The sequence below is a fragment of the Mesoplodon densirostris genome, chromosome 9 (genome assembly GCF_025265405.1).
Source record: "Mesoplodon densirostris isolate mMesDen1 chromosome 9, mMesDen1 primary haplotype, whole genome shotgun sequence".
NCBI lineage: Eukaryota > Metazoa > Chordata > Mammalia > Artiodactyla > Ziphiidae > Mesoplodon > Mesoplodon densirostris.
In genome coordinates this window covers 107,104,231-107,159,881 of record NC_082669.1, presented here as the reverse complement: position 1 = coordinate 107,159,881, position 55,651 = coordinate 107,104,231, and the positions used below count along the sequence as shown (strand labels likewise).

At 46.9% G+C, this 55,651-nt stretch overlaps 1 protein-coding gene across 3 annotated transcripts; it reads left to right on the top strand.

Moving 5' to 3' along the window:
* Positions 1-16,848: 16,848 nt before the first annotated feature.
* ZNF777 (zinc finger protein 777) lies at positions 16,849-43,496 on the top strand. 3 transcript variants are annotated; one of them, XM_060108527.1, is made up of 6 exons: positions 16,849-16,978; positions 21,701-22,561; positions 23,582-23,708; positions 25,772-25,885; positions 38,568-38,819; positions 41,975-43,496. In XM_060108527.1, the coding sequence occupies exons 2-6, from the start codon at positions 21,716-21,718 to the stop codon at positions 43,129-43,131; spliced, it is 2,496 nt and encodes an 831-aa protein (XP_059964510.1). In that variant the 5' UTR covers positions 16,849-16,978; positions 21,701-21,715; the 3' UTR covers positions 43,132-43,496. The 3 variants fall into 3 exon arrangements, with proteins under 3 accessions (XP_059964510.1, XP_059964508.1, XP_059964509.1); XM_060108525.1 differs by lacking the exon at positions 16,849-16,978 and adding an exon at positions 17,603-17,719; XM_060108526.1 differs by lacking the exon at positions 16,849-16,978 and adding an exon at positions 17,951-18,075.
* Positions 43,497-55,651: the final 12,155 nt, after the last annotated feature.

Sequence of the window (55,651 nt, the reverse complement as noted above, 5' to 3'; positions counted from 1 at the left end):
GGAGAGGGTGTGGAGAAAAGAGAACCCTCCTACACTGTTGGTGGGAATGTAAGCCGGTGCAGCCACTATGGAGAACAGTATGGAGGTTCCTTAAAAAACTAAAAATAGAGTCACCATATGATCCAGCAATCCCACTCCTGGGCATATATCCAGGAAATGTGAAACCTCTAAATCAAAAAGATACATGCACCCCAATGTTCATTACAGCACTACTTACAATAATCAAGACATGGAAACAACCCAGATGCCCATCAACAGATGATTGGTTTAAAAAGATGTGGTAAACATATACAATGGAATATTACTGATCCATAATAAAATAATGAAATATTGCCATTTGCAGCAACATGGATGGACCCAGAGATTATCATACTAATCAGACAGACAAATATGATATCACTTATATATGGAATCTAAAAAATGATACAAATGAATTTAGTTACAAAACAGAAACAGACTCACAGACATAGAAAACAAACTAACAGTTACCAAAGGGGAAAGGGAGGGGAGAGATAAATTAGGAGTACGGGATTAACAGATACATGCTACTATACATAAAATAGGTAAGCAACACAGATTTACTGTATAGCACAGGGAACTATATTCAATATTTTGTAATAACCTATAATGGAAAAAATCTGAAAAAATAGATGTGAATCACTTTGCTGTCACCTGAAATTAATACAATATTGTAAATCAACTAAACTTCAATTAAAAAAAAAAAAAGAAGCAAGAGACTTACAAATCACAAGGAAGGCTTTATTCCCTGACAGCAGCTGTAAAACAAAGTTCCTGATTTGCGTAATTGTCACATTTCTTTTCACCCTGAGTATTGTACAGTTTGTATATGATTATCTAAAAACATTAAAAGCACAGTTTAGACATTAAGTATATATACTTAATTTCTGTCTTAAGAAAATTCTTTGTCAAAAAGTAATAAATACAAAATACTGAACACATTCCTGATACAAATACCTAGGAATTCCAGATGGGATATAATAAACGTAATTTTAAATATAGAGCTAATATAGAAAGGAATAAAGGGATATCCTATTGTGCCAGAAACAAAGACAGAACAGAGCAGCCATGTTGGAAGCCTATGAGGAGCTGCTGCACCTACCTGGAGTGGGGGGGAGAAAAATATATAGGCCTTGGGTCCATGAAGGTGAGAAGTTGGAACTAACACCTCCAGATAAAGTCCCTTCAAGGCCTCATCTTCAGAAAATACATGGTTCAGAAACAATGCATCCTAACACCAAAAGATGATGTGTTACTTGGGTCCTCAGGAAGCAGATGCTGAGACATAGTTTGAAGTACCAGAGGAGAATGATGCCTATGAAAGGTAAAAGGAGGAGGAAGCAGGGTTTTGCAGGCAAAGTCTCAGACCAGGACACATATCCAACATCCATGAAAGGAAAGAGGAGAAGAAGCAGTTTGGGGCAGCAGGAACAGACCATTATGTAGCTCTGACAAAGTTTCAGCCAACTAAACAAAGGGTTCTAGAGCAAATATTGCCTGTTAGAGGAGTCCTGTGTTGGGCAGAAATGACCAGGCCTAGGACCCCACCTGCTCACTCACTGCCTGGGGCTGTCCAAGAAAAGCATGGCCTCAGCTGGAAAGCCAAGGCATTTCCTAGAGGTGTAACTGGTCAGTTAACTGCACTTCTTGTAGCTGAATCGTAAGCTCTTGAACAGAGATCTGAGTGGCACATCTCCATGCCTGCCACAGATGACAAAAAGCTTATCTATCTCAGGCTGGGCTCTGGGTGATGGTAGTGGATGGGGTGATATCTTCCTTGAGAATCCAAAACCACAGCTAGTACCTTATGGAGATTGGGATTCAAATTTTACATTACCCTCGGGGCTGATAAATTGACATAAAAATTGGACCTAGGCCAATGAAAGCACTTGAGATCGCTGATTGAAGGAAACAAAAACAGGAGGAACTACCCCACAATCCAGACCACAAGCCCAGCTCAATATAAACTCACAATTAGAAACTGCAAAACCCACAAAGAAACAGTCCACCACTATTGAGAATGCAACAAAAGAGCAGGAGTAAATATCCAGGAACTTGAACTCAAGTAAAATAATTCAAAACAGACTATAATGTGAATATTTTTATAATTTCTAAAAACTAAGGGCAAAAAAGTAGAAGAAGCAGCATGGTAAAAGCAAGGTAAATAGAAATCACCAAACCTTAAGAAAAATCAAGACACTATTAAAAAGAAACATTTTAAAAAGAAAGCATGAGAAAAAATAGAGCCACTGAAATTAAAAAACTCAGTGGACTGGTTAAGGTTAAACAGCAGACCTAGACACAGCTGGGAAGAATTCATTAAATGAAAGATAGATGAGGAAAGTACCCAGAATGAAAGACAGATAAACTGATGGATGGAAACATATGGTATGTTAAGAACATAGACTGGGAACACTGACCATACATCTATCAAATCAGATTTTCTCATGTAGAAAGAGATAATTAGGAAATTAGAAGAAAATAAATATTTTTTGAAAGAACAACAGTCTTCAAGAACTGACGAAAGATATAAATCCTCAAATCCAAGATACACAAATGTATATCCACATGTATAAACATTGTGGCGAAACTAGAACACCAAAAACAAAGAAGAAATACTAAAAGCAACCAGATAAAAAGACAGATTGACATCAAAGAAAGAACTACTAGATTGACAGTAGACTCTTCTATGATAAAAATACAGGTCAGAAGACAGTGGACGAACACCTACACAGCGGTGAGGGAAAATAACTGTCAACCTAGATTTTATACCCTGATCAATTGTCACACACGAGCAAAACCAAATAAAGACAGTTCCAGAAAATAAAAACTGGAAATGTACCATTTATAAACCCTCACTGAAAAACTACTGAGGACTATCCTTTGAGAAGAGGAAACTTGAACTCAGTAAGAAGAGGGACACAAGGAGAGTGGTGAGCAAAACAAATTTAGTAAACATGGGTAAATCTCAACATGCACTGACTTTGTAAGACAATAATAAAGACAAGTTTGGGGGACACAAAACAAATGGAACTACAATACTAGACCACATGTAAGGAGGATAGACCATGACTTCAGTGAAAGTATCCCACGGTCCTGGTGATTTCAAGAGAAGGGCAGACACAGCAATTACATTTAGACTTCATAAGTCAAACATACGTATTTACTGTGTTCATCACAGATGCTGAAAGAACAGAGGTAGAATGGCTCCTAGCAGAGGGAGAGGAGGTGAATGAAGAAAACCTGATTAATCTAACAGAAGGTAGGGAAAGGGGGAAAGAAGCAAAGTTACAGTAAATAAAGATCACAAAATAAGATGACAGAAAACATCCATATATATCTATATTCACAATAAATATAAAGAAAATAAGCTCCCCAGTTGAAAGGCAAATTGTCAGATTATAAAACTAAACAAAAATCCAGCTCTATGAAGTTTTATGAGAAACATTAATTCATTGGGGCATAAACATAAAATAGTTTCCCTTTCTCCCGTGACTGCCCCATAATTGTGTTATGGCAGCCCTTGTTTTCTTACTGGTTATTCAGTACAATAATGACATCTTTTTGAAATTCCAAAATGTTTCATCACTTCCTGTTGTCAGAGAGTCTCATTTCAGCCTCAGTCTGAACTGTGTTTGAACTCAGTCAGAGCTGGGGTCCCCTCCCCTCCAGTTCAGGCTAGGTCTGTCTGGGGCACTAGCGCCTTGAGGTGAAGAGGGCATGTGATCTGCTTTTCAAACCCTTCCTCGTTTTTCTCTCTGGTCTTCCAAGCTTCCTTCACCCACACTCTAACTTAGGCTTTTGCAAAGCCTCACTTTGGGCCAAAGCATGGAGCGTTCAAAAAGGAGGTGAAGGAGGACGTGGTTGTCTGTGTTGCTTGGAACCCTCCCACCGCTGGGTTCCACCTGGGACCGCGGGCCTCTGCTGCTGTGGTGGTTTCCAGGCAGGCAGTATGTGAGGTTACCTTGGGGTAGTGCGCAGCTTCACTCCGCCCCACTCTGACACTGAGACTCACTCCCAGAGGTAACTAGAAATTTCTGTCCCTGGTTCTTCCCAGAGGTAGGCGCCCATCAAGTGGCCTGTGGCCATGTGGGCCTGTGGGATGTGGGCACCGCAGAGTCCCTGCCCCTCCCCCAACCCCCATGCTCTTTACAAGAAAGCAAGGAAGCTGCTCGGGTCGTATACTGCCCCATCAGAGGTGGAGGGGAACTGGAATAGGGTGGGAGTAGCCTAGTGTCTTCCTGGTGATGTTTTTAAGCCTTCAGAAATCTCTGTGTTAAAAACTGTCTGTTTCCACGTTCCAGTGTGCCCACACCTACAGGGGGCATGGAGCAAGCACCCTCCTCTTCTTCCCTGTAATGGAAGAGGGAGACTGCAAAGGGCACTGAGCCATGCTTCTGGGCTCCACAAAAGGGGACCAAGAACTCTCTCACATCGTGGAAAGGGAGGGACGGCCCAGAAACCTGTTCTCTCTAGTCTCTTTACGCAGGGGTGGGGGGTGGCGGGCATGGGGATAGTGTCAGTTCTAAAGTGGTGCCTCCTAGTAAGCTCTGTAGGTAAGTGACAGTTCCCATGCCTTCTGGCCACACAAAATCAAAACATGGGGTAATTTATGCGTTTTGTCCTCAGCTCTGGCCTTAGCCTCAATTCCCAGACAAGGGCAAAAAGACACTTGACATACTGTCACATGCTGTTTACAAGAGATAACTAAAACTTAAGGACACAGTATAGAGTAAAGTAAAGAACTGGGAGGAAAACAAAAGACACACCAGCAAACACTAACCAAAAGAAAGCTGGCGTAGTAACACCATTGGACAAAACAGGCTGTAAAGCAAAACTATTACTAGGATAAAAAGATCACTATATTGTGAAAAAAGTATGATATAATGTAGCTAACAGCATGATCTCAAAATATGTAAAGCAAAAAATGACAGAATTATGAGGAAAAAATTGAAAAAAACCCACAATGGAATGCTTCTATATACCTTTCTCTGTAATTGATAAAACAGACAAAAATTAGTAAGAATATAGAAAATTTGAAAAGCATATTTAATGTTATCCAAACAATTAGAGATTTCTATGTTCTTTTCAAATATACATGGAATATTTACAAAAACTGGCTGTAAAGCAAATTATAACAAATTCCAAATAACCAATTTTATTCAGATCACTTTTTGTACTCACAAGGCAATAAAATTAGAAATAAAGAATAAAATGATATACAAAATGTTAAGGGTTTCCCTGGTGGCGCAGTGGTTGAGAGTCCACCTGCCCATGCAGGGGTCACGAGTTCGTGCCCTGGTCCGCGAAGATCCCGCATGCTGCGGAGCAGCTGGGCCCGTGAGCCATGGCCGCTAAGCCTGTGCGTCCGGAGCCTGTGCTCTGCTGCACGATGGGAGAGGCCACAACAGTGAGAGGCCCGCATATAGCAAAAAAAAAAAAAAAAAAAAAAAAAAAAGATATACAAAATGTTTTTTTAAAGACACTAACCATTTATTTAAGAAAAAACAAAACACATTTTGCTCACTTTTTTTTTTTTTTTTTTGGCAGTACATGGGCTTCTCACTGTTGTGGCCTCTCCCTCTGCAGAGCACAGGCTCCGGACGCGCAGGCTCAGTGGCCATGGCTCACAGGCCCAGCCGCTCCATGGCATGTGGGATCTTCCCAGACCGGGGCACAAACTCGTGTCCCCTGCATTGGCAGGCGGACTCGTAACCACTGCGCCACCAGGGAAGCCCTGCTCACGTTTTAATACTGCCTTACATGCTTGTTTCTTGGAACAATTCCTATTGTAATAAGTTCATAATAAAAAACTTCAACTGATTACACAATATTTAATATTAATGTGTCAAATACACAGCTGGTAATATTGAGGGAGAAAATGTAGCAAAAGTATATGCAATTATAAAACTAAATTCATATTAAATAGGTCAAATGGAAGATACATTTTATTTTTCCAATTTTTACATAGTCTACAAGACAAAGGAAGATAAATAGACTCCAATCAGTTAATTAATTATCCTGGTAAGTGAAGTCTTTCATTTTATTTTGGTAACAAGAAAATCCAGCGAGCTTGGTTCAAGATGGCGGAGTAGAAGGATGTGCTCTCACTCCCTCTTGCGAGAACACCAGAATCACAACTAACTGCTGAACAATCATCAACAGGAAGACAATGGAACTCACCAAAAAAGATACCCCACATCCAAAGACAAAGGAGAAGCCACAATGAGACAGTAGGAGGGGTGCAATCACAATAAAATTAAAACCCATAACTGCTGGGTGGGTAACTCACAAACGGGAGAACACTTATACCACAGAAGTCCACCCACTGGAGTGAGGATTCTGAGCCCCATGTCAGGCTTCCGAACCTGGGGGTCCGGCAACGGGAGGAGGAATTCCTAGAGAATCAGACTTTGAAGGCTAGTGGGATTTGATTGCAGGACTTCGACAGGACTGGGGGAAGCAGAGACTCCACTCTTGGAGGGCACACACAAAGTAGTGTGCGCATCGGGACCCAGCGGAAGGAGCAGTGACCGCATAGAGACTGAACCAGACCTACCTGCTAGTGTTGGAGGGTCTCCTGCAAAGGTGGGGGGTGGCTGTGACTCACCATGAGGACAAGGACACTGGCAGCAGAAGTTCTGGGAAGTACTCCTTGGTGTGAGCCCTCCCAGAGTCTGCCATTAGCCCCACCAAAGAGCCTGGTAGGCTTGGGTCACCTCAGACCAAACAACCAACAGGGAGGGGACCCAGCCCCACCCATCAGCAGACAAGTGGATTAAAGTTTTACTGAGCTCTGCCCACCAGAGCAACAGCCAGCTCTACCCACCACCAGTCCCTCCCATCAGGAAACTTGCAAAAGCCTCTTAGATAGCCTCATCCACCAGAGGGCAGACAGCAGAAGCAAGAAGAACTACAATCCTGCAGCCTGTGGAACAAAAACCACATTGACAGAAAGATATACAAGATGAAAAGGCTGAGGGCTATGTACCAGATGAAGCAACAAGATAAAACCACAGAAAAACAACTAAATGAAGTGGAGATAGACACCCTTCCAGAAAAAGAATTCAGAATAATGATAGTGAAGATGATCTAGGACCTCGGAAAAGGAATGGAGGCAAAGATCGAGAAGATACAAGAAATGTTTAACAAAGATCTAGAAGAATTAAAGAACAAACAAACAGAGATGAACAATACAATAACTGAAATGAAAACTACACTAGAAGGAATCAATAGCAGAATAACTGAGGCAGAAGAATGGATAAGTGACCTGGAAGACAGAATGGTGGAATTCACTGCTGCGGAACAGAATAAAGAAAAAAGAATGAAAAGAAATGAAGACAGCCTAAGAGACCTCTGGGACAACATTAAACGCAACAACAGTTGCATTATAGGGGTCCCAGAAGGAGAAGAGAGAGAGAAAGGACCAGAGAAAATAGTTGAAGAGATTATAGTCGAAAACTTCCCTAACATGCGAAAGGAAATAGCCACCCAAGTCCAGGAAGCTCAGAGAGTTCCATATAGGATAAACCCAAGGAGAAACACACCAACACACATAATAATCAAATTGGCAAAACTTAAAGACAAAGAAAAACTATTGAAAGCAGAAAGTGAAAAATGACAAGTAACATACAAGGGAATTCCCATAAGGTTAACAGCTGATTTCTCAGCAGAAACTCTACAAGCCAGAATGGAGTGGCATGATATACTTAAAGTGATGAAAGGGAAGAACCCACAACCAAGATTACTCTATGCAGCAAGGATCTCATTCAGATTTGATGGAGAAATCAAAAGCTTTACAGACAAGCAAAAGCTAAGAGAATTCAGCACCACCAAACCAACTCTACAACAAATGCTAAAGGAACTTCTCTAAGTGGGAAGCACAAGAGAAGAAAAGGAGCTACAAAAACAAACCAAAAACAATTAAGAAAATGGTCATAGGAACATAGATATCGATAATTACCTCAAACGTGAATGGATTAAATGCTCCAACCAAAAGACACAGGCTTGCTGAATGGATACCAAAACAAGACTCATATATATGAGCTGTCTACAAGAGACCCACTAGGGACACATACAGACTGAACACAAGGGGATGGAAAAAGATATTCCACGCAAATGGAAATCAAAAGAAAGCTGGAGTAGCAATACTCATATCAGATAAAATAGACTTTAAAATAAAAAATGTTACAAGAGACAAAGAAGGACACTACATAATGATCAAGGGATCAATCCAAGAAGATATAACAACTATAAATATATATGCACCCAACATAGGAGCACCTAAATACATAAGGCAACTGCGAACAGCTATAAAAGAGGAAATCTACAGTAACACAATAATAGTGGGGGACTTTCACACCTCACTTACACCAATGGACAAATCATCCAAACATAAAATTAATAAGGAAACAGAAGCTTTAAATGACACAATAGACCAGATAGATTTAATTGATATTTATAGGACATTCCATCCAAAAACAGCAGATTACACTTCTTCTCAAGGGTGCATGGAACATTCTCCAGGATAGATCACATCTTGAGTCACAAATCAAGCCTCAGTAAATTGAAGAAAACTGAAATCTTATCAAGCATCTTTTCTGACCACAACACTATGAGATTAGAAATCAATCACAGGGGAAAAAAACATAAAAAACACAAACCCATGGAGGCTAAACAATACGTTACTAAATAACCAAGAGATCACTGAAGAAATCAAAGAGGAAATCAAAAAATACCTAGTGACAAATGACAATGAAAACACAATGATCCAAAACCTACGGGATGTGGCAAAAGCAGTTATAAGAGGGAAGTGTAGAGCTATACAAGCCTACCTCAAGAAACAAGAAAAATCTCAAATAAACAATCTAACTTTAAACCTAAAGGAGCTGGAGAAAGAAGAACAAACAAAACCCAAAGTTAGCAGAAGGAAAGAAATCATAAAGATCAGAGCAGAAATAAATGAAACAGAAACAAAGAAATCAATAGCAAGGCTCAGTAAAACTAAAAGCTGGTTCTTTGAGAAGATAAACAAAGTTGATAAACCATTAGCCAGACTCATCAAGAAAAAGAGGGAGAGGACTCAAATCAATAAAATTAGAAATGAAAAAGAAGTTACAACAGACACCGCAGAAATACAAAGCATCCTAAGAGACTACTACAAGCAACTCTATGCCAATAAAACGGACAACCTGGAAGAAATGGAAATATTCTTAGAAAGGTATAACCTTCCAAGACTGAACCAGGAAGAAATAGAAAATATGAACAGACCAATCACAAGTAATGAAATTGAAACTGTGATTCAAATTCTTCCAACAAACCAAAGTACAGGACCAGATGGCTTCACAGGTGAATTCTATCAAACATTTAGAGAAGAGCTAACACCCATCCTTCTCAAACTCTTCCAAAAAATTGCAGAGGAAGGAACACTCCCAAACTCATTCTATGAGGCCACCGTCACCCTGATACGAAAACCAGACAAAGATACTACAAAAAAAGAAAATTACAGACCAATATCACTGATGAATATAGATGCAAAAATCCTCAACAAAATACTAGCAAACAGAATCCAACAACACATTAAAAGGATCATACACCATGATCAAGTGGGATTTATCCCAGGAATGCAAGGATTCTTCAGTATATGCAAATCAATCAATGTGATACACCATATTAACAAATTGAAGAATAAAAACCATATGATCATCTCAATAGATGCAGAAAAAGCTTTTGGGAAAATTCAACACCCATTTATGATAAAAACTCTTCAGAAAGTGAAGGGAACCTACCTCAACACAATAAAGGCCATATATGACAAACCCACAGCAAACATCATTCTCAATGGTGAAAAACTGAAAACATTTCCTCTAAGATCAGGAACGAGACAAGGATGTCCACTCTCACCACTATTATTCAACATAGTTTTGGAAGTCCTAGCCACGGCAATTAGAGAAGAAAAAGAAATAAAAGGAATACAAATTGGAAAAGAAGAAGTAAAACTGTCACTGTTTGCAGATGACATGATACTATACATAGAGGATCCTAATGATGCCACCAGAAAACTACTAGAGCTAAGCAATTAATTTGGTAAAGTTGCAGGATACAAAATTAATGCACAGAAATCTCTTGTATTCATATACACTAATGATGAAAAATCTAAAGAGAAATTAAGGAAACACTCCCATTTACCACTGCAACAAAAAGAATAAAATACCTAGGAATAAACCTACCAAGGGAGACAAAAGACCTATATGCAGAAAACTATAAGACACTGATGAAAGAAATTGAAGATGATACCAACAGATGGAGAGATGTACTGTGTTCTTGGATTGGAAGAATCAATATTGTGAAAATGACTATACTACCCAAAGCAATCTACAGATTCAATACAATCCCTATCAAATTACCAATGGCATTTTTTACGGAACTAGAACAAAAAATCTTAAATTTGTATGGAGACACAAAAGACCCCGAATAGCCAAAGCAGTCTTGAGGGAAAAAAAACAGAGCTGGAGGAATCGGATTCCCTGACTTCAGACTATACTAAAATGCTACAGTAATCAAGACAGTATGGTACTGGCACAAAAAGAGAAATATAGATCAATGGAACAAAATAGAAAGCCCAGAGATAAACACACGCACCTATGGTCAACTAATCTATGACAAAGGAGGCAAGGATATACAATGGAGAAAAGCCAGTCTTTTCAATAAGTGGTGCTGGGAAAACTGGACAGCTACATGTAAAGGAATGAAATTAGAACACTCCCTAACACCATACACAAAAATAAACTCAAAATGGATTAGAGACCTAAATGTAAGACTGGACACTATAAAACTCTTAGAGGAAAACATAGGAGGAACACTCTTTGACATAAATCACAGCAAGATCTTTTTTGATCCACATCCTAGAATAATGGAAATAAAAACAAAAATAAATAAATGGGACCTAATGAAACTTCAAAGCTTTTGCACAGCAAAGGAAACCATAAACAAGACGAAAAGACAACCCTCAGAATGGGAGAAAATATTTGCAAATGAATCAACAGACAAAGGATTAATCTCCAAAATATATAAACAGCTCATGCAGCTCAATATTAAAAAAACAAACAATCCAATACAAAAATGGCTAGAAGCCCTAAACAGACATTTCTCCGAAGAAGACATACAGATGGCCAAGAGGCACATGAAAAGCTGCTCAGCATCACTAATTATTGGAGAAATGCAAATCAAAACTACAATGAGGTATCACCTCACCCCAGTCAGAATGGCCATCATCAGAAAATCTACAAACAACAAATGCTGGAGAGGGTGTGGAGAAAAGGTAACCCTCTTGCACTGTTGGTGGGAATGTAAATTGATACAGCCACTATGGAGAACAGTATGGAAGTTGCTTAAAAAACTAAAAATAGAATTACCATATGATCCAGCAATCCCACTCCTGGGCATATACCCAGAGAAAACTATAATTCAAAAAGACACATGCACCCCAATGTTCATTTCAGCACTATTTACAATAGCCAGGTCATGGAAGCAACCTAAATGTCCATCGAAAGATGAATGAATAAAGAAGATGTGGTACATATATAAAATGGGCTATTACTTAGCCATAAAAAGGAACGAAATTGGGTCATTTGTAGAGACGTGGATGGATGTAGAGACTGTCATACAGAGTGAAGTAAGTCAGAAAGAGAAAAACAAATATTGTATATTAACGCATATATGTGGAACCTAGAAAAATGGTACAGATGAACCAGTCTGCAGGGCAGAGACTGAGACACAGATGTAGAGAACAAACGTATGGACACCAACGGGGGAAGGCCACGGGGTGTGGAGTGATGGTGTGATGAATTGGGTGATTGGGATTGACATGTATACACTGATGTGTATGAAATGGATGACTAATAGGAAACTGCTGTATAAATAAATTAAATTAAAACAAAAAGAAAATCCAAAATTATTAATACTGGATTTCTCATCTTACATTCATCTGAAAAGAATCAGCATAGATTAGTTAACCTAGGAGCCTCTTACTGGGATATTAGCTGATGAGTTGACTTCTGGGTCCCATCAAAATTCCAGATGCCTTATTTCCAGAAATTGATAAGCTCATTCTAAAATTCACATAGAAGTTCAAGTGATCCTGAGTAGCTCAAAACAATCTTGAAAAAAAAGAACAAAGCTGAAGGACTCACACTTCCTGATTAAACGTACTACAAAGTGACAGTAATCAAAACAGTGTGTACTGGTATAAAGATAAGATATAGATCAATGGAATAGAATTAAAATAAATTCTCACATTTATGGTCAATTGATTTTTTTTGACAAAAGTACCAAGACAATTCAATGGGGGTAAAAAAAATGGTCTTTTTAACAAATGGTGCTGGGACAACTGGACTTCCACATACAAAGGTATGATGTTGGATCCCTGCCTCACAATTTATACAAAAATTAACTGAAAATGAGTCACAGACCTGAAGGTAAGAGCCAAAACTATAAAACTCTTAGAAGAAAAATGGGCATAAGCCTCCATGTCCTTGGATTAGGCAATGGTTGTTTAGATATGACACCAGAAAAACAAACAACAAAAGAAAAAATAGGTAAATTGAATTTCCTCAAAATTAAAATATTTTGTGATTCAAAAGACCCTTTCAATAAAGTGAACATACAACCTACAGAATGGGAGAAAATATTTGTGAATGTTATATTTGATGAGGGACCTGTATCTAGAATATATATAGTACTTTTACAACCCAATTTTAAAATGGGCAAACAATTTTTTTAAAGTGAGTTTAAAATGAGCAAAGGATTTGAATACACATTTCTCCAAAGCAGATATACAAATGGCCAATAGCACAAGAAGAAATGCTTAGCATCACTGATCATTAGGGAAATGCCAATCAAAAGCACCATTGGATACCACCTCACACCTGTTAGAATGGCTACTATCGAAACAAAACAAAACAAACAGAAAATGATAAGTGTTGGTGAAGATATGGAGAAATTGGACCCGTTGTGCAGTGTTGGTAGGAAAGTATAGTGGTGCAGCTGCTGTGGAAAACATTATGATGGTTCCTCAAAACATTAAAAATAGAACCCATATGATCCAGCAATTCAGCTTCTGAGTCTATACCCCTAAAGAATTGAAAGCAGGGTCTCAAAGAGATATTTGTGCAGCCATGGTCATAGCAGCATGACTCACAATAGCCATAAGGTGGCAGCAACCCAAGTGTCCCTCCACGGAGGCATGGATCAGCAAATATGATCTATACATACAATGGAATATTACTCGCCTCTAAAATGGAAGAAAATTGTGACACATGCTACAACACGGATGAATCTTGATGACTGACATTATGCTAAGTAAAATAAGCCAGTCACAAAAAGACAAATAGTGTATGATTCTACTTATATAAGGTACCTAGAATAGTCAGATTCATAGAGACAGAAAGAAGAATGGTAGTTGCCCAGAGCTGGAGCTGGGGAAACGGGGACTAATTGTTTGATGGGTATGGAGTTTTAGTTCTGCAAGATCAAAAGAGTTCTGGAGATTGGCCATACAACAATGTGAATGTACATACTGATTCTGAAATGTACACTTAAAAATGGTTAAAATGGTAAATTTTATGTTATGTGTATTTTACCACAATTAAAAAAAACTGTAACGGGCAAAGTTCTGAATAGACATGGCTCCAAAGAAAAACATACAAATGACCAATATGCACATAAAAAGATGCTCAACATCATTAGCCATTAAGGATATGTAAATCAAAACCACAGTGAGATACCACTCCACACCCATAGATAGCTATAATAAGAAAGAGAATCGGTGTTGGTGAGGATGTGGAGAAATCGGAACCCTCTTACACTGAGGGTGGGAATGAGAAGTGGTGCAGCTTCTTTGGAAAAACAATTTAGCAGTTCCTTAGATATACATATAGCTGATTCACTTCATTGTACAGCAGAAACTAACACAACATTGTAAAGCAATTATCCTCCAATAAAAATATATATTAAATAGTTGGCCCAGCAAGTCTACTCTTAGAATTCCACTCAAGAGAAATGAAAATATCCATCCACACAAAAATCTGTACACTAATGTTCACAGCAGCATTTTTGATCATTGTCAAAGAGTGGAAAAAATCTAAATGTCTATCAAGTGATGAACTGAAATAAAATTGGGTCTATCCATACAATGCAGTAACAAGGAATGATATACTATTCATGCTACAACATGGATGAACCTTCAAAAACATTATGTGAGTAAAAGAATCCAGTAACAACTGACCACATATTATATGATTCTGTTTATTTGAAATGTCCAAAATAGGCAAATCTGTAGAGACGGAAAGTGGATTAGTGGTTACCTAGGGCTGAGTGGGAGTGGCTAGGGGCAAATGGGGAATGACTGCTACTAGGTACAGAGTTTCTTTTTTTTTTTTTTGCGGTATGCGGGCCTCTTACTGTTGTGGCCTCTCCCGTTGCGGAGCACAGGCTCCGGATGCGCAGGCCCAGAGGCCATGGCTCACGGGCCCAGCCGCTTCGTGGCATGTGGGATCTTCCCGGACCGGGGCACGAACCTGTGTCCCCTGCATTGGCAGGCGGACTCTCAACCACTGCACCACCAGGGAAGCCCCAGGGTTTCTTTTTGGAGTGATGAAAATATCCTAAACTTAGGTCATAGTGATGGTTGCATAACTCTGTGAACATAATAAACCACTGAATTGTACACTTTAAATGGATGGATTTAATGCTATGTGAATTATATCTCAGTAAAGATGCAACTTGTATTAAAAGCTAAAAGAATCAATTCTAGATTAAAGATCTGTGTAAAAGCTAAACTGTAAACATCTTAGAATAAAAAATTGAGGCATATCCTTAAGGCATTGGGTAGGGAAGAAAACAAACAAAAAATAAAAGTGCAAACCCTAAAAATAAAAGTACTAAATTTGATTATATTTAAAAATAAATGTTTGTGCAACATATATTACCATGAAAAATGTTAAGACAAGAGACAGACTGGGCGAAGATATTTGCCATGTGCACAACCAACAATGTATTGTGCAGATGGTAACATCTAGAAACATAAAATGTATACTTACAACAGCACGAAGGAGGGTGGATAAATTCCTGTGAGGTTAAAGCGCCACAGGTGGAGTAGTATAATTTACGTGAAGCAGGCTGTTGAAAACTAAAGATGTATATTGTAAAATGTAGAGCAACCATTAAAAACGATGTATAACGAATAAGTGAGTGATGAAAACAGAATTACTAAAAAGAAAAAAATACTCAATCCAAAAGCAGGCAAAAGAAAAAAGTATCACTGAATGCCTGGAACACAGAAAGCAACTATGGTAAGATGGGAGACTTAAATGCAATCCTATCAGCAATCACCTTAAGTGTCTGGTGATAGAATTAATGTCCGGAATATGATTTTAAACACCTATAAACCAATAAGAAAAAGGCTTCACAACAGAAATACTGGCAAAGGATAAGAGAAAATTCACAGAGGAAGAAACCAAATCTCTCGTAAATATGAAAAGATGTTCAACTTCCTTAATAATCAGGGAAATACAAATACAAATAAAAAGTAAAATAATGAACTGCCATTTCACACTCATCCTGCTGGCAAAGGTTTTAAGTCCGTTATCAGTAAGTGTTGGCAAAGATGTGAAAACAGGACCTAGGCACCGCTGGTGGGAGTGCCACTGGGCCCCCTCTCTTTAGTGAGCACTTTGGGGAGCCCAGGGAAGATGAAAGCACTCCTGTCCCCAGTACTGAGTGTCTCTGTGTCTCGGTGTCCCTCTGAGAGCAGCTCTGCACGGTGGGCAAAGAGACATTTAGGCAGATTCCCCTCTGGGGAATGGAAAGTGAACTGGAGTTTATTTATTCAATGAAATACTATACAGTGGTTAAAACGAATGAGCCAGATACGCTTGTTTAAACATGACTCTATCTCAAAAACATAATGATGTACGAAAAAAAGCAAGTTCCAACAGGATATGGACTGAAGTACATCACTCACATAAAAATTTAAAATACCAAAACCAGTGGTATGCACTGTTTACTGACACGTGGTAGGAGAAGCACCGGGAAGGGAAGGGAAAGGATTGGGTGGCCCCGGCCTTCTCTCTACCCGTTACTTTCCATTTTTAAAGAGAGATCTGAGTCGACAGCAGACTAAGTCTTGCTCCTGTTGCCTCCCAGGGCAAGTGCCCTGGCCGGGACCACCCCACCCCCCACCCCCCGGGTGCCTTTAGGTGAACAAATATAGTCTACTTTTGTCTCTCCTTAAGTTAGTTCCAGTTGGGTTTTCATCACTTGTAACCAGGAGGCCTGCTTACACTTTCTTTTTCAGGTCATTACCCGTTCATGCCACCTTGTACGTACTCCCTAAAAATGTGTATAAGTGAACCTGTCCAGGAAAGGGAGTCGCCAGCTCCAGGCTCGCCCATTCCTTTTGGGATCGCTCTGCTGGTTAGAAAGAGCATTCCTACAAGGGACCGAAAGAGCAAGTTGGGGTAAACAAGTCACTCCCCCCACCCCCGCCCCCGGCCTCAGTTTCCTCCCAGACGCCGGGTCTGCCCCCTCCAGCCCCAGCTCTCTCTCTGATTCTCGGCATTCTGTCCTTTCAGGTCGAAAACAACACTCGGGCGTTTCACAAAAGCACCCAACCCCCTTGCTCCCCTGGAACCCGGGCTGCACGGAGCCGGTCACATGAACTCCAGGCTTTCTTTAGTGTGACGGGTTTTTTAGATCCCTTTGTGAGCGCAGGTTTTGAAAGGGAACGACCCGGGTTCTGGGTTTGAGAGGAGCGGGGGGATCCGGCGGTAGGAAGGCTGTCGGAGCCAATCAAGCCGCCTCCAGACCTCAGCACGTCGCCTCGGCCGCGCGCTGTTATTTCTCCTCCATTCTCCCGCCTCCGGGTCTCGCCCTAGGGTGCCCGGGGAGGCGAGGACCCCAGGTGAGAGGCCGGGGGCCCCGGGGGGGTGGGAGGCCCGAGCGGTTCGGCCCGGGAGGCACGACGGGCTGGCCCGGGGCTCAGGGCGTGTCCGTCGCCGCCTGGCTGCTCGCTCGACACTGTTCGCTCCTACCGGCTGTAGATGGAGCTGTCTGGGTTCCTGCAGCCTCCGACGAGCCTCGGAGTGTTTCTCTTTAAACGGCCTGAGAGGGACATGCCTCCCAGGATGCAGTTTGTATCAACATGGCAGCTGCTGTGCAGCTCCCCTGCTGAAGAGGCGCCGGGACGGCAGCGCAGCTCGCAGCCGGGGCCGGGGCCGGAGCCGGGGTCGCAGCCGCGGCCGCAGAGGGGCCGGTGCTGAGGGCCGGGGCCCAGCTCGCGGCCGGGGCGCAGCCCGCCGGGCCGCCCGCACCGCCGCGCGACCCGCTCCGACGCCGCCGCCGGGCTCGGCCGCTCCGTCCCCGCCCGCCCCGCGCAGGCCGGGCCCGACGGCCGCGAGAGCCCGGGCGGGGAAGGCCGGGCCGGGCCGGCGCCGCCTGTGGAGAGCCCAGGGGCCGGCCTGCGTGGGGCCGCGCGGCGGCGGCGGCGGCGGCGGCGACTCCGGCCCGGGCCGGACAGCACAGGGCCATGGCCGAGGCGGCCCCGGCTCCTGTGAGGGCGGCCCGCGCGCGCACGGACGCGCGGACTCGGGGCCCTGGGGACGGCCTGCGCGTCCCGGGCTCGGCGGCCCGGCCTGGGGTCTCGGTAAGGGACGGAAACGCCGCGACGTGGGGGCGGGGGACCCGGAGGGCTCGCGCGCCCCTGCTCGGTGGGGGCGGGGGCTACGCGCGGGGAGCCCGCCGCCGTCCGGGCGCGGCTGCGGGGACGCCAGGGGCCTGGCACGCACGCGGGCCCGGAGGCGGGCTCTCGGGCGGCGCGCCTCGTTCTCTGCGGAGCCGGCGCCGCGTCCGTCGGGGTTGCCGCCGCACGTTTTCCGCAGAGCTCGGCCCCGCCGAGACTCCCGCGGCCGGAGCGCGGCGCTGACGCGGTTCTCCCCATTTCGCAGAGCGGGGACACTGAGGCACGGACACCTGGCGGCGACGGGCCCTGCCTGCCCCAAGGTCACGTAGCGAGTCATCCGTGGCTCGGCGCCCGCGTCCTCAGAAATGCCTGCCTCCGGGCCGCGGGCCTGGACGGGGAGGGGGCGGCCCTGGCGGCGGCCTCCCCTGGGGTGGGGGCCGGGGCCGGCGCTCGGGCGACGCGGCCCGTCGGGGGGGAGGTGACGGCCGTGTGGGAGGCTGGGCAGCGCCCAGCCGAGCGTCCCCGGCGTGAGGAGCAGGTGACCCTCGGGCTCGGGCGCCTCGGCCTCCAGTCTCTGCGTCTGGGGGACCCGGTCGAATTCTGGGTGTCCGGACGGCTGGGGTCTGGGGAGCAAGCTACTAAGGGTTTGGGGGCTGGTTTGCCTCTTCAGTGGACCATTCTTAAAAATCAGTCTCAAAGTCTCCCCGCAGACCTGCTCTTTGAGATGCAGTAGCCGTGTTGTGAGGAGGATTGCTGCATGGGGGGCAGTGCCCTGAGCCTCAGTTTCCTGTTGTGTGCAGGAAGGGGTCGGGATATAGAGCTTTCTAAAGAGCCTCTCAGGTCTTACAAAAAATGATCATAATAATAAGAATGATAATGATAGTATCAATAATAAAACTCTTGGGAAAATAAAATAAAATGATTTTTAAATGCTTAGATCTCCAGGACTCTTGAATGGTATATAATTCTGGGTGAACCACACTGGGTCTTACAAGACAATGGCACGGCTTTCTTTATAAGTCAGGTGTGATTACGTATTTTTCTGCGAATGAATGAATCCTGGAGACCCCATCCTCTTAGGATACATGGGGTAGGGAAGGTGGGTTAAATCCTGTGAAATGAGAACCAGAAGAATTCTCCCCCTGCCCCCAAGAGTTTGCGAATGCAAGCTTATTAAACTCACATTTTATATTTACAGCTCCATTCCCCTCTTTGGCCATTTCTTTCTTAGGGTAGTTTCAAGCCACAGGTTTACTGGGACTGGTGAAATGACAGCAAGGGGCTTTTATTTGGGGGTGGTGGAGGGGATGTGCTCCCGTGGCCCCTCATTGCTCTGCAGTCCTCCAAATCTGGAAATGGACAGAGACAGTCTAATCATAGAGAGCAAAGAACTGGTATTTTCCTTTGAGCTCTGAGTAGACTAGTTAGTAAAGATGTCTTGTGCTAATGGCTTAATTTACTGTCCTGAAGCTTCTCTTCATTTTTTCAGTTAAGCCCCTGTATTACTAAGGGGACTAACTTGGCCCCTGGGGATTTCCCCTTCCTCCTACTAGTTGTAGGCAAATACCCTAATCCCCCTGTGAGGACAGGGCCATACATGTGCCTATTGTGTTGCCTTATGCTCATCACTTTCCCTGTGTCTGAGGCTCCTATCCCAGAGGGTCGTCCAGCCTTGCCCTCGCCTGTGAAGAGTTGAGAGGTGGCTTAGTTGTCGACAAGCCTTCAGTTTCAGGGCTCTGTGATTCCCTTGAGAGTGCTCGCAGGATTTGGTGTATGTGCCCATGTGTGTTTTTGGAGGGGGAGAATCCATAGTTTGCATCAGCTTTTCAAAGGGGTCCCTGACCCCAGCATTAGATGGAAACGTCTACGGGCAGGGCCTTCCCACACGTCTTTGTTTAATCTCCAAGCCTCCGAATCTTAGAGGTAAAGAGGATTCAGAGCACATACTGACCAGCTGTCTCATCTGACAGATGAGGCCTAGAGGCGACCTACAGTGTAGGCGGAAGCCCAGGCTCTGGAGCCAGACTGCTGTGTGACCTTGGGCCAGTTACTTGGCCTCTCCAGGCCTCCACAACTTCCTGTGCTAAGTGTGGATAAGAATTCTAGTGGTCCCTGTCTATAAGGTTTTGTGAAGAGTAAATTAGATAACGCTTTAAAACACAGCTCATGGCACATAACAAATGCCAGATAGTTGTCGGGGCTGACTCATTAGCCCTCACACCTGGTTCCCTGCAGAGCTGTTGGATCGTACGACCTCAGAAACCTTTTGCCTGAACAAGGCCTTAAATCTTCAATCCTTGTCTTAAAAGCGTGAGGCTGTGTCAGTTAAGCTACACATAAGTGAATGAATGAACAAATGAAAGCAAGCAAGCAATAGAGGTATAAATAGGTTTAGATGAGTCTGAGAGATGACTCAAGGAACTTCATTATTGACTCTAATAATTTCTTTGTAACCCAGTCATTTATACTATTCATCCACCAGACGCTTGTTGGGCACACACTGTATTTCAGAGTGGACACCAGGAATATGCTAATTTTCAAACGAAGAAAGGGAAATTTCAGTTACTTTAAAGCTCACTTCTATATAGCACACAGTAATTGGCCATTCAGCAGATTCATTGAAGGAAGAGTATGAGGGAATGGACAAACGGTGATATAGAAGAAATTCTATTCAGTTCCAATAAACATGTTGACATTCTGGATAGATAGATACAGAGCTGGTCACTCAGAAGACCTTGGCTTCACTTCTGTGATGACACAAGCATATTCCCTGAACATGGACATGACAAGGTGGGGAATGGGGAGAGTGTGAATAATTGAAACCCCCTTCAAGTAATTGAAGGAACCGGTCTTTATTTTGCTCCTAGTCCCCACCAGCCTTGACACAGCTCACAGAACTGGTTGACTTCAGCTTTGCTTCTGGTCCTTCCAGGCCTCCTTTCCTCCTCTTTCCCCACCTCACGAACCATGGGGGGGACTCCGGATGGCCAGGGTCCACCTACCTGCTGGGGACCATCAGCCCCAGGAACCTTGGCTCCCTCAGGAGAGTCTGAGTGGCCACTCCCACACCTGTCTCAGTGTCTGTCTTCTTCTCTGTGTGTAGCAGGAGCCAGCCTGAATGCACGGTAGCCCGTTCAGCCTCTCCAGCAGGGGCTGGGTCCATTGAACGTGCCTCAAAGGCAAACCTCTACCATATCAACCCTTTGAGAAATGTTATTAAGTCAACAATGCAGATGTTATCAAGGAGTCTGGGAAGCTGAAGGTACTTGTGTGTCATCGCTGTTGGACAAAGTGGGGGAAAAAACATGGGCACCACGACTGCCTGATAATACAAGTAGAAGCGGTGGGGCCGGATGTCAAGTTCACCTTCGGGGTAAGGACCTTGACAGAACCAGCCCCAGCTTGCTGGCAGTCGTAGGCTAGCCTGGCATTGACAAAATTCTGCTCTATTGTTTTTCAAAGTTTTATTCTGTTTAACGCTCGGTGCTCGAGGAACTCAGTGAAGCAGCAGCTGTGTCAGGTATTGTGACCCTTGTTTGATGGATGAGGACCCTGAGAACAGAGGAGTTGAACAACTGGGCCAGGGCAACCCGGGCAGCATTGGTGCAGACAGGACTGAAAGCCAAGTGTTCTAATTCCAGGCCAGTAGCCTTTCTCCTCTCCACACCACTACTCACGAGATGACACCCGTGCAGTGTATGTTGTGATAAAGGAGATGGCTCTATAGAAGCAGAAGGTGACATAACCATCTTTTATTTGTTGTTATGAGCAGTTGCCATTGATGTGTAGATCAATGCTAGGGTCTCAGGAAGAGATTCATGTCCATGGAACATATCTTATTGCTACGAAGCCTGAAGCCCTTTTAATGTAGGTACTTATGTTGGGGATTTATTTGCCAGCTGGAGACTCTGGCCTTCAATCCTGTCCTTTCTTTCTGGAACACAGGTCCAGCAGCTGGACATGGAGACCCAACGCTCTTCACCTCTGTCATTCCCCAACGTTGTGCAAGAGGAAACCCCGCGTCAGGCCCCTGCTGGACTCCCTCGAGAAACTCTGTTCCAATCCCACGTTCTTCCCCCCAAAGAAATTCCTTCTTTGTCTCCCGCCATTCCCCGGCAAGGCTCCCTACCCCAGACTCCCAGCGCTCCCAAGCAACAGACTTCTGGCCGAATGCCGCATGTGCTCCAGAAGGGACCCTCACTCCTGTATCCTGCCGCTTCCGAGCAAGAGACTCAGATCCAGGGCCCCCTGACTTCCCAAGAAGAGGCCCCGTATCTACCCCCAGCTGCTGCTGAACCAGAGATCTCGCTTCTCTCCCACTCCACCCATCATCAAGAAGCCCCACTCCACTCCCCCGAAGTTCCCGAGAGAGACCCCTTGACCCTTTCCCCCACAGTTCCCGAGACTGACATGGACCCCCTGCTCCAGAGCCCGGTTTCCCAAAAGGACACCCCCTTCCAGATCTCTTCTGCGGCCCAGAAGGACACACCACTCCCAACGGCGGAGATCACCCGCTTGGCCGTGTGGGCTGCCGTCCAAGCGGTGGAGAGGAAACTGGAGGCCCAAGCCATGCGGCTCCTGACCCTGGAGGGCAGGACTGGGACAAATGAGAAAAAGATAGCCGACTGCGAGAAGACGGCCGTGGAGTTTGCAAACCACCTGGAGAGCAAATGGGTTGTGCTGGGGACCCTGCTGCAGGAGTACGGGCTGTTGCAGAGGCGGCTGGAGAACATGGAGAACCTGCTGAAGAACAGAAACTTCTGGATCCTGCGGCTGCCCCCAGGCAGCAATGGAGAAGTTCCCAAGGTAACTTTATCCCAACCGGGGCTTCCCAAGGAGTGACCAGGACTGGAATGTGTTTTAGGAATTTAATATCAAAGAAAGGGAAAGCCATGGTTAAGAAGGAAAACAATATGATGATACCTAGTCACCAACTTCACATCGCTGAGAACAGGACGCAGCAAAACCAGACGATTTCTCCTGTTGATAAAAGCATAGGCTATAGATCAGAGAGATGACCTGGTGATGGGGGCTGTCAGTGTAGAAGGCGTTCAGTCTGTGATGTCTGAGCATGAAAGGCAAATTGAAGGCCAAGTGGTCAAGCTGTGGACAAGCGTGAACCTGTGTGGTTCCCCGTGGAGGTGGAGGGCGGACTTGGTGAAATGTTACAGGGCAGTGTCCTGCTCGACATTTTTATCAGTAAACTCATAAATCACGTTCATGCCAGTAAAAATATGATTTCCAGAGGTATCCTAAAAAACCAGAGGATGGTTAGATTTTAGTAGTATTTCCCAGAGGAAAGCACTTAAACGTGAACTGGTTTTCTTTCTGTTCTTTTATGCCACTGCCCCTTTTCACAGCCTCATGGAGGGAAAACGTGTGGACCGTGTTGCCTAGGCCAGCACTTTGCAGATTGTATTGTGTACACGAATCACCTGGGGATCTTACTAAATGCAGAGTCTAAATTAGTGAGTCTCGAGTGGGGCCTGCGAGTCTGCATTTCTAGCAAGTTCCCCAGTGGTGCCATTGCTGCTGGTCTGCAGACCACACTTTACAGCAGCAAGGACTGTCCTGTTAGAGAGGAAAAGGACCAGACATCACGGGGCCCCGACTCTCTCGGGCCAGGACAGTGGCTGAAGCCTCCTGATTTCTAGAGAAGTCCTTGGTGAAAACCCACAGCTGGGGCTCTGGGCCTTTCCCACTCCATTCCTAAGAGTTTTGAAACAGGCCCAAGGGGCCAGAGCCATTGCCAACCTTGGGATCTGGCAGCTGAGGGCCCGTGATGCCTTCCAGTTGGTCCGAGCTGAGCTTGTTGTGTGGTTTCAGGTCCCTGTGACGTTTGACGACGTGGCCGTCCATTTCTCGGAGCAGGAGTGGGGGAACCTGTCCGAGTGGCAGAAGGAGCTGTACAAGAACGTGATGCGGGGCAACTACGAGTCTCTGGTTTCCATGGGTAAGGACACGGCTTCGCTGCCCGCGGCTTCCCGCCTGCTAGCTGGGGGTTCCTTAGGAGCCCCAGGAGCTCTGAACTCCCAGAGACAATTTTCGAGGGCTCAGCAAATGAGAGCAGACACCCACATACCCACATACCTCAGTGCAGCACAGATCAGCACAGCTCGTAAGCAGAGACTCCCCTCTACCTGCGGGGGCCGGGGGACAGACTCAGACGTCAGCAGTCTCTCACCTTTATATTATTTTCCCCATGGCCCCTATATACGTATATATACATATATATCTCTCTCTCTCTCTTGAAATTAGTTTGTCCAGCAAACTATTATTAAGCAGAGTGTGAGGTGCTTTATGAGAATGACATTTAATCCTCACACCTTGCCCGTGTGGGAGCCGGGACAGGTGTCAGCCCTCCTGATAGACCGCCTAGGTGGCTGAACACTGCCCTCGATTGAGAGCTTACGTCCCCCAGGTTCTCGTCCCGCTCGCGCAGAGACGAGGTATGACCCGGGGAGTAAACGGTCGTCCTAGGTCCCTACCAGGAAGTTGCGATTTCACTGGGATCTCTCATACCCCGCAGTCGGTGGATTCTTGTTGTTTTCGCTAACGAGAGTATTTGAGGATGAAGACCTGGGAAAATAGGCTTTAGTTTTATGTTTCCTTTTCTCTGATATGGGGAACTCTTTGGGCACAAAAGAAATTAGAAAAACATTAAATAACGCTGTTGTATAGAAAATCCGATCCCTGCTGGAATTGTTAATTTTATACATCTATACCTCTCCATGGGGTAACTTTTTATTTTCTTCTGTTCTTTTTAAAGTATATACATGATTGTGAAAATGCAACAATTTAGATTTGTATAATAAAGAGCAGTCCCCACCCGCAGCCAGCACCGCTCCCCAGAGGTAACCACCGTGAACCCTTGGGCCGATATTGTCTCTCATCATTTTGCTGCACTTGTGCACATGCGGTTTGTGGTTTGCACAAATGGGATCCTTCACTTAGTTTACCTAACAGTAGTCAGAGCCAGCTTTCCGTGTCAGCGCGGAGGCCTGCTCGAAAGACAGTGCAGTGTTCCCGATGAACCGTCGGGCTGTTGATACAGAACTATTGATGGGCAGCTGCCTGAGTCCCTCTTCTCACCGCCACAGAGGGTTGCAGTCAGCATCTCTGCACTTGTGCTCTTCCGTGAATATTTCAGTGGGATGGATTCCGGGAGGTGGGCTTGCCGAGGAAAGAGGGTGCTCGCTTACAATGTCACGGGCACTTCCACGGGCCCTACCCAGGGCTGTGTATGTTCACGTAACAGAGTGTGACGACGCCATCTCCACACCCTGCCCGGAACTGAGGTTCTCCTATTGCAAAGATTTGTCTTTTCTGATGGTAAAAAGTGACGCTGCATTATTGTTACATGTATGTCTTTGATGATTAGGGAGCTTGTGCATCTTTTAATATGTTTATTGGCCATTTGCATATTTTCTACGAATTAGCCATTCATATCTTTGATTTTTTATTTTACTAACTGTAGAGGCTCTTTATATATAATACGGACATTAATCCTTTGCCTTATTTTTTACAAATGTGTGTGTGATACTATTTCCTCCAAGTTTCTTTATCTTTTAAATTTATTTCCAAAGAACTTTAAACTTTTTGTAATGTAAAAAAAGACCTATCAGTGTTTTGTTTCATGGCTTCTATATTTTATCAAGATCCGTTTTTTAATTTATAAAATTTCAAATATCTTCTCCCTTTGTCATGAAAACCTGAGCTGGCATGGGCCACCTGTGAGCCACAGATGACCAGTTTCCATCAGTGGGCAAAGTGGTGCCCCACTGCTGGTGCCGCTGGGAGGACCCGGGATGCGGTTAACACACACATACACGCGCGCACGCACACACACTCTGTGGCCCCGAGGAGAAGGGCTGGAAACTTGGCCCTTCCTTCTGCAGCATTGCCGGCCTTGGGTAGGGCAGCTGCTCCCGATGTCCCACTCACACAGGTGACATCTTTGTAGCATCCAGTGCGAACTCACCCCATAGGATATCTTCTTCGCTTCCTCCTGCACAGACTATGCAATTTCCAAACCAGACCTCATGTCTCAGATGGAGCGCGGGGAGAGGCCGGCCATGCAGGAGCAGGAGGACTCAGAAGAGGGCGAGGCGCCTGCAGACCCCAGTGCCGGTGAGTGGCTGCCAGGCGGCCCAGGCCTCCAGCGCTCAGGGGGCCCCGCGCGGGCTGTTACAACCCACAGTAGGCCCTGGTGGGCTGTGTTAGCAGGCTGAGTGCCTCAGGGAAGCCTGCAGGTGCTGGGACCTGCCTGGGGCCTCCTTGATCACCGTGGCCCTAGCGGCTGAGCTAGGAATCCCGTTGCGGTCATTGTCTCGGGGAGCTTTTGACGTGACCGAGCATCACCTCACTCTGCGGGAAACAGAACCAAAACTGGCAGAAAGGCGTTCCCTTGTCGGGATGCTGGTGCTGGTGAGCCTCGAGCTCCCAGAGGAGGGCCACGTCCCTGGTCCTGTGGCCAGTGAGTGGAAGGACAGGGACAGACACGGACTTTACCTGAAGCATCCTCCCGTGTGTGGGGCGGGGTCCAGATGAGGCAGTGAGGTGAGGCGGTGGAGAAGCCCAGGCCCGCCTGGCCGTGGGCTCGGGTGCAGACGCCAGCGTCGGGCTGCCGGCGATGGAACCCCGGCTTCTCTGCGTCCTCGCCCTGTGGTTTTTGTTACTCGGCCTTTTGGAGGCCCGCTTTCTCATCCGTGAAACAGGACTGGTACTGATAGCCAGGGCCTGGCGTGCTGACCAGCAGGTTCCAGTGGCCCAGGACACGCCAGCTGCTGTGTCCGTTTGCGTGGGGAGCCGTCCCTTCCCCAGCGGCCGCTCAGCAGCCCTCACACTTGCACGGCAGTGCTTTCGGGGTGTGATTTGTTGTTTGGAATTGCCCTGGGCCTTGCTTCACTTCCCTTGAAGGTCTTCCGTGGGAGGAGATCCTTGTCCTTTGTAGCCAGATGTCATGGGTGATCCTGTCTTTTGAAAAAGGAGGATAATCTAGCAGGAGAACTCACTGGGGCCAACAGCCAGGTCTTGTATGAAGCAATGTCATCGGCTCTGGCACCAGGAGGAGGTCCAGAATCACGTGCAGTCATGTGGGCCCCATGGAGCGAGAGCAGAGGTAGCTTCCAGAAGAGGCAGGACCCTGAGGAAAAATAAGTGCTGGCGTGTTTCAGAGAAACCCTAAACCGTCATTACTCTCTAGAGATTTGTCTGGAGATTTAAATGGAGGGAAGAGGCGGATCCTGAATTCATCTGGCAGAAAAAAAGATGGATTTAAAAGTAGATGAGGGCTTCCCTGGTGGCGCAGTGGTTGAGAGTCTGCCTGCCAATGCAGGGGACATGGGTTTGTGCCCCGGTCCGGGAAGATCCCACATGCCGCAGAGCGGCTGGGCCCGTGAGCCATGGCCGCTGGGCCTGCGCGTCCGGAGCCTGTGCTCTGCAACGGGAGAGGCCACAACAGTGAGAGGCCCGCGTACCGCAAAAAAAAAAAAAAAAAAAAAAAGCAATACTAAAAGCAGATGAGGTGAGAGTGGGTGTCGGGGGACACGGTGTGGCACGGGGCAGAGTGATCTTTTGTTTGGAGGAAAACAAGTCTGTATGTGAAAGGTTTGAGTGGCCGCATCCAAAAGCAGGTGTCAGTGGGAACAGGGAGATTCAAAGGAGAAGAAATCAGAAAGAGGGCTTGGGAGGCAAAGAATGAGAAAGGTGAGAGATGGTTTGTGGTAAAAATCCTAGAACCCATCCGATGTCCCCATGGGGTTTTGTGGTCCGGGTACTGCTTTTGTAGCATCTTCTTAGAAGGGCTGGGATGGGAACGTGGACCCCTTCCCCTGTCTGCTTGTTCACACTCTCATCACAGGTGGGCCTCCCACAAAGTGGGGCCAGAATTGAGAGCAAATCACTCTAACCCCCTCGGCCCCAGGCGGGGTTCGTTCTGGCACAGGCGCGTCTAAGGCCGGAGCTTCTGTGGGCAGCGGCGGCCTCACAGAGGCTGCCTTGTGTGGCTGGAATGTGCCATTTGTTCCACTCACCGTCTCAGCCACTAGGAGCCTGACTGGAGGGAGGACAGGCGAGGAGCGGGAACCACCGTCCCGTGGGCCAGCTGTAAACTTGCACTTCTGCGTGTGTGCAAGGCCCTGGCCTCAGGGTAGCACGATTGTCCTGTGAGTGTGCAGTTATCAGAGCCAGTGGTCACCTGTCATTCGTGTGTCCTCCCCCTTAGAAGAGTGGCCACAAGGCCAGCCCTGGGCCAGACCCAAAGGGTGAAACCAACTGAGAATTTTCGTGGTTCCAAATACACCGAACCTGATAGTTTTGTGAACTGGCTGAGTAAATGCATTCAATAAACTAGCATTTATGCTTGGGATCCCTAAGGGCAAGGAGACCTGAAGGCGACTCAGGTAGCGACCCTGCTCTCAAAATCCTCCAGGCCGGGGCTCCCATTCCTGACTCTTTAAGGGCAAATAGGAGGCCTGGGGAAGCCAGGGACCATTGTCACCTAACAAATTAGCAGAATAAAACAAACAAGCCAGAAGCCATGGCTGGAATCCAAGTTCTCATACGGTGTACATAGTTTCAGTCTTTTTAAAAAGCAATTTGATATTTTCTGGTCTTCAAATATGTTTTAAATATTTAAAATGTTCATTTACTTAACCTAATAATTTCCTTTCTGAGAGTCTATAGCCTAGAAAAGAATCCAAAAATATGGATTAAGATGTACAAATATTATATTACATTATGATAGATGGTTATACAGCCACTAAAATCACACGTGAAGAGTTTTTACACCATATTTTCACTTGTATGTTTATTATTAAGTTCATCTAATATTTTTTGTACCAGGTCCTATGTCAAGAGACTGATGTTAACAAACTAAACACCCCACATATGTAAAAATACAGCCAGCCACTGTGACAGTGCTGTGGAGACAGGCATCCAGGGCTCTGGGACACACAGCAGCAAAGGCCTTACTGAGACCAGGCGCTCAGCAAAGGCCTCGGAGGAGGTGGGATTTTTCTTGGAAGCCCGAGTGGGAGTTCTCGTTACTCGGAGGAGAACTCCTCAGCGGGAGGAAAGGCTGGAAGCGAGGGGGCTCTCTTTGTAGCCCAGGTAGGAGGCCTGGCATAGCCCAGGGAGCACAGTGGGTATTTGCGAGGTGTAGTTTGGCGCCGGTGGCTGGCGGATGTCGAATGTGAGGAGAGGGGGTCCCGCGGGTGAGTCCAGGTCCTGACGTGAGTGAGGGGGTAGGTGGGGGACAACAAGAGGTTCCAACCCAGAGAAACGATAGGAACGCGTTAGGTGTGAGGTCCCAGGACACGTCAAGGAGGTGATGTTGAGAAAGCAGCTGAGTAAAGGAGCCTGGAGCTCACAGAAGAGCCCTGAGCTAGAGACAGACGTGTGGGCCTTGGTAGCGTGGACGGGATCAGCTTTCCCAGCCTGGATGGGAGAAGAGAAAGAGCACGGCCTGTGCCCTTGGCTTGGGGCCCTGACTGTTAGAGTAGATTTGGAGAGTTGGAATAATATGGGTCTGGGTGGAGCCCAGGTGTTAGTTTTGTTTGTTTGTTTTTAAGCTTCCAAGGTGATTCTCATGTGCAGCCAGGGTTGAAAACCACTGCTGTAGGATTTGGAAAAAGAAGGAGGAACCAGAAGAATCAAAGGAAACAGGAGTGGCCAGACAGGTAGCAAGAAATTAGGGTAGTGCATTGTTGAGTATTTCAAGAGAAGTGTTTCCGGAAGGAGGGAGCGTGGTTAACAGTGTTGAATTCTGCAGTGTGGTTTAGTTAGGCAAAGACTGCGCCAAGTGTCCATTGGATTTGCAGATTGGCAGCATCAGTGACCTTAGCAAGAAAGAAACGTTGGCGGCATGGTTGAGGTGGAAGCCTGCGAGTGGGTTGAGGAGTGGATGGGAGGCGAGGAAGTGGAGATCATTCCAGTGTAGCTGTGGGTGGGGAAGAGAAACGCTGGTGGGCCAGGCAGCGTAGGGACTCTTGTTTGCTTAAGATGGGGGTTGCCAAAGCCTGTTTGACATGTTGACAGGAATGAGCCAGTCGATAGGGGAAGTTAATGGTATAGAAGTGGATAATGTAGGGACTTCCCTGGCGGTCCAGCAGTTAGGACTCCGCGCTCTCACTGCCAAGGGCCCAGGTTCCATCCCTGGTTGGGGAACTAAGATCCCTCAAGCCACATGACATAGCCAGAAAAAAAAAAAAAAAAAGAAGTGGATAATGTAAATGCAATAGGAAGTCAACAATGTTAACAAAACTAGGGAAAAAATGGGATGGAAACATACCCAAATCATATTTCTCTATGTTTTTTAGAATTTTCTGAAGTGAGCGTATATTACTTCTTATTCAGTAAAAATAAGTTTTTTAAAAAACAACGCATGAAGAAAGACTCCAAGTTAAAGGTGGCAGATTGACCGTGTGTTTACTCCCACCTCCCCAAGTCCTTCTAAAACGAGAGCAAAGGGACTTTTTTTTGAAAGGAACGGACAAGGAGACAATGGCAGCTAAGTTTTGGAAGGCTGAGAGCAGATGGCTGGGTGATCACTGATTGAGAAAGCAGAATCCAAAATTGGTGTTAGGGAAGAAACCCAGTTTGCACTCCACCCCCATCCCTGCTCAAGACTCAGGAACTAGCGGTACCAGAGGTTCCAGGTGTCTTTGGAAGTGGGAGTAAAGGTGAGGCTAAAAACAGAGCATTGGTCAAACATCTTAAGAGGCCTTGAGACACTGCCATTCCCCTCCATTGCTTCACCGACCCTGGTAGGTGACCAAGCCTTATTCTCTGGAGATGGTGAACAACAGGGTTTCTGGATGTGGACACCAGGCACAATTGGGGTGGGTGCCATGTTGAAAACAAGGGAATGAGTGAAGCTTGACAGAGATGTTGAGCTCTCTAGCCTTCTTCCCTAACCTGAATCCCAAAATGATGCTCACATCCAAGATTAAAACCTCAGGGCAGGATACTGGAAGAGTCTTATCTGGAGATGCTTGGGGCCAGTCCAAGAGATTTCCCAGGGAAATGACCTAGCTAAACAATCCTGCTGGGAAACCAAGCCCTACCTGAATGCACCAAACTTGCAATTCTCTTTTGAATATTCAACTTTTAATATAAATGGACAACCAAGAACCACAAGACATTTGGGAAGAGCCTCTAATATACAAAGGGGAAAAAAAGCAGAAAAAATAAATTTCAAGGAAACAGAGACCATATGGGGTGGGGGGGGAGTATGTTTAAATACTTATATATAGTTATACATTTAAAATATACATTTTTTCATAATCTTAGAGAGATAAAAGAAGTGAATGTATCCATGACAAAAGTATAATGCTTATCTAAAAAAAATAGAAAGGAACTCTTAGAAATTAAAAATATAATAATGCAAATTAAAAACTCAGTAGCAGTGTTAGAAAATAAAGTTGAATACACAGCCCAGAAAATAGAGCAAAAAGACCAAAAAGAAAATAGGGAGAGAATAAGAAAAGTAAAGGATGGAAGTCTAATGTCCAGATAATAGAAATATCAGGATAAAAAATAGCAAAAACAGGGAGAAGGGAATTAGAGATGAAAGACTTCAGGAAAAATTCCCAGCGCTTAAAGACGGCTTTCCAGATTGAAGGCCCCACCAACGGTCCAGAACAGCGGATGAAAATTGACCCAGCCTTAAATACTTCAGCAAGAAATTTCAGAGCAACTGAGGACCCAGGAGATCTGACAAACTTCTGGGAGAAAGACCAGGTTCATACAAAGGAACAAGAATTAGAATGGCATTGGACTTTTCAACAGTATTGGAAGCTACAAGACCGTAGAATAATTCCTTTAAAATTCTTTAAATTTTAAAATTGGAAAATACTTCCCAACATTCTAGAATTTGATATCTAGACAGACTAATCTAATTAAATATGAGAGTGAAATCGAGACACTGAGATGTTCAAGGTCTGCCACATGCCCTTTCTCAAGCTGGGGCAGGTACTTTGCCAAATGAGGAAGTAAACCAAGAAAGAGGTGTAAGGAGCTCCAGCACAAGAGAGGGGAAGGAATCCCTGGGGTGCTGCCGAAGGGGATCCCCAAAAGACAGCTGTGGATCTGGAGGTACCAGTCCACACTGGAGCATACCAGAGGTTCCAGAAAAGTTTTCTTCAAGTAGGTAAAACTGAGAATCCCCATTATGTTTGGATGTTCTGAGAGGAGGGTTGTAGAGCAGGGTGGGGGGAGACACTGGGGCTGACTCTGGTAATTGATAGTAAGCTAAGCAAAAGAAAAGAAAACTAGCTCCAGGGGGAAGCCAAAAGGTTTACAGGCATAGAAGAGTACTTATAGTATGCTACATGGTTCAATTTTAAATAGCATTTACATAATCCAATAATGTAAACACCCAACATTAATTCAACCAAAATTACAGGCTGGGAAAAATCAGGGATTTGGAAGAGGTGTGGATGGTTGGGGAAGAGGTGGTCCTCACCTCCAGCTCTTGGAAGTCAGTAGATTATGCTTAAAATTGAAAACTCAAGGAGTAGCAATGCCATTGTGTTATGTAGAGTTATGAATATCAGTGACAAAAGAATCAGCTAGAAGAATTGAAAGTGATTGCCTCTGGGGAGCAGGTTGGGGGGTAGAGGGGAGCTTCTTAAAAATGAGGTTTGAAGAACCCTTTATCCCTCTGGCCTATGTGTACATATAACTTTTTAAAGAAGATTTAGAAAATTAATATACCGAGGTTTAAAAAAATCTAACAGAAAGTGTAGCCATGAAAAGGTTGGAAAGCCTGTGGCAGCCATCATTTCTGTGCTTTGAGCTGGTGGAGAAAGTTAATGTGGCCACACTTTTTTTTCACTTACCAATGAAACTCTGAAGTTGCGTCAGTGTAATTCAAAAAGAAAAAATGCAGAAAGAGTGAAAGTCCCATATAATTCTCCCTCAATAATCAACAGCTCGGGGCTTCCCTGGCGGTCCAGTAGTTAGGACTCCACGCTTTCACTGCCCAGGGCCCGGTTCAATCCCCGGTCGGGGAACTAAGATCCCACAGTCTGCATGGTGCAGCCAAAAAAAAAAAAAAAGAGAGAGAGAGAGAGAGAAGAGTCAACAGCTTATTCCTTCCAATTTATGTGCACATAGTCACTCACTCACACACACACACACACAGCCTTAATTATATAATACTTTCTCATTGTTAAAAAAATTTCTTCAAACAATATAGAAGTACATTGTTTAGCAACTTGCTTTTTCCAAAAATATATCTTTGACATCTTTACATGTCAAAACATGTAAGTCCCTGTTTTTTAAATAGCAGACTGTAGTATTCTGTGTATTGATTTCATACTTTAAATAAACTCCCATTGATATACATTTAGAGTCTTTACAAGTTTCAGTGCTTCATTAAAGATCCTTTATAAGTAAATCTTCATGCACTCATCTGAAACTTATTTAGAAATAGACTTTCTGGGTCAAAGGATATACCCATTTAAAAATTTAATAGATATTAGCAAATGCCCTTCAAAACAATTGTGCCCTCATCTATACATGAGAAAACCTGTTTCCCCACACCCATGCCAACAGGTGGTATTATCTTTTTATTATTTGCCGGAGTGATGGGTAGAAAAGACAATATTTTGATGTTTTCATGAACTCTGTAAGAGTGATGTTGAGCATATTTTCACGTATTTATTGGTCACCAGTATGTCTTATTTATGAATTATCCTTTGCCCATTGTTCTTTTGGATTATTCATCTTTTTATTATTGATTTATAAAAGCTTTTTAAAAATTAAGGATATTAACTGTAGTCTGTCTTACATATGCAAATATGTTTCCAAATTTATGGTTTACCTTTGTGTGTATCTGTGATATAGCTGTTTAAAATTTTTGTGTTCCAATTTATTAATTTTAAGTTCCTATGTATTCAGATTTACCAGAAATTTTCTTTATGGTGGGTGGGCTTCATACCAAGTGCAGAAATACTTACTTGGCCTGTTTTATTCAGTAAACATTATGATCACAGGCCTGGGACCTATGAGCTTTTCAAAAATCTATAAAAATATTTGAAAGCTGAAATAAGATATTTTTTGCTCCAGAAAACAAAAAGAAAATTACAAAATATAAATAATTAAATGTTTAACTGTGTCTCCCAATATAACATTATACCAGCTTCATTAATTATTAAATTTAGTGTCCACAAACATTTAATACGTTTGAAAACAATTTGTAGCAGAGATTTTTCCCATCTCAGAAGAGTTCTTATGAAGAAGTGTGATTACAGAGATTAACAACCAATCACAAATTAAATGTTTCTTATCACCAATGTCAAGGCAAAGCTACAAAAAATTTTTTCCCCAAAATTTACACCAAAAGATTATAGTTGATATGTGTTGTGCACATTTAATATGTTTGGTGTGACTGACCAGACAGCTTCCAGAAGGAATCTCTGAAGTCCCAGAGGGTCTCAGGGTAGCCTGTTCCTCAGCTCAACGCTGTTTAGAAAAAAAGAAACTAAAGAAAGGAAGGAAGGAAGGAGGGAGGGGAAAGAGCTGTGCTTTTCTCTAATACTAGTATGATTTCATTATTTATGTCTAAAGTTTTGATTCATCCATAATTTATTTTGAGGTGAGATATGTGAAGATGGTTTTTTTTGGTTTTTTCCTTCTAGTCAGGAAGCCAGCTGTCTCCACTTCATTTACCTAAACCTTTTCCCACTGGTTTGAAATGCTACCTTTGGTCATAAACTATATTCCCACAGTGTATGTGTCTTTGATTAATTTTTTTAATGGGAGAACAGATTACTGCTTATGAATGCAGTCTGGTTGTCAGAACTCTTTCAGAAGTTGTTTGGGGCAGAGAGACCTCTCTGGTGGGAAACACTGGTTTCCCTGCTGTCTAACAGGCGGGGGAGAGGCACGAAAATGTGTAACCGATGCACATTTCAAGGGAAAAAGAATTAGATGCCATAGAGAGGGGCAGACGAGTGCTTGGGGGGTCAGAGAAGAGCACACTCACGATGGGCTAAGAGCGGCCTGGGTCGTCTGGTGGAGTGGGGGTCTTGAAGGAGAGGTAAGGATGGGAAGGCAGTGGTCTTCGGGCTGCAGTACCCATGCCCCGGGGTACAAGAGCCTTTCCAAGAAGGCACAACACAGAGGGCTTTGCGGGTTCGGCTTCCAAGTCTTTGTCCATCTGTTCTCCTTCCTAACACGTATCAGTGAGGGCACTGGACACCTGCGGCCCCTCTAGTGCAGGTCCTCATCTCCCATGTCTCCTACCATTGAAAAAAAAAGAGGAGGCACCTCCTGCCCATCCTGCCTTATTATGGAGTGTTTCTCTGATGTATAAAAAGCCCTCTGGCTCACGAAACAAAGAGACAAGCCAGAATGTTGGGGGACAGGACCAGAAGTACATTGGTGGCTCTGGGGCCTGGATGGCGAATTCTTTTGGAAGTTCGATCATTTGGAATGCTTAGCTTTCGACAAAATTGAAAGAGAACCTAATTAAGTTGTCAGCTAATAGGTCATTAAAAACAATTTTTGATGATATGTTAACCATGTGCTTTTGCAGTATTTGTAATTCAGAAGTTCAAAGAATGGAGTGATGATTCCATAACAAAGCTCCCGCCAGCCCAGCTACAGATCTATGTAAATGAGCTCTCCCAATGGTTATATTTATAAAAATGAAAATAGGAGCAGATTTTATTCTGAACGCTGTCTCATTCAAGCAATAAGAATATTCATTCTCAGATAAATGAACTAATTGGGGAAAAAGTCCCCATCCATCCTTGGAAGAGATACATTTCCTACAGGTTTTTGGTTTCCTATCTTGAATAATTATTTTTCATTCCACAATAATAATAACTAGGGATGACTTAAGCCAGGCAGACAAGTCACACGTAGAATCCTGTGGTTACTGGAAATGAAAGCAAAATTCATCTTTCCGTTTACATACACATTTCTGTGCAGTAGATGAGGTGATCAGGAAGGCACCTAAGCATAAAAATATGTTCTATTAGGCTAAAATCCTGTGGATAAAGTGGGAATGGAAATAGAAGTCCATGGTGAAAAGGGATGATATTAAAACTTCAAGTATCAAAGAAGAACTTGTTCATGTATTTTTTAAGGGAATAATGGTGGGTTTTAAATTGCTAGGGTTCTTAGATTCCATTGGCAACATTAAATGGCAATGGAAGAGTTTATTTTAAAACATCAATATTTACAATACTCCAGAAATGACATCCTTAGCAGTGATTGAAGCATTTTGTGTATTTATTCAAAAAGGTGCAAACGGGTACATGGTTTTTAAAACTTACCTTCGGGAGGAGGCAAGCAAAATATCTTCGGGAGTTCTGAAGTCAGGGAAGGTATCTTTCCGATGCTGGAGTCATAGTTGCGGATGTCATGCAGAGCCCGGAAGAGAGGAGGCCAGAGGAGGGGCGTGGGAGGAAGGGGATGCAGGGGGATGACGTCGAGCTGGAGCAGGAGGAAGCCCAGGATGTGAGTGTGGATGACTTTATGTTTTCTGTAAGACAGAGAATAGGATGGAGAGTCAACTTGGAGGGAAGGTAGGCACGGTCTGCGTGGAAGGCTGTGGGGAGTGCAACCTGGGACATTAGGGCTGCTTTCTGTGTGGTCCACTCCCCAGCTGTTGGGAATTGATTACTTGGCTGATCAGAGAGGAATTAAAGGATTGCCAAGCATCCAAAAGAACCCAGCTTTAGGTCATGTGCCATCAGTTGCTAGCATGACTGGGCGGTCTGCTTTCTGGGCAATGTGGTTCACTTTAGTGTGGGCGGGACACGTGGACACGGCGAAGGACAGTGAGGGGCTTTGTTCACTGGGTTCCTGGTGCCTTTTCTTTCTTCCACAGCGCTTAATCACCTTCTAACATACCATATAATTTATTACTTATGTTTACTGCCTTATGTGAGATGTAGGAGAGCGGGGAGCTATGTTTTGTTCACTGATGTGCCCCACCATTAGAACATGCGTGGCACATAGGTGGTGCTCAATAAAGAGCTATTGAATAAACATTCAAAGGATGAATGAATATGTTCATGCATTATGTGTTTATAATTTCCTTAATTAACAGTGATTTTCAACCTTTAAGGGGCTTTATGCTAGCACAGCTCTGCCCATATGCAAGAAAATAAAGTTGAACCCCTACCTCACACTATACACAAGATAAAAAGAAATTTCAGGTGGAATAAAGAGCTAAATGTAAAAAAGAAAACAATAAAAAACCTGGGAATAAAATCTAGGAGATCAGATGAACCATCTAGGACCACAGGAGACCCTCTTAACTAAGACAGAAAACCCAGGAGCCGTAAGAAAGAGGGACATATTTGACAAGATGAAAACTTTAGGAAAGTTATATGATAAAAGGTAACACAAAGTCAAAGACAAATGATAGATTTGGGGGAAATATTTGAAATGCCCGTAAGAGAAAATGGGTTATCTTTAATACAGGAATCAAAGGACTCTGACCAATTGACAGAACACAGTTCACATAGAATCAAGTCTAAAAGGCCAATAAATAAAAGAAATGATATTCAGATTACCCTCGTCAGGGAAGTAGAATTAAAGTATCAGTAAGTTGTCACTTTATACCCATCAGACTGAGGAAGATTAAAAAGAGCAGTGGTGTCTTGCTGGCAGGCACGTGGGGAAAAGGGCTGGTAGAAATGTGAATAGTCACAGCCTGTGGAAAAGCAGTCTGATGACATCTATCAGAATCTAAAATATTTTGACCCTGCAGTCCCACTCCTGGGACTCTCATAAAAATAAAAGCACTATTTTATGGTTAGAGATATAAACACATGTTTATGACAGTGTTGTTCACCATGGCAAAAGCCTGGCAGCAGAAAGTGAATGTTGTCAATAAGGAAATGGTGGAACGCGTTGCTGTATCATCCTCACTGTGGAATATACACAGCTTTGAAAAGGAATGCGTTAGCCTACAGAAGTCGGTGTGAAGGGATTTCTACAAGATATTTGGGGGAGAAAAGGAACATAGAGGGTTATGTATAAGGCAGTTTTATTGTTTTTAAACCAGTAATGGCCAGAAAAGAAAAACATAAATGTAAACGTGCTGTGATAAATCACTACATAAGCATAGAGAAAAGTGTGAGGGCAGTTATGGGAATTACCTGGGAAGGTCGTACCTGTCGAGTGGGGAGTGAGGAGAAGGGGAGGCAAGTTAAAAGGGGAAAAAATACTGCACTAAAGAACAAAAATGTGCGCTGGAATCCTGTTTATTGAAAGTGTGATGCCTACGTGTGTAACGACATTTGAAATTAACCTACAGATGTACAGGCAGATTAAAAAAAAATGTCAGGGCCATGTGTGTAATCAGATGCTGTTTAACGAAAAACTAACCCCGCAGCCCCTCTTGTACCTGTAAACGGGGGCCAGGAAGGGGCTGGGGGCCTCTGGTCTGTAGGACACCTGGTGGGGAAGTGTTGAAAAGGTGTGTGGGGAGACCAGACGATTAGCCTTTTCTTTATTCAGCTTGGTTGAGGGGGAGAGAAACTGTTGCCTTTGGCTGACCTAACCTGGGAAAGGGCATTAGGATCTCTTTCTAAAAGAAACCCTTATTTTCAAATTATAGGGGGTCAAGGAAACAAACTTGGCATCTATTTTAACTTGACTCCAGTTCATATTCAAGGCTACACAGTGCCCATGCCTACTCACTGCCAACTCAGAATATTTCTTCAGGGTGTCTAAAATAAGAGTTTGGGAAATATAAATTCTAGGGCCACAAAACCCTGGGCAGGTGGAATGAACATGTTCTGGATTCTTTTGCCCTCCCCCCACCCCGCCCCCACCTCCTCAGCTCACGACGGGATTGTGATTAAGATCGAGGTGCAGACCAACGACGAGGGCTCCGAGAGTCTGGAGACGCCGGAGCCCCTGATGGGCCAGGTGGAGGAGCACGGCTTCCAGGACTCGGAGCTGGGGGACCCGTGCGGCGAGCAGCCGGACCTGGACATGCAGGAGCCGGAAAACCCGCTGGAGGCCTCCACGGAGAGCTCAGGCGAGTTCAGTGAGCTCAAGCAGATGCTGGCACAGCAGAGAAGCTGCGCGGGTGAGTGGGGGGCTGGTGCCTGTGGGGAAGCTGTGGTCTCCTTTAGAGAGGTGCCGTGACCCTGAGGGCACAGCAGGTGTGACAGGACCAGGCGTGGCCTCAGGTACAGCTTCCCTGCCTCGGGACTTCAACGCACCCATCTCCCGGCAAGGAAAGGGGGTGCTAACAGCCGGAGACCAGGTCAGAGGAGGACCTCAGGGGCTGGCGGAGATCATCTCTCCGACCCCCTCCCTCTACAGGCAGAGAAGGTCCCACACTAGCGGCAGCGCTAGAACTTCCATCTCCCGACGTGTCCTTGGTCATTCCCTTGTCACACTGGCAGCCTCAACTGGCTTGAAGATTTCCACCCGTGAAGAGCACATCTTTGTAAATGGCCGAGGCTGCTTTTTTCTGGTAGAATGTAGGCATCATTTTTGTTTAATCACAAAGCCTCAGGGTCACCATTCTGCCCATTCTTGCTCCCTGTGAGGACAGGGAGACAGTGAGGAAGCGGGCTTGCAGCAGCATGGCCAGGACATCTTTTGTGGTCAGTTTTCTGATGCTAAACTGTCCTCGCAGGCCTGAGAAAAGCCCTGTCTGATTATCGTGAGGTATTTTTTTAAGTACACTACTAGACTTAGCCGCTATTTTATTCAGGAATTTGACAACTCTATTCATAAATGAAGTGAACCTGAACTTTCCTGGAATCATCGTTAAGATTATACTAGACTTATCAGAGGAACTGGGAAGCCTTTGCTCTTTTGTTCTGTATCCTAAAAATAATGTGTAAGATAGGAATTCTGTGTGCTCCTTGAAAATTTGGTAGAACCCACTTGGGTTTTGCTTTTTGTCTGTATGTTTTGTTTATGTGCAAAAGAGTCATTAGCCGTCATATCAATGACTATATTATTTATACTTAGAAATGTATCCACATCCATTTTATTTAGGTTTTTAGAAGTATTGATGATTTAAATTTTTTTTTCCATTTTATTTTAATCCCTTGCAGTTTGCCTTTTTGCACATAAAATATGGACATTGTTCTTGGTCAAAAGATGTGTATCTAACTCCTAATATTTAAATAATTTCATGATATTCGAGAAATCTTCTTAATATACCATGTTGTCTTTCATTAGAGAATAGTGAAAGACACAAGGCAAGTTGTGAGAATTCGTTGAATGGGAGCTTCATAAGAGCAATTCCAGATTGCCCTTTGAACACTCCCATTAATTCTGTTAGTACCATTTAGTAATACTGTAAGCTTTTTGTGGGATTTCGAGACCTGAATTTTAGGGCCAACTGTTTCATTCTTATTTCATTAAGAAAAAACAACTTGGAAACTCAAGGAGAGTTTAAATCTTCCAAGGCCCATATTTCCCCCTCTGCCTTTCATAAACAACCCTATTTTCAGGATAAACACCAGGGCAATGAGTTACCAACCTCTGAAGCTGCTTCCTCCTTCCTGATCTTTTAAGCAACGTGTTCCAGGGATGTTCTGGGTCACTTCCTGCTGAGAGTCCTGACAGGACCCAGGCAGCATTGTCTTAGGACGGGAGGCCTGAGCTGGGACTTGGCACACCTGTGTTCTGATTTGAACACTGCCACTTAACTGGGCGCAGAGGAGTGGCTGGAAGTGCTGTGGCCTCGCGGTCACTGACAGACTTGAAGACCGTGGCCAGGTCACGAACACTGCCAGCTTCAGTTTCCTTATCAGCTGAGGGGACAGACTAGCTGGTCCTTAAATTGCAAGCTCTGGAAAGGTCTGACTTTATTTATTTGGAGACATTACTTGATAGTGCCAAGCTCGGATGCCCCAAGTCTGTGAAATGGGGATAATTGTTGCTTGACGTCTCCCATAAGATACTGTGAACATGAGAGCATAGGTGTGAGGTGCTTTGAAAAAGTTCTCATTTGTTTGCTTTTGAGAATTCTGCAGATGCAGACTATTACAGTAGTGCATCTTCCATCTCACAGGTGGACTCAAAAGTGAATGACTTTCTCATGTCACACAAAGTCGGCGACTAAAAATAGAGCTCCCCAATTAAGTGTTTAGGGAGGGCCAGGTAAGTTCAAGGCACCTGAGATAATTCAGATAGGTGCTGAAGGCCTCTCCTTTTCTCTCGGACTTACATTCTCCAGGGACCCTGTAGAACAGCCAACATCTTAGGTCCTAAAGGGCCAGGCTAGAGGGCGGAGGGCCGGCGGCGGAGGAGGACATCCACCATTTGGGGTGTTCGCGGAACACTCACCGCGTGTGGGGCATTGCACACCCGAGCTTGTGGCAAAGACAGAGGAACCCCCCCCCCAGCTTCAGGGTCAGGGCTGGTAGAGTCTGTGCAGGTGAGTCATCCACCTGTGCAGGTGAGGTGCCCCGTCAGGAGGCGGGGTTCTTAAGTCTCGGGGAGGCGCCCCCGCACGTGCTAGCGGTTCAGGGGGGCTTGAGGGATGCAGGTCGGGATGGTCAGGCAAGGTTTTCAGGAGGAGACAGGATTGGAGCAGGGTGTTAAGTAATGGGCACGATTTGGAGACACGGGAGGCGGGTCAGTAAAGGCACCTGAGGAGAACTCTCCAGGGGAGTCCAGGAAAGGAGACCAGCGAGGCTGAGCAGAGTTCAGGGAGACGAGGCCGCAGAGGGGGACGAGGCTGGGAACCTGAGGAGTCAAGACCCTTTGGACTCTGGCGGTAGAAAGCCAGTCCTCAAGTGGCTTAAGTAAGAAAGGGGTGTTTATCGGCGTGGAGAGCTGGGAGGCCCTCGAGCGTGCCGGCCTCGGGCGCCCAGGGCCGCGGCCTCTCCGGAGCGCTCTGCCTCTCGCTGCCTTCTCTCCTGCCGGTCCCTGCCCGCCGGCGGCGTCGGGCCATGGGCACACGCAGCGCCTGCGTCCCACCACGAGGACGCCGTCGTCCCTGCTTCCTCCGCATAAAATTCCACGGCAGGCCTCCGACTGGCCCATTTTAGGCCTGGGCTCCTTACTGGGCCAGGCTCCGCGGCCGGCCCGGCTTCCCTGGGCTGCGGGAGCGGGAAGCTGCGTTTTCCCGAAAGCAGGCCGTGGGGCGGACGATGCCCACGCAGTGCCGCGGGCGAGGGCGAAGCGGGGCTTACCTCCTCCCGGTTAGGGGCGTCAGGCAACACCTAACGGCATCTTGTCTCTCTCTCCCCCCGCCGCGCGTCCCCGGAGCAGAGGGGATCGTGATCAAGACGGAGGAGCAGGAGGACGAGGAGGACGAGGACGAGGAGGACGAGCTGCCGCAGCGCCTGCAGCCCCTCGGGCAGCTGTCCGGGAGGTACGAGGCCGGCATGTACCCGCCGCCCCTGCCCGGGGAGCTGTCCCCCGAGGGCGAGGAGAGCCCCCCGCCGCTGCAGCTGGGGAACCCGGCGGTGAAGAGGCTGGCGCCCCCGTCGCACGGCGAGCGGCACCCGGGTGAGAACCGGGGCGCGGCCAGCCAGCAGCAGCGGAACCGCCGCGGCGAGCGGCCCTTCACGTGCATGGAGTGCGGCAAGAGCTTCCGACTGAAGATCAACCTCATCATCCACCAGCGCAACCACATCAAGGAGGGGCCGTACGAGTGCGCCGAGTGCGAGGTCAGCTTCCGGCACAAGCAGCAGCTCACGCTGCACCAGCGCATCCACCGCGTCCGCGGCGGCTACGCCTCGCCCGAGCGCGGGCCCGGCTTCGCCCCCAAGCACGCGCTCAAGCCGCGCCCCAAGTCGCCCAGCTCGGGCAGCGGCGGCGGCGGCCCCAAGCCCTACAAGTGTCCCGAGTGCGACAGCAGCTTCAGCCACAAGTCCAGCCTCACCAAGCACCAGATCACGCACACGGGCGAGCGGCCCTACACGTGCCCCGAGTGCAAGAAGAGCTTCCGCCTGCACATCAGCCTGGTCATCCACCAGCGCGTGCACGCGGGCAAGCACGAGGTCTCCTTCATCTGCAGCCTGTGCGGCAAGAGCTTCAGCCGCCCGTCGCACCTGCTGCGCCACCAGCGGACTCACACGGGCGAGCGGCCCTTCAAGTGCCCCGAGTGCGAGAAGAGCTTCAGCGAGAAGTCCAAGCTCACCAACCACTGCCGCGTGCACTCGCGCGAGCGGCCGCACGCCTGCCCCGAGTGCGGCAAGAGCTTCATCCGCAAGCACCACCTGCTGGAGCACCGGCGCATCCACACGGGCGAGCGGCCCTACCACTGCGCCGAGTGCGGCAAGCGCTTCACGCAGAAGCACCACCTGCTGGAGCACCAGCGCGCGCACACCGGCGAGCGGCCCTACCCCTGCACGCACTGCGCCAAGTGCTTCCGCTACAAGCAGTCGCTCAAGTACCACCTGCGGACCCACACGGGCGAGTGAGCGCGGGCCGCCCCGTCGCCCGGCCCGAGCCCGGCGGGCGGGGACGGGGCGCCTCCGAGCCCCTTTGCTGTGAGCCCCCCTCTCCCTTCGCCCCTCCCCCCCAAGGACGCGGGGTAGTGAGACCAGGTCGCTGGCTGCCGCGTTTCCCCGGGGCCCCAGGGGGGGAGCGCGGACCTGGGGAACCCCTTCGGGCTGTTAATTTCCTTGACAATAAAATGGATGAAACCAATCAGCACGGGGGGCGTGATTTGGCCGCCGGCCACTCGGAGGGGCGGGGCGGGGTCACTTAGTAGGGGATAGAACTTTATAATTACATTTTGGATACTGTGGTTCTATTTGATAATAATAGAGTAATTTTTAAAAGACGAGCGTTTCCTGTTTGCCGTTTTTGTTTGGTTTTGAAGGGGAGGGTTTGAGAAGGTGGCCGAGGGACGTGTGCCTCGTGTCAGTGGACAGGTTCTGTTGAGTCCTTTTTCTGTGCTCATCCCCCGTGTTGGGGGGTGAAGGGGCGCAGATCCCGCCGTTATAAAGCCGAAAAGGAGAGGCAGACCTGAGCAGCCTGACAGGTGAATGAGCCCGCGGGAGGGTGGAGCTCCCGGCGCAGACCGTCCCTGCGCCCTGGTGTCGGGAGGACAGGGGGTTCAGGAGGGAGGAGGGAGAGTGACAGGTTTGGAAGTTGCTGGAAAGACCGGCAGCAGAAACTGGGCGCCTCCCACAGGCCCAGGAAGCCCTCCCGCCTGGCTTGAAAAGCAGCTGGTGATGGGGTGGCGTGCCCGCGGTGCAGGGAGGCGTAGGGAAGGGGTGCAGAGGCAACCTGGTGCCAGTCTTTGGGAAAGCCACAAAAGGCACCAGTCAGAACACTTTTTATTTGCATGTTGCACCCAAATTACTCTCCTTCGACTTGTTAAATGCATCAGCGCACCCTCATTTTGCTAGGTATTCATTCATTTCCAATCACCCTCCAGTGGGGCACAGAAAAAGAAACTGGGGGCAAATTACGTTGCCCACAGAGCGATCTGCTCTTGTTGTCCTGGGCTTGACAGTGGCCCAGAGAGAATTCAGGCAGTTTGAAGGGACGGTTCGTGGAGGCTAGCGGAGTGCCCGGCTCAGCCATGTGAGCTGGGGAGGCCAGACGTCTAACTGAAGGAAGAGCACCTGAGAGCCAAGAGCTGCTGAAGGTAGTGAGTCTGGGGGCGGAGAGGGGAGGACAGATATTTAAAGGGGGTTAGGAATTCAGGGGGCACAGGTGCTACATTACTGACCTTGAAGGGGCTGTAGAGGTAGGTCATCAGCGCCCTCCTTTATAAAGATGCATAAAGTCAGGCACGGAGAGGGGAAGCGATGGCCCAGGATCTCCTATTGGAAAGGATGTGATTTGTTGGTTTACACTGAAATTTTTTAAAAGGATGGTAGGACACCAGGGCCGGCAGCCAGAGGGAGGGTTAGGGGGCCGGGCTGATGTGAAGGGCTGGAGAGGAGGCCATTCTGGGTCCTGACCTGCGGAACCGGCTGGAGAGTAGATTCAGATCTAGGAGCAAGTCGGTAGGTTTGCCTATAGGAAACACCTAAGTGCCAAGCGCGTGATAAATGCACTGCCGACCGCGGGAGGATGCGGCATGGACACAGCGTAGCTTCTGTGCAGAGGTGGGATCCGAGCTGGAGGATTTCACAGGTGAGAGGAATGAGGAAGGCCTTCCAGCTGTGGGTATTCTCGAAGGCGGAAGTGTGGAAAGTGGGCCCAACTGAATCAGGGATCAGTGACTGATTAAACCCACTGAGCTGGAGAAAGGCCCTGTGGAGAGAAAACAAGCTGGCTGGGAGTAGACGTGGGTGCAGGGGAGTCTCGGATCTGAGACTGGAGAGTGTGGAGTTTGAATTTGATCGTGTAGGAGATGCTATTGCCTATCACCGAGCAGGAGAGAGACGGGTGCACGTGGGTATCAGCAGCCAGTGGGGATGGGGACAGTCTGTAGTCAAACGTAGGGGGGGAACTAGCCGTGGTCAGTGGACGGGTCCGAGGACGATGCCTCTGGTGCTGGAGGTTGGAGGCGTGACAGAGGAGATGGCTCTTTTGAACACCAGGATGTGTGAAGCCTCGAAGAGATGTGAGCAGAGGCATTTTGGAGATAGTTGGTGGAAGGCCACAGCTGCTCAGAATTTTTACTAGTCCTGGAATGTGAGAACCGGAGAGTGCTGGGGGCGATCAGACCTGAGTGGGAGACCGTGGTAGTTTCCGGTGAAATCCAAGGCGGAAACTCAGAGAGTAACTTCCTTTGGTACAAGGGCATCCTCAGAGAACTGTGGGGTCTGTGGGAACCGTGCCCGTGAGCCTTTCTTTTCCTAGGAAATCTGGTTTATAAAGGATTCAATATAGTCAAAGACTGGTACGTCTTATGGGCTGTCAGGGCTCCTCTGTGCCCCGACCTCCCTTGGCTTGAACCCCCCCCCTTCGTGCCCTTTCCTCCTCGCAGCCCAGCTCCCTGGGCTCCACGTCATCTCTCCCTTTTCCCGACTCCCAAACACCGTCGTGATTCTCGCTCTCCATCTGCCGTAATCTCTGCCAGTGGTCACGGACCAACATCAAACGGGGGGCTCACTACAGCGTAGACAGACCCTGGAGTCGAACAGATGTGGATTTAAACATGATGGTCGTGTGGCCTTGAACAAGCTAATTAACAGACCGTGTCCTCATTCGTTAACTGGGGACAATGAGCCATTGTTCTGAGGCTTAATAACAATGCAGTAAATATGCAGCAAAGACTTGGGCACATCCTAAGGTCTGAATAAAAGTTTGCTAGTTTCAGATTAGCTTATGGCTAATGACAGCTTAACTTGGTAAAAGCAGAAGTTCGGGCAGGTAGTGGGCTAGTGTTGTGTCCCAAAAGAATGAAGCTCTGAGAAGGCAATTTCCCCACCAGCCAGAAGCAGAAAATTACTTTGGTGTGAGGACGTTCAAGTCAAATCACGCAGACAACTACCCCTTGGTCTTGAAGTCGGAGCAGACAGGGGTTAAAACTCACGTCTCAGCCACATGCCAGCATCTGCAGTGGGTAGTACCCGCCTTCCTGCTTATCCCGTACCCTCACGGCGCTTTCCCCGGGTGCCCTTAATTAGAAAGCCAGACTTTCAAACTCCTGAACTGTCAGTTGCCATTGGCCCCATGGAGTTGTGTGCCAAAGAGAATAATTGCCATTTATTGAAGGCTTCTTACTTTTGAAGGCTTTAGGTACCTTCGCAGGCTTCATAGCTCGGATGTGTGCACCGCACGCTCATTTTATAGGTGAAGAGCTTGAGGCCCAGAGAGGGTAAGTTGGCCCAGAGTCACACAGCAACCACACTGCAGAGCCAAGATCTGAAGTCGTCTTGACTCCAAAGCCCATGTGTTTGGCCACATAACCAAATAACCCAAATGGTTACTGACAAAAGAGAAGTCAGAGCCTCTTTCAAATTATTCCATTTTACCCTCAGATTTTAAAAATTAAGACACAATTAGGGGAACCAATATACCGAGCAGAACATGCTCTGTGCCATACATTTGCCAAAATCGTGAACATAGTAAAACAGAATTTTAGAGGCCTTGGCCGTAGCGTCGTGGAGCCCGTGTTTGCAGCTGGAGAAAAGAAGACGGGGAGGAGTGCGTGGTCGGTGCTGGGCTCGCTCACCCGGGCAGGGGGCAGCGACGGGAGCGAGCTGTGGGGCTGGCACCTCAGAGGGCGCTCGCTGCCACACAGACGCCCGTATCTATTAGGCACCCCTCGTGTGCAAAGCGTTGTACTGGGCTCCATGGAGAAACACAAAAGGATTAGGAAACCCTCTGCTGCCTTGACAGCACTTAAAATCCGGTGGAGACTGCGGCCTAATTCTCCAGACTGAAGCTTTGGGGTCTGGAAAGCGACGGAGACCTTCAGGCCACTGTCTGGGCAGGAAGAGCCATCACGCCACCATCTCTTCTCTGACCCTCCTTTCAGACAGGGTAGCTTTAGCCAGGTGTCTGTGGGGACCTTTCCTGAGGCCATGTTGTGGCAGCTTCTCAGATTAAGGGATCAGGGACGGAGGCCTCCAGGCCCTACTGTTGCCAGGGCAACAGTGAGTCAGGCCAAGGCCTCTCCTCCAGCTTTCTGGAAAGCATTGCAGCTGCTGAAGCCTCTTACTGCTTCCCAGGCATAGTGGGGACTTCTAGATTTAAATTTTTGATAAATCAGTTCTGCACTGACCAATTCTAGTTGGGTTCTTTGAGACGGGTATTTTTAGTTAAAGCATAATAGAACCTAACCCTTGTATTTCTATTTTCTACCAAAGGTAACTCCAGGCTAAAATAAGTTTTCTAAGCAAGAAAAGAAAGGAAGGGAGCGAGGGAGGGAAGAAGGAAAGAAGGAAGGAAGGGAAAAAGAAAAAAGAACTAAGTTAAACCGAGTACTACTGATAGTGAGTGGCCTTATGTGAAAACTTCCGGTCAGAAGTCAGACCTAGCCCTGAGTTTATTAGGGATAATAATAATTACCGCTATGATTCACTGAGTCTTACCATGTTACAGGCACTGTGCTAAGTAAACGCTTTCATTTCATTTTCTCTTTTGACAACCTGTGAAATCCTTTTTTTTTTTTTTTTTTTTTTTGCGGTACGCGGGCCTCTCACTGTTGTGGCCTCTCCCGTTGCGGAGCACAGGCTCCAGACGCGGGCCCAGCCGCCCCGAGGCACGCGGGATCCTCCCGGACCAAGGCACGAACCCACGGCCCCCGCATCGACAGGCGGACTCTGAACCACTGCACCACCAGGGAAGCCCCTGTATACCCTTTTACAATGAAGTTTGGAGAGGTTAAGCGATTAGCCCAAGGTCACACGGCCAGAATTTAACCGTCAAGTGCGTGCTGTTCACTGCTGTTGGAGACTGCCTCCCAATTTCTTCTACGTGGATCCTTAATAAAGAAGGCAAAACAGTGCTTTTTCTCGAATTGCAGCTCTGACTCTCCCGTGGACACAGCGTGTAAGTTCTGGACCTGGCAGACAGACCAGCTCAGCCCGGCAACCCTGGGACAGCATCCGGCTCTCCTAACCGGGGAGAATAGATGCTGCGCGCCCTGGTGGCTGGGCATCAAGCCAGCCCCCATCTTAGACCGAGCCCCTCTCTTCCGTGGGGACTTTGGGAAGAGGCTTATGTGTTAAGGCGAGGGGCTCCCTTTCTGCGTTTGTTTCTATGTTGGGACCTAAGAAGCCATTTGTTGAACAGTCAGAGAAGGAATGGGGTGAAGATTTTCATGAGGACAATGCACCTGCTCCCCGATAAAACAGCGCCCACGCCCTGACTCAAAGCTTTTAGGCTGTGCTACCTCTTGGGTTCTCACCATTCCTTCCACCACAACCAATGAATGAAACTCACTGCTTCTCTTTACGAAATAACAAACAAGTTCTCAAAATAACTCAAGGATGTTAAGATAGGAGCATCACTACTGACCGTTAACTAGGGTAATGAAAAGTTGAATTTGAATGACAAAATGTACCAATGAAAATTTCTAGCCTCACTAGCCATCTTATTTAAATAACGAACATTGGGACAACAAATTGTTTCCTTTTAGAATCAGTATAGACTAACAAGCATAAAAGATTTTAAAGAACTACATTCAATCAATTCTTTGTTTACAGATACATAAATACTAAAGACACGCCCTCAAAGGATTGAAATTGATTGGATTTAAGCTCAATTCAATTAAGAAAATTAAACAGGTTATGAAGCATGACATTTGCCATTCTTCCACTGAAGGTATGATCCAAGAACCATACAGTTCCATGACCAAATTTTCTGCAGGTCAATTATACAGATTCTAAAATCTAAGATAAAAATTTTAGGTGTGTGTTATCTTCTGTGGGTTGATCGTCATCACTGAAAATGGCCACATTAATTTTGTCCAAAAGTAAAGGCAGTAAGTTGGTTTGCAAAGCAACCCCCTAAACAATTTAATAATAATAAGTGTCCAACTAAAATTATTATTCATTTCCCACTTTAGCTTATCCTGAATTAATCAATGCCTTACCAAGCCAAAGGTTTGTGATACATCTTGAAATAAGTTTGGAAAAAAAAACCCTCAAATGTTTCAGAGCACTACTAAAAAAGCAAGTCAACATCCAAATAACGCCAGCCCCTAGTATATTTAATTCAAATGGTAGACAGACTGAGAAGAAATAGACACATTTTTCTTGCCCAAATCTGTGCCAGCCCTTCAGAGTCTTGGAACAAGCATAAACTAAACTGCATACAAACATGCTTGGGTGTTCATTTTACCAAAAGGATTAACTCGCATTAGTATGTTATTGTCATATAACTGAATTTCAGAATTTAATTTAAAACCCTTTTCCCCAATATGAAAATAGCACTGTTGTTTTTTCTTACTGTAAAGGGAACTTCTGAATTCCAAAGAATAAGAACTTATCTCAGAATTGAATGAGCCCGTTATTTCTCCAAGAGAAAGTATTAAGTCTCATCTGTAAATGTACCAGAAGAAATTCATTTGCCACCCAGTATGAGGACTTTTAACCATCTCCATACCTGTGAAATTAAGTGGGTTGTTTGGAAGAGTTCATCACCTCTCTGTAGAAACTAAATCTATAGTACTATATTTTAGAATCTCTTTCAGAGTCAGGACACAAAATCTTCATCAAATTTATAATGATCAGCCAAGTTTTCTGCACTTCATCTGTCAGTGTTTTCAAGATTTTGTTTTTAGCCCCAGAATCCCTTGTTTAAATAAAACCATTTTCAGAAGCTAAATATGTAAAATAATCAGAGGCAGAGGGGCTGGGGTTGGAGTGGGAGGGGTAGCTGCTAAATCCACCTGCTCAGCCCTCCCCGGCCCTGAGGGGTTTCTGAAGAGGAAGCTGCTTCAAACCCCACCCCCTGCCCTGGGCAAGTCCTGCCCACCCTTCTCCCTTGCTTCAATGTTTCCCAGTCTCAATCCAAACTCTGTGGGTTTAATTTATCCAGTGACACATTCCATGCTTACACCTTTGATAGGGCACAGGGTTTAAGTTTATTTCTTCCTTTTAGGGTGTACATGCATCTCTATTCTCTATAACCTCTACATTACCAGGCAGATGTTCCTATCAGGTTATATGGCGAGTCCCTGTGACTTCACCAGTGAAGTCTAGAGAGCTGACACCCACCAAGAATCCCTGGAAGGCAGAAGGAAATAGCAGCACAGATGTCCAGAAAGGCCCTGTCAGAAGCTGCCAAGATTACAGAAGTTATTTTTACAGCAAACACTTACACTGTGGAGACAAGGGATCATCAGGCCAAGTTACAGCTCCCAGGACCCTTGGCCACACATCGCAGCTGTGAGATGCTTTGAGGGTCTCCCTCCTCCAGGCTGTCCTGGGCTCCGTGCGTGCCTGGCGTGGGCCCTTGACAGCATGTGTGCTTGACCTTCTCAAGGGCAGGCTTCAGGTCATCTCTGTACTAGCTCCAGCATCTGGTACCCGGGTCTGGCCCAGGTGGGGCACTCACCTTAAATGAACAGGGGAATCAGACACAGATGAAAATGTGCAGGAAAGAGAAACAAGTAAAACCCCAAATCTCTGTCCATTTGGGTTGCAGATGATTTTCCTCATTAAAGCTAATCCAAACCTTTAAAAGATGGCATAGAAAACGTATTTTATCACTCCCTCCGATACCTCAGCCCAAATAATAGGTAGAATCCCCAGGTCACTGCCAGATCCTCTTAACCACACTTGCTGGGTGGCTGGGGTGATGACAGAAATCCTTCTGGGCTGCCCTGCCCTTTGAAGGACGGTCACCCAGCTCCCAGATATGGAGTCCAAGGGTAGGCAGGCAGCAGAGCTAGACTGCAGGGGAATGGAGCAGTTGGCATCTCCCCTGCATCCAACGAGCCCTCCCACCCTTCCCTGGCTGGCGGAGCTGTCAGATGGTCACTCCTCTGTTTTCACAGGACAGCAGCGACTCTTGGCTTCCTCTCATTTTAGATGGCCTTGGTCCCCTGTGCCCTCCTGCCCTCTACAGCGGCGGCGGCACATGGACCCCCTGGGTAGAGTCCTCTCCCAACCCCAGGCCTCCAACCCCTTGAAGACTTCCTTGGGGATCCTTAGAGCCCTTCCCGGCTCCCAGGGAACTGCCATGCCCGTCCTCAGCCTCCCTCGCCGAACCCCAGCTTCATCTCCTCTTGAGACTTCATCGACTCCCTCAAATATCGGGTCCCTAAGTCAGCACCTGTGAAATGGGGACAGACAGCGTCTGTCTCCCAGGCGCTCTGTAAGCGGTGCTGCAGGATGATGGAGCTAGGCCTTAATAAAAAACCTTTCTTTTTTTAAATTAAAAATTGTATTTCTATAGATTTATATATTTACGTTTTAAATAAATGTATGTCGTTTTGTAAATTTAATTTATAGCGAGCTGAATTTTTTCAAATTCCTCAGCCGAGCCTCCACTCACCAAGCGGCCGAACCAGCTGAGCGCGCGCTGGCCGGACGCCGGGTCCTGGGCCTCGCTCGAGCGCCCGCGCCACGTGGGGCCGCGGCCGGGCCGTGCTGCCCCCTGGCGGCCGGAGCCGGGAGGCCCGGAGGCCGCCGCCGCGCCGCACCTGGCCGCCCGCGGCCGCTCTAGGAACGCGGGGCCTCTCGGTGGTGGCGGGGGCCCGTCGTCGCGCGCCCAGGAAGGGGCTGTGCCCGAAGCCGGGGTTTTGCGGCGCGGCCGCTTCTGCAAGGCGCGCCAGGCCCCTCTGCCGAGCGGGCGGCCCGGCGCCGTCCTTGCACGCCCCGAGACCATCCCTCTGGGGCCGAAGCCGCTCTGGTTTTCTTGTTTTCTCGCACGCCTGGCCGGCCCCGTCCCTCGACCCGTCGCGGGCGCGTTCTTTGTGCAGATCCTGGTGCTGGGAACCCGTGGGTGCAGAGCAGACCTCGGGGCTCTGCGGAGAGCGGGAGCGCCGAGACGTGCCCCACCCCTACGGCCCAAAGCCGCTCCGAAGAGAAGAGTAAAAGGGAAATCCCAGCGAGCCGCGGGGACCGAGAAGGAAGGGGTGGCCCCTGGAATTGACCCGAGCTTTAGGGATGCAAACCGTTTCCCGCGGGGCACTTCGTTTCACCCACTTTTCTCCTGCTCGAGTCGGTTAAGCTAGTGGCAGATGTACTTACACCACGCGGAGGCGGATCTTGAGAAGCGCCCTGACGATGGCCTCGACCTATTGTTTGTTTCTTGATTCATTTTCAAATATGTCTAGTTATTTCCAAGAGTTGGAATTGCCCTGTCAAAGGGTATGGGCCTTTTTTTTTTTTTTTTTTTTAAGGCTTTTTGATGCCTGTTGCTAAACCATTTTCCAGAAGGGCCACCTTGTTCTCTGTGGGACGTAGGTAGGGTACCGGCAGGCAGAGCTGCCAACTGGGAAGGTGGTCTCTTGTGGGGAGGGGGAGGGGTTGAGAATCGCCCGGCATTTAAGGGGCAACATGGGGTTCCAGGTGAGGGATGCCCAGGCAGGCAGTGGCTTTGCGACGGTGCCCCGGGTCATACTGTGGGACTGACTCTTCAGTGGATGTCAACGCTTCCGGAACATTGGGCAGCCAGAGGGATCCTTTGAAAATGCGGGTCGTCTTTTGCTCTTTGGGTAAACTCCAAAATCGCATCAGGGCCCACCGGGCCCTGCCTGCCTCTCCAGCCCTATCTTGGGCAGTGTATTGGTTTCCTAGGGCTGCGTAACGAAATACCAGAAACTGGGTGGCTTCACATAACAGAAGTTTATTGGCTATAAAAGCCCACAATCGGGCTTCCCTGGTGGCGCAGTGGTTGAGAATCTGCCTGCCAATGCAGGGGAGACGGGTTCGAGCCCTGGTCTGGGAAGATCCCACATGCCGCGGAGCAACTGGGCCCGTGAGCCACAGCTACTGAGCCTGCGCGTCTGGAGCCTGTGCTCCGCAACAAGAGAGGCCGCGATAGTGAGAGGCCCACGCACCACGATGAAGAGTGGCCCCTGCTCTCCGCAACTAGAGAAAGCCCTCGCACAGAAATGAAGACCCAACATAGCCAAAAAGAAAAAAAAAGAAAAAAAAAGTCCACAATCAAGGCGGCGTTAAGGTTGGCTCTTACTGGAGACACTGTTGCATGCCTCGCTCTTGCCTGCGATCCTCTGTGTCCCTTCGCTTGTGGACGCACCACTCCAGTGTCTGCCTCCATCCTCATGTGGTGTTTCCCTTGTGTCTCTATCTCTATGTCTCTTCTCTTCCTCTAAGGACAATAGTCATATTAGATGAAGGACGCACCCTAATTCTGAACCACCTCATCCTAACTTAACTATCTGCAGTGACCCTACTTCCAGATCATGCTACATCGGAGGTTCCTGAAAGGACGTGGATTTGAGCGGACGCTGTCCAGCCCGCAAGAGGCTGTCTCCCCTGATTCGGGGGCCCTAGCCTTCTCTCCACTCTCCTGGCTCAGCCTCCACCCCCCACCCTGTCCTCCTGGGCCACGCATCTCCACCTCCCATCCCCTCCTCCTGCAAGGTGTTGTGGAAATGTCACTGCCTCCGAGAAGCCCTCCCGAACCCCGCAGATGAGGGTCACCCTGCCTTGTTTAACAGGCTCGTGACACCCATCCCAATGGTATCTGAGGAAGTGCCTGAGCCACAGTGTCAGTCTCACGTGTGCCTCCTCTGGAAGGTCACCCCCGTGAGGGCCGGAATCAGGCCGCCTGGGTGAGCAATAACAAACCTAAACACGTGGGCACAGAGGCTTATAGACTGGCTGCGGAAGCCTGTCTCAGTAGGACAGGCCAGAGGGGACAGGCTCTGTACCAAGCCCACTGCAGGGCCCGCCAGGAAGGCCTCCGAAGCGGTGGCCCCGGGACACGGGGGAGACAGACCTGCGGTCAGTGCAGGCTCCACCCCTCCCCCGACCATGACTTTCAAGGCCCTCTATAGGTGCCCCTGCCCCACCTCACTGACCTCTGCTCACGTCTCTGTCCTGTGCTGTCCCTTTGCACTGTTCACGCTCCTGCATCCATCCTGCCAAGCCAGCTCCCTCCTTAGGGCCTTGGTGGTCTTCACCCACAGCCCGGAATGCTCTGCATCCAAATTTTTACACACTGGCTTCTTACCATTCAGACTTCAGCTCCGATCGTCACTTCCCTGACGACCCCATCTCACCCCCGTCGTCTTCCATCACATCAACCTGCTTTGTTTTCCTACAGTATTTTCAGTGTCTGTGATGATCTTGTTCACTTGTTTGTTTTCCTGTCTGTCCCCCTAACCTCTCAGAATATAAGCTCCGTGAAAGCAAGGACCTCGTTTGCCTGTTCACTGCTGAGCCCTCAGGGCCAGGCTAGAACCTGGAACACAGTGGGTGCTTCCTGAGTGTTTGTTGAATGACTGAATGAAAGTTAACCCTTCCAAGCTCTGTTTCTTCATCTACAAAATGGGGATAATCTGAGCTACTTCATAGGAGATAATAATTGTACCTACCTCAAAGGGAAGATTAAATGAGAGGAGGTACATGAAATGCCTCCAAAGTAATAAACACTCAACATATTGGAGCCATTATCAGTATCTTAGGTTGACACCCAGCTTAACATGGAGGGGATGTGGGAGATGTGGTGGTAACTCTTACAGATCCCCAGAGGGGATTACAGAGGGTGATTCAACCCTCACGTTCTTTCAGTTACCCAACCTTTACCACAAAAGGATGGAAGAAGTGTGGTATTGTAACAGCCCTGAACTTGGACCAAGTGGTCTTGAAACCGAGTGTCTTAGAAACTTTCTGAAGCTGCGTCCTCACCTGCAAAATGGAAATAATTATTCCTTGTAAAAGCTTAAGTGGGTTATATGTAAATTATAATGCATATTTCCCAAATGACTATTCCACTGGTTCTTTTTGTCTTAAAGCAATTATTTATTAATTATATCATAGGAAATGGTATTGCTTGCAATTACTAGAAGGGAATATGCTTAAATTTGTAATATTTATTGTTCTTTCTGATTTTGAAAGTAATACATTACAGAAAATTTGGAGGATATAGAAAGTTTGAAGAAGAAGGTTTTAAAATCCCCCCTAATCCCCCCGTTTTTAGTCCTCCTCTTTATGCCATGGAGCAAACAATACAAATTTAAATGCATTGGCAAGAGGAACAGTGATGTCAGCAGGTCCAGCGACTTGGGCATCCTAGCAGGTAGGTCTGCTTCCTGAAAGGCCAGGGAAAGTGGAGTCCTGGCTTGATGGAGTCTTGGGAGTGGCTCGGAGGAGAAGGAGGCCCACAAGAAGGGACTGGTCTTTTGAGGGTGTGGCCCGAGGAGAGCATTTGACTGTAAATTAAGAGGTCCCGATTTGGATTCAGAGGTGCTTTTACCAGGCCCTTAATTTTTTTTTTTTTTTTTACATTTCAAGTAGTTTATGAAAATAATACATTACTGGAAATTTTTATCTTTACATTTGAAATAATGCTCTCTGTCATTTAACACAGAATCACCTGGTTTTAAAAGACACCAGTGTCCTTGTCACTCAACTAGCTGCCCCCCTCCTCCCTGCATTAGGGTTT

What these genes read in the sequence shown, in the direction of transcription:
- ZNF777 (XM_060108525.1), top strand. Translation starts at nt 17,603, where the DNA reads ATGGCCGAGGCGGCCCCGGCTCCTGTGAGGGCGGCCCGCGCGCGCACG. An exon ending in CGAGTCTCTGGTTTCCATGG is followed by an intron (nt 23,709 to 25,771) that starts GTAAGGACACGG and finishes CCTCCTGCACAG; the next exon opens with ACTATGCAATTTCCAAACCA. An exon ending in ACAGCAGAGAAGCTGCGCGG is followed by an intron (nt 38,820 to 41,974) that starts GTGAGTGGGGGG and finishes TCCCCGGAGCAG; the next exon opens with AGGGGATCGTGATCAAGACG.